At 34.5% G+C, this 60,948-nt stretch overlaps 5 protein-coding genes and 1 pseudogene across 5 annotated transcripts; 5 read left to right on the top strand and 1 right to left on the bottom strand.

Annotated features, from left to right (window-relative positions):
• Window positions 1-1,412: 1,412 nt before the first annotated feature.
• Window positions 1,413-10,782, bottom strand: LOC112420480 (uncharacterized; annotated as a pseudogene).
• A 10,868-nt stretch (window positions 10,783-21,650) lies between these two features.
• LOC25489093 (cytochrome P450 71D11) lies at window positions 21,651-23,527 on the top strand. The gene is made up of 2 exons (XM_013604532.3): window positions 21,651-22,593; window positions 22,796-23,527. The coding sequence occupies exons 1-2, from the start codon at window positions 21,694-21,696 to the stop codon at window positions 23,408-23,410; spliced, it is 1,515 nt and encodes a 504-aa protein (XP_013459986.1). The 5' UTR covers window positions 21,651-21,693; the 3' UTR covers window positions 23,411-23,527.
• A 769-nt stretch (window positions 23,528-24,296) lies between these two features.
• On the top strand, window positions 24,297-26,464 carry LOC25489092 (cytochrome P450 71D11). Its single transcript, XM_013604531.3, has 2 exons — window positions 24,297-25,470; window positions 25,667-26,464. The coding sequence occupies exons 1-2, from the start codon at window positions 24,550-24,552 to the stop codon at window positions 26,288-26,290; spliced, it is 1,545 nt and encodes a 514-aa protein (XP_013459985.2). The 5' UTR covers window positions 24,297-24,549; the 3' UTR covers window positions 26,291-26,464.
• Window positions 26,465-28,097: 1,633 nt separating this feature from the next.
• LOC25489091 (cytochrome P450 71D11) lies at window positions 28,098-29,746 on the top strand. The gene is made up of 2 exons (XM_039832005.1): window positions 28,098-28,778; window positions 29,138-29,746. The coding sequence occupies exons 1-2, from the start codon at window positions 28,098-28,100 to the stop codon at window positions 29,744-29,746; spliced, it is 1,290 nt and encodes a 429-aa protein (XP_039687939.1).
• Window positions 29,747-36,317: 6,571 nt separating this feature from the next.
• Window positions 36,318-38,367, top strand: LOC25489090 (cytochrome P450 71D11). Its single transcript, XM_013604529.3, has 2 exons — window positions 36,318-37,364; window positions 37,565-38,367. The coding sequence occupies exons 1-2, from the start codon at window positions 36,465-36,467 to the stop codon at window positions 38,186-38,188; spliced, it is 1,524 nt and encodes a 507-aa protein (XP_013459983.1). The 5' UTR covers window positions 36,318-36,464; the 3' UTR covers window positions 38,189-38,367.
• Window positions 38,368-43,275: 4,908 nt separating this feature from the next.
• Window positions 43,276-45,393, top strand: LOC25489089 (cytochrome P450 71D11). The gene is made up of 2 exons (XM_013604528.3): window positions 43,276-44,210; window positions 44,601-45,393. Exons 1-2 carry the CDS (start codon window positions 43,305-43,307, stop codon window positions 45,222-45,224), a joined length of 1,530 nt encoding a protein of 509 aa, XP_013459982.1. The 5' UTR covers window positions 43,276-43,304; the 3' UTR covers window positions 45,225-45,393.
• The last annotated feature ends 15,555 nt before the right edge of the window (window positions 45,394-60,948 follow it).

The raw sequence follows: 60,948 nt of genomic DNA, 5'->3' as shown, positions 1-60,948 counted from the left end.
CATAAATCGGATCCTATCAAACCACCCCTAATTTGTATAATCACTTCACCAGTCAATTTGAAAAGTTATTTCATTTAAAGAATCACACACAATCATTTTTTAATTCGCATAAACCATTTGTTTTACCCTTTTCCACAACAGAGGAGTGAAAAATCCAAATGACACCGTTAGATAAATTTCACCTCTTTCACTTAATCTTTTTTATTCCTTTCATGTTTAGAACTTCTTCTGATTTTGATTTTTTTTAATGAAATTTAACAACACAAAAAAATTACATTTTATTTTACTAGAGACATATTTTAAAAAGAGAGTCGAGCCTCCTATTCTACAAGGACGGCCCTGATAGAGACCATAAGAGTATCTAAAAAGAAAAAAAATGAAATAAAATAGGTTCATTGACTTGAGATAATCACGGGTCATGGTCAGCTTAATGGCAGTAGACCAACCAACCTTATTCACTAGTGGTTTTAAATCATTTCTCGCAACCAGCCATCCATGTATTCTACGACATTTAATTCCAGTAATTCATTACAATCATCCATGACTAAGTCCTTATTCACTACGGGTGTTAATAGCAATATTATGTAGCATGCCACGTCATCACTACGTGATAAAAGTTGTACAATCAACGACTGTCACGTGACGAAAATCATGTCAATTCAGATTCACTACTAGAAAACATGGATTTAGCGACGGCCGCTTTCCGTCGGAAAAGCGTTAAAATTCCGTAACAAACGACTTTCTGACGGGTTTTGCGACGCTTCAAAAATCCGTCGTTATAATGGGGGTCGGAAAAATTGACCGACGGAATATCAACTCCGTCACTCATTGCGACGGCTCAGATACGGTCCCAAACACAAATTCCGTCGCTAAGCATCCCACATTATGGATACATGTCACCCAGTTTTCCGTCACAAAATACCGACGTTAATAATATCCGTCACAAATTACAGAGGGAAAAAACCGTTGCAAATAACTGAGAGAACAATACTGTCGCAAAATATCTGAGAATTTGAATAGCGTCGCTGTTGTATCCGACGCAATACTGCAAGATAAAATTTTTGTGACTTTCATATTTTCCGTCACAAATAAGTTTTTTTTTTTCTACCCTAAAATTAGTTTAGGAAATTTCTCAATTATTTCTCAAAACACTTTTGGAATATAAAACAAGGTGATGAAAAATCACAAGATAAAATACATTAATATGATAAAATACGATAAAAATCACATTAATATTTGATGAAAAACCTTTTTGATTGCGTTCACAAGAATCACATTACTTATCTTTTGCATCAAAATATATTGAAATAATTACTAAATAGTATTAGAACATTTACTTTAAACTAAAAGTTATAATCAAATTTTCAAAATAATATGATAAATAATCAAGTAGGTGGACACAAATGTTGATCCTAACTCGAACGATGAGGTTGATAAGGAGGCAGATGCGAATGGCCTTGTGTAAAAGATTCCATTAATTTCTGGAACTTCTCTCGGAGCAATCGTGAATTCTCCTGTGACTGTTGTGCCTGCTCTCGAGCTAAACGTGACTCCTCTTGTGATGCACAAATCAATTTCTCGTTAGTCTTCAACCGCTCCTTGAGTTCCATGTTTTCAGCTGACATTTTAGATATTGCAGTCCTCATATGCTCATATTCAGATGGTGAGATGCCATCAGATGACCTGGATGAAGAAGGCTTGTATTTTCCTGCCTCTGTCCCCAAACCATAAATACGTCCTTTCTTGTCGACTCCTACAACTACATCAAGAAGATGAAGTTGTCTGACTGATGGTCATTAGACACATCATCCCCCTTTGTTTGTTGTGAGTTCCTTTCAAAAATCCGTCTTTCATATTCATCCTACAAAATTAGAGTTTGTCTTAATTCTTGCGTACAAAAATATGAAATTAAATCAATTGCTACAATTAAATTCATATATAAACCAACCAATAACAAGTTAAACAAATTAAAACTAGTTTTTAACTAATAACCAGTTATCATGACTTCTTTCCAATTGAAGAAACATTAGATTATCATGTTCAGATGTCAGAACCTGATGAACAATAATAAGCATGCATAACATTAAAAATTATGGCACAAAAGCATGTAATATACAACAATATACATGATTAGATAACCAAAAACAATTATAGCACATGATGGCAGAGTTATAGTGTAGCAGCATGCATCAATACACACGAGGACAATTATAAATACTAATTTTAAAGTTTTTCCAATTACCTTGACTTGCCACCAGCATACCAAGTCCACAAAAGGATCTAACTAATTCTAGAAAATTTTCAATTGTTTTATGTTCATTTGACAAAGGGCAGGAAATGATAATATCATCGAATTGTAACTTACCGCAACCATTTGAGATTTGGATGATATCCACTTTGATGGATCACCTTTCATTTTGTGTGTCTTTAGATACACTTCCCAACAACTTGGAGTCATGTTTGAGTCAGTTTTCTATAGTACAAAATAAATAGATTAGTATTATTATTAATTTAAATCACTATGCTTTACTGCAAATATAATTTGTTTACTTACTAATCTTTTAGAATGTTCAATTGTTGGAATTGACCCACAAGTGTGCAATGGACCATTAGAGGATCTTCTATTTCGCTTATTAATTGTTGCTTTGTCATAAGGGCAAAATAGTAAAAAAAGAAAAAAAGGGACAAGAATTGTCCTATATAGTTTAGTAGATTACAGACGGATAATTTATTACTAGTTTCATAAATTTAATTTTTTTAATTATTATTAATTTTTTATTTTACAAGTTAAACGGTGCGTTTCAATAACTCTCATTTTTGCATTTTTCATATTTACCATCACAATCTAATTCAGATAAAAAAAGTACAAAGCATGATACTTGTACAATAATAATAAAGTGATATTGAAACATAAATTCACGAGTAAATTCACATTCACATTTTTCACATTCAATCCTTTAGAGCATCCATAATGGTAGTTCCTTAATAGAGTCTCCTTAAATGGACCCCACGTTACACGTCACTTATTTATAATATATTAATAAAAGTACTTATTAAAGACTCAATGACTCCAATGGCAATACACTAATAAGGACTCAAATGAAAAGTACTTAAATATGCCCCACTAACTTTGCATCATTAAACAAAAGTAATTTATTAATTAAATTATAAATTACCTCATAATATTTAATTACGATCCTTAAAAAAAATTATAAAATATTTATTTATTCGTATGAACTTAAATTTCTACCACATTTGATAATAATTTGAAAATGAAAAAATTAACATTATAAATTTTACATTGCTTGTTAAAAAATAATAAGAATTAAAGAAAGGTTGGGTGGGTAGAAACAGTGGTGCTATATAGTACGGAATGTTATTGTACGAAAATTCACGGATATGTGTATTTGAGACACAACACTTGCAATTTTATATAATAGAAAAGCTAATAATGCAGCACTCCTTTGCGGAATACACAGGCTGATTAGGGACAGAATTAAATTTTATTAAAAAATTATACTATAATAGTCTTCTTTAAATGAATACATTGGTGGTTGTTAATAAAATTAGTCAATTAACCAATTCGTTGAATTTCGTTTCAAGTTGGTCCGTAGCACTAAGCATTATCCATAAAATGGTGCAAGTTGTCCAACTATTCCTATTTGTTTTTTCTTTTATTTTAATTTTTTTTAATAATAGTGGTGTAACGGATATAATTTTCTTTTTAAGGGTTTTTATATACACATTTTTGAAGTTTTTTTTTTATCGAACATTTTTGAAGTTTTAATCCCATATTTTAAAATCCAACTTTTTGATCCCTATATTAAGGAAGTCAACAATTTTTTTTGATCCCCCACAAATTTTGATGATGTCACATCCTGTTAATGTTAATGACATGATGCTGGCCGTGTATTAATCAGGTATAAAAAAATATTTTCCATGTCATTATTATTGATTAATATTATTATTTATTTTATTTTTATATTATAAATTAATTAAAATAACTGCCTCCATCTTTTCCATCAACATTCAACACTAACACAAGATTAATTAGAATCCATCATCATCAGCACTCTTAAAGCTCAACCCCCAAATGTGTATGTGGTTGTTGGTTGTTGAAGATGAAGATTTGTTGAAGAAATTTTTATAATGAATACTAATATTGTAATATATAAGTAAAATAAAAATATATTTTTCAAATCATTGTGCCAAGTCAGCGTAACATCAATGAAGCTGTTGGGGGACCATAAATATACGTTGACTTTCTTAATAGAGGATCAAAATGTTGGTTTTTGAAATAAGGGTATTAAAACATCAAAAATATGTAAATAAGAAGACCAAAAATACATTTAAGCCAAATTTAGATTTGAATAAAAAATAAGTAAAAATGAAGGAAAAAAACTGCAAATTAGTGGGGTCATGTGTTTGTTAGTGGAAGAAAAGGAAAGATTTTCAACAAAAAAAAAAACCTAAAATAACTTAGTACTAATAAAAAACAATTAAAAGAAATAACTAATGAGTCACCATGGCCTGGTGGTAAGTTGCCTTGATTGCAATTCCAAGGTCTCAAATCACCCATAAGTTTTAATTAATTCACATTTTTCATCATTTAATAAAAAAAGCGTAATTCTCTTTGAGACGGCATCCAAGGACGTCGCAAACCATTTAGGGAATCTGCGACGGAATATGTAACGGAATAGTTATCGATGGAATAAAACCCTCGCTAAATCCCTCACAAAACTATGTAATGTCACATTTCTGAGGGAATTTATGACGGATATGTAGCAACGACAGAATCCCTCGTAAAGTCCGTCGCTAATGACATCAAAAGAGCACCCTCACAAATTTCCGTCGCAAAAACCGAATTTTCTAGTAGTGATTAGAAGTGGGGTCAAGGACTTTTTTAAAAACAAAATTTTTTTGTAGGGTTGTTTTAAAAAAAAATTCTTTTACAGAGACGAAAATCAAAACTAACCCATTTTACAGCGACGAAAAACATATTTAAGCCTAATAAAAATAGGATCTTGTTAGCAAATGTCCTAAGAGCACTTGTTCAGGATACAAAAATGAAATTAATTGAAAAAATTTAATTATAAAAAGTCATTTTTTAAAGTTTTAATTCATTGAATACATCAATTACACGATAAAATTTCTTCTTTAAACTTCTTAAAATATGAAGAATTTAAAATAATAATAATAATATGAAGAATAGTTTTTCTTAAAAAAATAATATGAAGAAAAGTCTTATATGACGGCTTAACTATTTGCTAGCTCGTCAATAATAATAATATAAAGAATAGTATTTTCTTAAATACAAAAATAATAATACTAATATGAAGAATAGTCTTATATGTCGGCTAAAGTATTTGCTAGCTAGTCAACCATAAGTCTTGTAATATTTGTCACATTTTGGAATATAAATAGTAATGTTTTGAAAAGCATTTTAACACAATATTATTCTACTACCTAAATAAATCTTTAAACCTCATTAAAATTGAGATATACACATACATCAATGGATCATCAACATACATTACAACTGAACGTTGTGGAATCTCCTTCATACATGATACATGTGCAGTGGTTGTAAACACAATATCATGAAATTTACCGGCAAATTAGTGGTCAAGTTACTAATCGACGTTGTGTTAATGGATCCTAAAGAAATACTCATGCACTAAATTAATTTCTTATATTTTAGTTTACATATGAATTTTTTTCATTTCAAAATGTTCAACACTAGATCAAGAACCAGGGCAATTTATAAAACTTAATTATAGAAATTGTGATCCACATGGAAATCAACAGCAAAGGGTTCAGCCATTTCAATTTGTTAAAGTTTAGTTTTGCACCAAACCGGACCTCATGTTCGCAATGGTCCAATATGCGACCCAGAGGCTCTATAACGACCTGTCAACTTAAGACTTGCATATAGGCTCAAAGTCTCTCAAAAGGAACTCGCACAAAGCAACCCACTAATGGTCGAATTTATGCAAGTGTATCAAAACGTTTACCAAGTAATGAAGTGTAAGTTGAGTATCGTATCCATATGGGTTGTCATTCTAAGGCAGATAGTGTTACCTATTTGGGAATATTTAAATAAAAACAATAAAATTAAAGATAACGGGTGAAGGGGTTTTGCAATTTGATCTATTTACAACAGAGCAAGATTTACCTGTTTTGATGGTAGAATGTTAGCGGCGGTTAGGATTCTTCGAATCCCTTTTTTTTATTTGTTGGAATTACTTAACAGTCAAGTCTTATTCAACTTTTAACGTTTTCTATCTAAGTGATGAGTTCTTAGAGTTTTACTACAGCTGTCAAGTTGCATCTGCTAATCACACGGGTACATATGTGTGGGTCTTACTCTCTCAGAGGTATCAGTTCATTGCTCTCCAGCTGTCAGTTGCAACATTCCCTCAGAGTTTCTACGGGTTTCAGTGTTTAGGGTTGTCATTCATGTAAGGAGATACACTTACACGTGTAGAGGTATGCCTAGGTTCTTACTTTCTCTGAGCTGGTATTTGAAACAATAACGGATATTAGGGTTCCTAAAGGCACCCTCGTCTATTGAATCTTAAAAGGACATTAGCACACTCTCTCTCTCGTTAGTTCTACAAACAGGCGACTTTATCTGGTCTACCTTACCAAGGATGAAAGAAGAGCAAGTTACTAGGCTGATTTAAGTCAAGAAGTCACTGTGTTTGGCTAATTAATGTATTCGTTATATTTGTTACTTCCTGATTAGGGAATGTATGCACCAATATTAGGTATGTCACCTTTCTTAGTAGCGTTATTTCAAGGTGGTTTGCTTCAAAGGAGACAAATCTTATGTACGACAGTAAAATTAAATAATATTCGAAAAATAAATGAATAAAAAATTTAAATTAAATAAATATCCAACAAACAGAATAGAAGTTCATCTTACAACCCTAGCCTAAAAAGACTTAGTTACTCATGGTAACTAAAGACAAATTACAAAAGAAATAAAAAAAAAATACTCTAGAGACTCGAAGTGAGGAGAGAAACTCCTCCTTGGCAGCTCCGAATACTCGCCTTCCTCTTAAACCTATTTGTTATGAATGAGATGATTTGTATTTAAAGGGAGGGTTTCCACCTGAAGTTGTGCTTAAAAATCGGGCATTATCCACTAAAAAGTAGCAAAAGGCATTTTTGGTCTGATTTTCTTCATGCTCGTGGCATATGACTCATGCTCGGGGTGCATGTGTGTGAAGCTTTTCATGCTTGGGGAATTTATGCCATTCTAAGGGCGTATAACCATGCTCGGGATGCATGAGAGTGCAGTCCCGTGCCTAAATGTTCATTTCTTCGTCTTCTATGGTGTTTGCTTCCATATAAGATGTCTTGGGACTTAGGAACATAATTCCTCCCTTTGTAATTTCTTTTGAGGCCTCTTGAATCTTCATTCTTGATCTTCCCAGAGTCTTCATAAGTCTTTAGATGTCTTGCTTTTCCGATTTACATGATTTCTTCGTGAATTACATCAAAATATCTTAAAATTGATATGTTTCGAAAAAGTAGAATTTCATGATTCAAATATAGAAAATATACATGTCCGAAATCATAAGCAATTGTTGTAATACTTCTCTATTCTAGATGAAAAACCTACTGAAAAACATGCTAAGAATAATGTAAGATAACTTGTAATCACCCGCACTAATGACAATCACTTCTTATCCATCAGTAACTGAAGTTTAGAAAAACACAATAAGGGCGGGGATTGTTGGTTTGAATTATATTTGACACTTTTGCAATTTTTTTGAAAACACAAATAGCAGCGAAGAGTAAAGAGATAAGAGAAAGAGACAACACTTAGAGTAGGGTGTAGCATAAGCTCAAAGCTTTGATCTATAGTGTAGAGTTTTGACTTCTCGTCGAGAGCTTTGACTTGTTGCAAAGGCAGTACTAAAGTTGTACATAGAACTTCCTGCAAACTTAGAGATTCCTAATTTTTCTCAATCATTCTTCGTGCATTGCTTTATTATCATCAAAACTTGCGTAATTCTTTTAACCATTTTTTCCAAGAATTTTTTAATATCCCAAGCAGACAACAATTCCCAAGACTACTTTAACTATGAAACTTACAACAACTGTTTTGTCGACATAATTTGAATCTAAGGCTAGTATGAAAGCTGAAGAAGATATTATCTCACATTTCCCAGCTTAAGTGATATCATAAGATATATAGACGAAACAATTTGCAGACATAATTTGATGGATCCTGTAACACCCCGTTTTTCCAACATAAAAATTTCTTAAAGAAATATCAGAGTAAACATCACAAACGAGATATCACATTTTACATAATCATAATTAGTTAAATAACAATTTAACTTTCAACAAAATAATTCAATCATCGCAGCGGAATTGTTTCATCAATCATAAATAAGTTTGGCATGCAGGCCCATCATAGTATCTCAATAAATTCAGTTCAAATCATAAATATCATAGTCAAATACGCAAAGGAAATGAAACATGCATATCATAAACCCCATCCCGTTACGTATCAAAGCAACCTAAGACTCAGTGAGGCAAGGCCACTCACGACAACACAACAGCAACCTAAGCTTGATCACCTGCAAGTTACTCATACGAAGAGCAACATTTCCAAGCAGAAGGGGTGAGATTTCACAAAACAATAATATTAATCAATATAATTCAACAATCATAATTAACATCATAAATCTTCATCATAAGCATCTTAAAACAATCATAACATCTTAGATAATAATATATCAGGTAATCACTTCATTAAAGCATCATAAATCTCATAACATCTTAACATCTTTCATCATCGACTCGACTATGCGACTATGCAACTTAGACCTCTTATATGCATGTGGTACCAATTCGTTTGAGTATTAATATATTTCCAGGGCATAAGCCCCCATTTCTAGTTTGAGCTAATGCTCCATCGTGTTGAGTACTAAGCTCCAAGGCATGAGCCCCCAACATATGTATGCTAATGCATGGACTCAATCTCTTAAAACATCTTAATCATCATCTCTTATATACATCCAATAATTTGGAGTTCAACATTATCTTAATCATCTTATATAGACTCATGCAACATAGTTAAATAACAATAGCAGCATAAGCAGATCACAACAACATTATGACATCATATAAAGATATCAAATAAAAGCAAGCATCATCTCAATCATTCATTCATTAATCATTTCAAGTAATGCAATTAATAATTAAATCACATTATAAACAACTTAAAATTTCATAATAGCTTCACAAACTGCATTAAACATCCTAAATAGATCACATTACTACCCAGGGGTCCATCTCTAATCAAGTTATGCGACACAGGTCGTAACATCCTCACTTGCATTCAATTCTGCAAGTGCTCGCGAGGCGAGAGCATCTGCTCGCCATGGCGAGTACAAGCCAGATTCCCAACTAAGGTTGTTCTAAGCTTAACTAGTTTCAATCTCATTCTAAGTCTCCATCTAATATTTAATATGCATCATCAGGCACTCAAAAACATCTAAGGTTCAACTCACAGGTCAAAATCACAAAATTCAACATGCTCTCTGGTCATGCTCGCTATGGCGAGTAAAGGTGTTCGTTGTGGCGAGCTGCGACGCGCAACTTGCGAGGCGAGGAAAAATGGTCGCGAGGCGAGCGATGAAGTTCATCACTCGCGAGGCGAGAATCATCATTCGCTATGGCGAGCGATGAATGTCGCTTCGGGCAGAATGCAGTTTTTCTCAAAAATTCATCTTTTCTCAAGGTTTTAAGCCTAATTTCGATTCCATAATTCATCTTAATCATAATCTAAGGTTAAGGGACGTTTTAAGCATCAATCTAACAACTTAACATCATTGGATCATCAAAATCACCTATTAACCCTAATTTCATAAACTTTCTAATTCAATCCTAACTTGTTAATTTGATCATCAGAATTACATGAATTAATACTACTGAATCATTAGTCTCACCCTTACTTTAATTGAAGAAAATCGCAGCTTTCCTAGGTGTTCTCCCTTCTCTTGACTTTTTCTCCCTTTTCTCCAAAAACAGTCGTACGTGCAATTGTTTTCTAAAAACTAGGTTTTCTCTTTTATATCTCTTCCTAAAATCTTATCTTATCTCACTTTCTCCTCCAAAACTCTCTAAAATCTCAAAACAACCCCTAACTAAATATTTTATTTTATTTTCAAATCTTATTTTATTAAACAACAAAATAAGTCTCATAAAAATCGTCACATCACATAACTCATCTAAAATCATCCAAATCATCTAAATCGTCATAAATCATCATAAATCACACATAATTATATAAATATAATATAACTCATCTAGACTTGATTAAATAATTAATTAATTAAAAGTGGGCATTACAGATCCTAGTTTCATATGAGTGTAAATTCATATATAAAGTATCCAAATGATGTTGATCTTGTTGCACAACTGGAACAAGTTGAGATGTCAACGACATCATGAAAGGGCTACGAATGAAAGGATGAAAAGAGTTTTTCGGATGAGGTTTGACAACCGAAACTGAAAGATGATTGTGAGTAGTGTGTGAAATGGGTGAGGGGATGTATAAATAGAGATTTTGTGCACAAGAATTCGAAATAATTATGCATAGAAAACATGCATCATTAATGACAACCCAAGTAACCAGACACCATTGTTGTTGCGCAAAATGCCATCAAAGCTTGATCTTCCAGGATTGTTGAAAGAACTTCCATCCACTTTAACTTTTATGGTATCTTTCGGAGGATGGATCCAAGAGACCTCACACATCAGTTTTTAAATTGTAGGAGTATTAAGGACCTGCTGGAAAATGGATCTATAAGAATGAATTTTCTTAAGTCAATGTGAGATAATCCATTTAGAGTCATTGAACACCAAGTCATTTCGAGTCTATCAGATAACCCAACAAGTGACTATAAACATAATCCCGTTGGAAGATGTTGACATGGAACATCCCAAATCGCCATAAACAAAGGAGAGCCTCTGAATAGAGCAATCAAATTCTCCTTAGGTGCATGTCACCTTTTACTAGTGGAGGCAGAAGTCAAATGATGTCTAAAACTGAAAGCATTGATGGAAAGTTTGTCATGCATAATCAACAAACAAATATGCTTAATATTCTCTAAAATCTTCATCTTCCAAAGCCAACTCCACCCATGATGACGAGAAAGGGAATAAGATGGAACACAATGTTGAGAAATCCAATGATACCCATCTTTGGCTGAATAAAATCTAGATATCCTTTGATATGTCATTTCAATATTTTCACATTATTTTATGCAAGTTAATTACTTATCAGTTTCGTTGGAACATACAACTCATACACGAAATAATTGTTTGTAACTAATCAATCAATTAAATTGTAACAAAAAGTCAATCAATTAAATAATTGTTTCCAAACGAAGGATAAATTAATTATGAATTATTTAAGAAATTAATAAGTACAAAGAACGCAAATTTATAATTAATTTTTTCCTCAATTAGAAACTCCAGAATTTAGCGGTAGAGATTCTTTTGATGTTATAAAAATACCATCAAAATTATGGATTGAAATTTGACCGCTAGTTTATAAAGAAAAATTGCAATGTTGCACGTTTTGATCAAAAGTAAAAATAAATCAAGGCATAGTAACTAAAGTGATAATGATACAAATCGAGTCACAATGATAATGCTATGAAAATATATTTGCAATTAAATTTTATTGGAATTCTAATTTGGACACAATTCTAAAGCAATTCCATTTTAACGTTTTTTATATTTATCTTGAAAGAGCGTTTTTATATGTATTTGCGTTCAATTAAATTTTAATTGGAGTTGTTAATGGAAGGGTAATAAATATTTTAATTCCTTTTTTTTTTTTTTTTGAAGAGGCTAAAATAAATATATTACCACATCAAAAAGGCCTTCCTAACATAAGGTGTGCTAACTAAGAAACACCAAAATACAAACAGGTTCAAAACAATAATTACAAGACACCGGCCAACTACAAGTACAAAAAACAAAAAGGAACTAACAATTAGCCAATGCCTAGGATAGTAAATGGACTAAGCCACCAACCATGGGAGTTTAAGGGAAGACTAGCGTGTTTCCCCTTCAACCACGTGAAAGTCGATGACTTAATCTTGTCCACTACCTGCATAATTGAGCAATATTTGCCATTGAAAACTCTGATATTTCATTCTTTCCAAATTTTCCACACAGTTGCAAACCAGATAACGTGAAGAATAGAACGCCTCGACTTGCCAGCACCCCCAAGAAAACTAAACTGATTAAAAAAAGTAGGTGCATCACAAGGCAAAACCGAATATACACCAAGCCACCTAAGAATATGGTTTCAAACAGACCCAAACAAATTACAATGTAAAAAAAGGTGAGAAGATATTTCCACCTCCCCACAGGCTCCAACACAAGACTGAGCTTCGATGTCAATAACATGACGACAATATAGATTCTCCTTAGTAGGAAGCCTATCCCGAAACAAACTCCAAGCAAATAACACCACCTTCAAAGGAATGTCCTTATGCCAAAGAGAAGCCACATGCACCGCAATGTCAACAGTAACATTAACATCAAAAAATTATAAGCACTTCGAACTGTATAAACTGGAGATGTTTCCAGCCTCCACAGCCTCCTATTGATCCTATCAACCTGTAAATTAACATTTTGAAGTAGAAGCCTAAGTTCCCCCACTAATTCCTCTTCCCAAGAAAACAACCTACGCCTCCCCCAATCTAACGAGTGCATACCAAACACAGATTCACCCTTCAACAAAGACAACTCAAATAATCTAGGAAAACGACCTCTAAAAGACATTCCACCCACCCACACGTCAGTCCAAAAGAGAGTATTTCTACCATCTCCCACAAACCGACTAACATTACCAAGAAACCATTCCTTTAATTTGAACGCAAAACAGATATATCTGATACAAAATTAGCAAGTGTACTAATTTATATCGAAGTAATAATTTAATTCGTATCCACAGGGACTATTCTAATCTCTACTTAGCAATTTCATTAATATTTAGGATGTATGAAAATGGGGTTGCCCTAGACAGTTGGTTTGATTGCATAAAAAGTAAATAAATTACTGAAGAATAAAATCGGTTTTGAGATGTGTTTAGAGAAGGGAATAAGTCTTTCGATTAATCTGTCCATCGCTTATTAGTAATCTGCATCTAAATCATATGATTGCTATTCAGTTTACGACAATTAATAAAATAGCTCAGGTCAATCCCTTGACTCAGAGCCCTCTTTTCTAATTATAATTCCCTAATTCCTTAGGTGAACCTATAATCATCAAAGGTTTTAAAATCCGTTAATTTTAGAATCACAACCTAACAACTTTCCATCCCTAGATTGTCCGTTAAATTGAACAGCATAAATATGTCAGAGTTATAAGCTGGTGTCAGCAGTCATACAATCTCTAAGATCAATTATATTGGGTCAGAATCATAAAAGCATTACGCACAATTTATACTGAATAACCTGAATAACATTCATGATAATTCAGAGTTACAGATTACATAGTCATGAGCTAGAACAAAATCATCTATGACCTAATCAATAGAAATTAGCCATTCATAATAAAAGAATTTAAACAACAAGATTAAAAGAAATTACAAAGAGGTGTTTTGCTCATCACAATTTCTTCTATCCGTGGTGCATACCGTCTTCTATCTCTCTATGCGTGCGTGCGTTTTGCTTTGGAATCCATTCTTTCCATTCCGTGCACTCTCGCCCAAAACCGTAATGCATAAAACATCCATCCCCCTGGTGGTATGTGGCTAGCTTCTTATATATATCATTGTGACCTGGTTGCTATTTTTAATTCTTCTCCGGGTCACATAATCTTGGGTCAAAGCCCACTTGTTTTCTTAATGCAAATACTTGAATTATTTTCACCACTCATTCAATTATTATCACACTTTTGTTTTTCTTGGTTGGCCAATAAACTTATTTCCTTCCTTCAAGTGGCACACTAATTGACCAATAGAACTAGTAGACTTAATAAATTAATAACAACAATTTATTTAGAATGACTCTAAATTAAATATTAAACTAATGAAACTAGACTAAGTAGTTAACTAAAAAGACTCCAAATAAAGTGTATGAGTGACTGTCATCAATATCCCTCCACCAAGCAGAGGCCAATCGGCCACCCTCACTCACGTGGCCCCCCTCCACACCGTACTTGGCCGACTGATAGGTTCCCAAGTGCACGAAAATATCGGTTTTAGTATAAAAGATGTCGAATCCCACAAAGACCAATGTCAAGTATCGTTATCTATTGTCACGTTGTTTATCTAAGGCGATGCTAATTAATTTGGTTGCAAAATTGGGAAAATAACTTGTTTCTAATTAATTTTTTAAAGACAAGAGGTCGGAATATAATTCGCGTCAACGGTGAATACTTGTTAAGTTATATTTAATAATTGTAACAGACAATATTTTCGTGCGAAAAAAGGATTAAATTAAAGGGGTCGTCAGCTTTCGTATGTACGATACCGAATTTTGACTTTGTATAATATTTTCGACCGCTCTCACACGTACGCCTTACAACTTCAAAACTCCGTTGGAAAAATAATCAACTTTTTGTTTGAAAAGTTATTTTTAGCAGGAAAACAAATTTAAAGGTACTGTCGGCTTTCGCACGTCCGTTACCAGATTTTAAGCTTATAAAAGTCAGCTTCCGCATGCACAGTTACAATCTTAAAATCTCTCTTTGAAAATTTATAATTTCTAAATTAATTAAAGCGTTCAAAATCAATTTCTGAATTTTCTACAATCAGATACAGGTTTCACTCTCTCAATATGAAACCGGTATCGCATTATTTCAACTTTCGCTGTAAATATTTGTATTTAAAAATCAGAATTTTCAGATTTAAAAATAATTCCGGTTACAATTATTAATCATACAGACGTTCGTCACATTCCGGACTCTATAAAAATGTACTCAAACATGGTAATTGTAACAAGCATACTTTACTTCATGCTACTAAACATTTTCTAAACAGTAAACAATATAAGAAAATAAAGGTGAATAGGAGCAAAACCTGAAACTGTTGGATACTTTGAATTAAAAGAAAACAATCACGGCTGCAGCTAGTTAGGGATTGGAATTGGAAGTGCACACCATAACCCAAGTGAGCAACACCACTGCTACAATTGCACAAACCTGGAATTGGAATGGAAAAGAACAGCAAGCAACACAATGGAATGGACCGCAGCAACAAATTGACCAAATTGGAATATAACAGCAGCGATGGAATTTCAATTAAATATCCTCATACAATATGGACTCACGGTATAAATTAAAGCAGCAGGCAGGTGCAGCAACACGGGCAATCGTAAAGTACAACAAGGGGAACTAAATTGGAATGAAAAGGAATAATAAAAACTGGAACTTGGAATTGAATTTAATAGAAAAAGTATATTCTGCAGAACTAAATTATAAAGTGCAGTAGCTAAAACGAAAACTGGAATTTGAAACTACAATAAGTACTTGAACGTGAAAAAAAAAAAAAAAATTGTTTCTAAATAACTGAATCTCTCTCTAATATGCTTGGTGTCTTCAACTGAGTTCTTCAGGTTTATTTATAGGGAAAAATCTGCTCTCAAGTGTTCCTGATCATGTTCTCAACAGTGGAGAAAATGGAGGAAGTGAGAAAACTGCTTTTAAACGTGGGAAAGAATTGGTCTTCTTCCTTTTACCTCCTGACTTCTTACTTTTTAACCTTTTTTACCCTTTCTTTCCTTTTTTTCGCCGAATTACATCATTTTGACGCGCAAAGACTTTTAATCAACATATACCTGAAATAGACACACAATACCAACATAACATTGCAAAAATCTATAAAATCGAGATAAAAAAATGTGTAAGTCGAGCTAAAATAATATTGCATTTTACGTGTTATCACTGACAACACCCTAAACCATAAACTCTCCTTATCCACCAACAACATCTAGCACCACTTCCCTAGTAAGGCAATATTAAAGTCCTTAATTCTACTTACCCCCAAACCTCCAACCTTCTAACTCCAGCAGATTGTTTGCCAATCAATCATAACTCAATGCATCACGATCCCTAACCCTGGCAGGTCGTTCATACTGTATTGTCACCCTTCCATCGTGCCCTAATTCCTGATACCAGTAGTCATCCTCTTCCTTTGAATCGTACCGAGTTACAAAACCATACCGACTCCTAACCCTAGTTGTCCTTGCCTTCGCTCCCTTGCTCCTCCATGACGTTGATCCTCTCGAAGCCTGTCCCGTTGCCTGTTCATGTGCTTTCCACTTTCGCGGTCTCACATCGGACCACCCTCCCCTATCCCCCCGTTTAGTGCCACCCTACTTGGCCCCCTTCCCCCTATAGTACTTTATTTCCGGTGAAGGTGAATACCAACGCGGTTGTCCTCGGTGAAGACGAGGATAACTACCACGATCTCTCACTAGACCATGCTCTCTCTCTCTAGACATGACTTCTTAGTAATTCTGACTAAAAATTATATTTTAATTCCTGAATACGTAATGAATAATCATAAATAGTTTCTTATAATAATGGATTAGAATTTCAAAATAGTTTTTGATACACTTCATTAGTTAAAATAATCATTGACATTAAAATAGTTCCTTAATGTCAACATTTCCCCTATCCCCTCCATATTTAAAATGGCTATTACGTTCATAAGAAAGTCTTTCATAAACATAACCCCAAATAAATATTATTTGGGCACACTCACGTAAAATTTATAAAATAAAACAAAAATATTCAATCACATCAATTTATATCATTTTCTTGATTTTGTGCGTGTGTCCAAATACTTTTATTTGGATTTGTGTCCAAGCAAGTGTTCTTCTACGTTCACATTTAAAACGGAGTTGTCCTCCGAGAAATTCTTAGGTGAACTCTCACCCAACACATCATCAGGGCCGGCCCTAGGCATAGGCCACGAGTGCGACGGCCTAGGGCCCATGCCGGTAGGGGGCCCTAAATTTTTTTTATTGGTCGGGGTGTATATAGTAAGAATTGGTTTTCTGGGGGTTTATATAGTAAAATATTGGCAGGCCCGAAAATTGCATGAAAAGCTGGGTTGCAGTCTGTTATTATTTTGGCCTTTTTGATGCAATTTGCTATATATACCCCATATGAAACAAAGCTTTCTATATACACCCTCCCAAAAAAAATTGGCTAATGTGCCAAGAATTTTATTTATATTTTTTGGGGCCCTTTATTCCTAATAATGTGTCTTACTAATATTAAAAAGATATGTGATATTTATTATCCAGAAAATTGGGAGAATTTTCATAACAAAACAAATTATATTTTAGTTGAAAATGGGCCTACTGGAGAAATTAATCTTAATCTTGCCTTGAAAGTATCCAAAATAAATTAATTATATCAATATAGTAATATAAACTTGGTACTTATAGCATATAAAAAGATGAATGATTTATTTGTAGTATAACAAATGAGTTATTGTAACTTAGATTACTCTAAAAAATTTAACACTAATTTTGTTTATCAAGTATTATTGTTGTTATGTGTTTAGCATTGGAGAATTTTGTATCCAAATGTCTAAAATTTAATTAATTACGTGTTGATATACTTTTATTTTTTTGGTTTTATTATCATTAGATGTCAAAAATTAAGTGTCTACTATTTAGGTGCTAAAATTTCAGTCTACTTCGGAGAAACTATTGTATCTGTTTAGTTTTGTTTAGTTTTGGTTTCTATGGAGTATTTGATTTATTTGAAGATGTTGCCTAAAAAAGTTGTTATCTTATAGTGAAAAGTGAAGGAAAAGAAAATGAAGCGTTAGTAAAATCATAACAAGAAACTAAAAAAGTTTATGATGTATTATGTAAGGGCTCATTTTTTCGAACTATGCCTAAGGCCCCTTAAACACTAGGAACGGCCCTGCACATCATTCATACACCCATCCAATTAAAACTTAACATGTAATTAAAATAAGATATTTTTTTCATTAGTTTTGAAGATTTCTCTTTCCCCTCTCTCCATTTTTATTAAACCGATCAGCAGTTCAGCACCACCGCCCAACTTTTTTCCATATCAATTTTCAATTTTTTTTTGAATCCTCTAATTTTTTTCACACTGGAATTTTTTCAATGTTTGACAGGTAACGTATTTTTGAAAGGATATGTGTTGTGAATCACTTCAAAAAACTTGTAAGTTTTTTGCTTTGGTTTTTTTTCTCTTCTCAATTATTTACTTAAATTTATAAATAGACTCAAATTGTGAAACATAGTTCAATTCAAATTTTGATTTCCTCTTAAGAGGAGGCACCAACTCTTAGAATAGCAGAAAGAACATAAAAAATGATTTGGAGCATAAGACGAGAAGAGGAGGACAAAAATTGTGAAACATGTGTTTTTTTTTTTGGGAAACATGGTTCTATTTACGTTCACCATTGTTATTGTTAGAGAGAGAAGGTAACCATGACTAAAGTTCAAAGAGTGAGTTATTTAAGGCAAATTATATGGTACTTTCAATAAATTTTGATGTATTGGTACATCAAGTTGTTACATTAATAATAAATGAGTTGTTTTTTTGTCAAAAATAATTATTTTCTATCATTGACAACTATAATAATTAAATTTTATTTACCAAAAGTTTCGATGAAATAAAATTTAATTTTTATGATTTTTTTTGGTACAAATTTTATGAATTTTCTTATTACTCATAAAAATTCGGCAAAATTACACAATTAGTCCTTTAACTTTATTTTAGGTAACATTTTCGTCCTTTATTTATTTTTTTGTCACGATTTAGTCCTTTATGTTATAAAATGACAATATCTTATCATTTTTTATGAGATTTTTTCAAAGAAATTTGATTTTCTAGGCTTGTATGATGAAGGTTTGCGTTTGCCTATGAGTTTGATGATTTTTTTTTTTTTGGAGTTTTTGATTATTTTTTCATAAAAAAGGATAACTATGTTTTTATTTTATAACATAGAGGACTAAATCGTGACAAAAAAAAAAACGATAAAGGACGAAAGTGTTACCTAAAGTAAAGTTATGGGACTTATTGTGTAATTTTACCTAAAAATAAATATTGATTATTTTTGGGTTAATAGTGTTTTTCACCCCTGTAATATATGGCATTTCCGGTTTTCGCCCCTATAAAATTTTCGGTTTGATTTACACCCTCGTAAAATTTTTATTTTCCTTTTCGGTTTGATTTTAAGCATAATTAAACAAATTTTAATTTAACAGGGACTAAAAACATTAACGGAAAATTTTGTAAGGATTAAAAAGTGTGATTTATTTTCATTGGGACTAGAAACAAAATTAAATATATTTATAGGGACCAAAAATTTATTTAACCGTATTTTTTAATTTAATACTACGTGTCATATTTTAATTTAATAAAACCTAAGAATTTCTCCCTCGTCCTCCAGCTGTCTCTTCCTTTGCTCGCGGGTATGCAGGCAGAATGCATCATCATTCTTTCCATTATTATCTCAAATTCCCGATTCAAAACAATGGATACAACATTGAACACTATTGAAAGGTCCGAATGCAAATATGAAACACAGAACACCAGCTTCTATTTTAACTCAACGTCGACTGCAACAACGGAAACGAAAAAGATATATAAAGAAGCAGCAGCAAAATGGGATGAAGAAGATTCCTCAAACATCCACTTCAGTTGGTTCAGCAGATGACTCAACAATATGCCAGCCAAACCCATACACGAGCTTGCCAGCCACTCGGTATGGCACTGTGGCCCCTACCCCAACGATGCCTTCTTACACAGGTCTTTCATCTGGGGCATATGGTATTAACCTGGGGCATCATTACCAGGCATCTTATTATTCTCAGTAGATCAATAAATCACTTCGCTTGTCAATACTAACTCATGCGCCACACCGGTATTCCAGCTTCTCCCTGACTTTGCACCTTGACTGTTTGGTTTTTAAAAGTGTAGTTTGCTACTTTGCTTTATTGTCCATGATTGAAGGAATGCTTAGTTTCACCATTTTAATTACTTGAGTTTGTGTTTATATAAATTACTTCTAGCTTTTGGTTGATTATGGTCTTTCCTCTCTCGATTTATCTAGAATAGAATCATATACATAGTTGCATTTCAATTGAGAATCATGGCTAACTAAATAAATCTACTGTTATTCTTTTTTTCAGAAGATCCATATAGATTAAAGTCTTTTTTCAAGGTTTCTCTTAATGTGCTCTTAGTTATTCTTTTTCCTATTTTAAATGTTTTATTTAAATTATTCCTTTTCATAAAAGATTCAACAAAATTTTATGCTGGTTTGTTAATCGCCTTATGCAAATTTATCCAAATATGGTTAGAGTTATATCAGATATAGAAAATTATTCGTTACCATTCTCAGTCCAAACACTTAAAGGACTCAACAATATATTTTCTTCCTGAAAGACTCATATTTTTAAATAAAAAATCATGTTGTTACAGATAAGCTAAATAAATCACATGATTTACAACTTGCTTTTGCAATAACGACAAAGATAAACTATTGAAAAATGACGAAAGGAAATTGAAAGTCTTCCTCGTACCGTGGAATTTTTACTATAGTTTTTTGAAAGAATCATAATAATCAAGAATAATAATAATCATCATCATGATAATAATAATTAAAAAAAAGTAAGTAATATAAAATCTAATCCTGAGAAATACTCTTTTTTGAAAGATACCTAAGAAATACTTTTAAGATATTTTATAATATTCTAACAGTTTCCACCGCCTAACAATCTTCACAACTCTGCATAACTGCATGGTATAACGATTATCTTGGACAATCGTATTATATTAGCCTATTTTGCAAGAGATTGGATTGTTTCAATATGGTAAATATTTGTTCATGTTTTCCTCCAACTCAATCCTTTACAAAAGGTGACCAATTATGTAGAACATCAAGTTCTGGATGTATAGGGTGAGATGGATAGGGAGGCATTGGAATCAGAAGAATAGGTGTGGCCAAATACATACTTGTTTATAAACATTATTTAATATTATTAGTTCTTCATTACTCCAACCTAATACAAAAAGTTAAGAATAAGTTGTTTAATATTATTAATGAGGATCAGGCCAAGATAAGTTGTTTGCATATGTCAGAATATAAGATAATATCATGTAGTATTATAAGAATAAGAGTATTATTATATACATGCCATGCATTTGTTTCTTTGGCCGGCTGTAAGGTAAATATAAGAAGGCTTGAACTACAGCCTATGATGATGTCAAAATAATATTGTAGAAACTAAGGATATAAAAAATAGTCTTTTTGAAAACTATCTCGTCCCTTTCAATTTTGTCAGTTTTTTTGATGGACAAGGTCATCAATTTCAATTCTTCTTTTGAGATAAGACAATGATTTCATTGGGCACAACGGAACCTTTGCATCTGTACTAATAAGTCAGGTACAACCGTTTAAATAGCATATATAGATCCATTTTGCAGAAGAAACCAAAAATGGAAAGAAATCTTATCAAACATAGGACAAACTAAAGATACTGACAGATCATAAAACAAACTGAAAATGTACTAGGACACTGTGGTGGTACTGGAGAGTGCTCAATAGTATAAATGCTGTGTGTGTGTGTGTGTATATATATATATATATATATATATATATATATAGACACTAGCTAGTAGGATTTAGTTCAAACTATTTTAGCCATGGCTCTACTAATCCTCTACTTGCCATATATTTTCTCCTTTATCCTCTTAACCCTTGTAGTACAAAAGATAGGAAACAAGAAAAGTTACTCGACTTATAACATACCACCAGGGCCTATAAAGTTACCTATTATAGGAAATATACACAATCTGTTAACCTCTCAACCCCATCGAAAACTAAGAGACTTGGCCAAAAAATATGGACCCCTGATGCATCTTCAACTTGGAGAGGTTTCTGCTATGGTCATTTCATCGCCCGAGTGTGCTGGCGAGGTAATGAAAACCCATGATATTCACTTTGCATCAAGGCCTCAAATCCTGGCTACAGAAATAATGTCTTACAATTCTACAAATATAGCTTTTGCTCCGTATGGTAATTATTGGAGACAGCTACGGAAAATTTGCACATTGGAGCTTTTGAGCCTAAAAAGGGTTAACTCATATCAACCAATTAGAGAAGAAGTGTTTTCCAATCTTGTCAAATGGATTGCTTCACGGGACGGAATTCCAATCAACATTACTGAAGCTGTACGTTCTTCAATATACACAATTGTTTCAAGGGCTGCCTTTGGCAATGAATGCAAGGACCAAGACAAATTTATATCAGTGGTAAAACAATCAATAAAGGTTGCCGGGGGTTTTGACTTGGGAGATTTGTTTCCCTCAGCTAAATGGTTACAGCTTGTTACTGGTATGAGGCCTAAGCTTGAGAGGTTTCATCGACAAACTGATCAGATATTAGAAAACATCATCAATGAGCATAAAGAGGAAAAGTACACAAAAGCCAAAGATGATCAAGGTAAAGTAGAAGAAGATCTCGTAGACGTTCTCTTAAAATATGAGGACGGTAGCAACCAGGAGTTTACCTTAACAAAAAACAATATCAAGGCCATAATCCTGGTAAGCAAATTAACCTCTTTCAAATACATTCAAAGAGAAAAACTTGTTTACTCCAGTAAAATTTAAATTTATATTGAAAACCTTCCCGCATCTTATATTTATTGTTTGTAACATTGGATGCTACATGCATGTTGTCTTTTTATATATCACTTTAGACATTCTTGGATTAGCTTGCTTGACCTTATTGATAGCTACTTTTCAGGACGTTTTTGGTGCTGGAGGTGAGACATCAGCAAGCACCATAGACTGGGCAATGGTAGAAATGATAAGGGATCCAAGAATAATGAAGAAAGCGCAAGATGAGGTGAGAGAGGTTTTCAAAATGAAAGGAAGGGTTGATGAAAATTGCATCAATGAACTCAATTATTTGAAGTCAGTTGTCAAAGAAACCCTGAGGTTACACCCTCCAACACCTCTTTTGCTGCCAAGAGAATGTCGTCAAACATGTGAGATAAATGGTTATCACATACCTATTAAGAGTAAGGTGATAGTCAATGCTTGGGCAATTGCAAGAGATCCAAATTACTGGACTGAGCCGGAGAGATTTTATCCAGAGAGATTCCTTGACAGCGCCATTGACTATAAAGGAAGTAATTATGAGTACATTCCTTTTGGTGCCGGAAGAAGAATATGCCCAGGGAGCACATTTGGTTTGAGAAGTATTGAGCTGGCCCTTGCAATGTTGTTGTATCATTTTGACTGGAAGCTTCCAAGTGGAATCAGAAGTGAAGACTTGGATATGACTGATGAATTCGGAGCCACAATGAGAAGAAAAGATGATCTTTTATTGTTTTCTTTTGTTTATCATCCTTTGTAAGTCATATGAGCTACGATAATTGATTTTTTTTCCAGGTAGTTGAAATGTTTTGGATCAGCAATCACTTAGTTTTGACTTAATAAGTTAATTACCTACGAGCCATCTATCTTTCATTCATCTTTTCTTGCACTACATATTCTTATAATTACCTTACAATTACCTATAATTTCTTTGAGCAATGAATTGTTTATAGTCACATACTCTGAATCACAACGGTCCTATCATGGATTTCCATCAAAGAATTGTTTCGCTGGGGTTAGAGAGAAAGATGATTGATATCATGGTTGGAGATGTGAGAATGACTATGCGTCATTTGTCTTTAGGTACTTACGACTTCCTTTAAATTTCATTCATTCATTGTTAAAGTTATTGTGAATTCATTACTAAAATTTACCCCGTGTCAATCATGGTGAAATTGATGAGTTATATCTTCGACTCTTTCAGAGAACACAAATTTTTATTCACGATTTGGGTGAGAAAATATTTCTTCAACAATATGGAGCAGTAAAGTTTCACAGTATCAAGATTGTTTTGATTATTCATTAATAAGGAACGCTATTGGGTTTTACAAATTGGAACAAGTGAGATAATTAAAGTGGTGATTTTATTTTACAATAATTAATTAAATTTTTAATATCAATTATGTTTTTTTTTTTTTTTTTTTGAATGTAGGGTGATTTTGAGCAAAAACTAATTATGATCGTTTTTCATTATTTTAGGGGCCATTTCAAACTGAATGTTCTAAATTGTCTCCTAACACTACTTGACCAATACAACGAAGGTCGGTTATCTTGAAATCATTTTTGCATTGTCTTTTTTACGAAATCACTTTTTAATTTTTTTTTTTCCTTCTATACGACTACAACAGGCTACTACATCTCATGTTTGAAATTAATTTCAATTACGCCAGTGCGATTGATGGACAAGTACATCAATTTCAAACTATATTATTCAGACAATTTAATGATTCCATTAAACACAACGGAATCTTTACATCGTACTAACTACTAATAATTAGTTAGGTTGAACCTTTAAATATTGTACAACCAAAGATGATGACATAGCATAAAACAAACACAAAATGTATACATTGTGGGTGCACGTATATAAATAAATCTACAGACACTAACTAGTAGGATATGCTTCATTCTATCCTATCCATGGCTCTAATAGTTCTCTACTTGCCATATTTTTTCTCCTTTTTCCTCTTAACCCTTATAGTACAAAAGATAAGAAAGAAGAAAAGTTACTCGATTTATAACATGCCACCAGGGCCTATAAAGTTACCTATTATAGGAAATATACACAATCTGTTAAGCTCTCAACCCCATAGGAAATTAAGAGACTTGGCCAAAAAATATGGACCAGTGATGCATCTTCAACTTGGAGAGGTTTCTAATATGGTCATTTCGTCACCCGAGTGTGCCAGCGAGGTGATGAAAACTCATGATATTCACTTTTCATCAAGGCCTCAAATACTAGTAACAGAAATAATCTCTTACAATTCCACAAGTATAGCTTTTGCTCCGTACGGTAATTATTGGAGACAGATACGAAAAATCTGCACGTTGGAGCTTTTAAGCCTGAAAAGGGTTAACTCATACCAACCGATTAGAGAAGAAGTGCTTTCCAATCTTGTCAAATGGATTGCTTCACAGAAAGGAACTCCAATCAATATCTCTGAAGCTGTACTTTCAACTATGTACACAATTGTTTCGAGGTCTGCGTTTGGCAATGAATGCAAAGACCAAGAAAAATTTATATCATTGGTAAGACAAACCATAAAGGTTGCAGGGGGTTTTAACTTGGGAGATTTGTTTCCCTCAGCTAAATGGCTACAGCGTATTACTGGTTTGAGGCCTAAGCTGGAGAGGATTCATCGACAAACTGATCAGATATTAGAAAACATCATCAATGAGCATAAAGAGGAAAAGTACACAAAAGCCAAAGATGATCAAGGTAGAGTAGAAGAAGATCTCGTAGACGTTCTCTTAAATTACGAGGATGGCAGAAACCAAGACCTTTCCTTGACAAAAAACAATATCAAGGCCATAATAATGGTAAGCGAATTAACTTTCCAAATACTTCGAAGAAGAAAAACTACTTTACAAAAGAAAAATTTAGATGAATAATTAAAATCTGCTCGCATCTTATATCTCTACTCTGTAGCATTGGATGCTATCTACTAGTTGTCTTTTTATATATCGCCTTAAAGATTCTTGGATTTGCTTGAACTTACTGATAGCTACTTTTCAGGACATTTTTGGTGCTGGAGGTGAGACATCAGCAAGCACCATAGATTGGGCAATGGCAGAAATGGTAAGGAATCCAAGAATAATGAAGAAAGCACAAGCTGAGGTGAGAGAGGTTTTCAAAATGAAAGGAAGGGTCGAAGAGAATTGTATCAACGAACTCATTTATTTGAAATCAGTCGTCAAAGAAACCCTGAGGTTACACCCTCCAACACCTCTTTTGCTACCAAGAGAGTGTGTTCAAGCATGTGTGATAAATGGTTATCACATACCTATTAAGAGTAAGGTAACAATAAATGCTTGGGCAATTGCAAGAGATCCAAATTACTGGACTGAACCAGAGAGATTTTATCCCGAGAGATTCATCGACAGCGCTATTGACTACAAAGGGAGTAACTTTGAGTACATTCCTTTTGGTGCCGGAAGAAGAATATGCCCAGGGAGCACATTTGGTTTGAGAAATATTGACATGGCCCTTGCGATGTTGTTGTATCATTTTGACTGGAAGCTTCCAAGTGGAATCAAAAGTGAAGAATTGGACATGACTGACGAATTTGGAGCCACAATGAGAAGAAAGGATGAACTTTTATTGTTTTCTTCTGTTTATCATCCTCTGCATGTCATATGAGCTTCATAAGACGAAAAATTAAACCTTTGGCAGTTTACCTGTAATATTTTTAGCAGAGTACCGAACAGATACCTTCCGTCGGTAGAAATAAGTAGGCTATGTTTGGCTATAAGAGTTAAAATAAATGAAGATTGTGTAACTTATCCATATTTTCTAGAAGCCAAATAAATGAAGATTGTGTAACTTAACCATGTTTGGCTAGTATTCGGCAAAACCCTATATTAGTTTATAGGTTCACAGGTAAACTTCTTTAGGGGATTGTGGAAATATTTTATGAGAGTCCAAGAAAACTACTTCGTACATGTGTGACATGATAAATGAAGTGGTTAAAGATACCTTGGAAATACTTAAACCTTGGAAAAGGGTTTAAACTGAATCCACTCAGCCGTACAAGAATAATTTTTCTCTTAACTAAACTGTATGATCAAGATATTAGATGTCTAAGTCCAGAACATGCTTGAAGACTTATTCTCTTATAATAGGGTGATGGAGGACATCGATAGTTGATACAACTCCGCAAATAAGGCGAGTTTAGGTTGTAACTTAGCCTACAGGGTAGTACTTACATTAGTGATGTTAGTTATGACTCTACATGATGTAATATGGTAGATAGTGGGCCATAAACGTTACAAGCAACGTTAATGTAGGTTGCTTGGTTATTCGAAGTCTATAAATACGTCATGGTAAAAGATTATTCAAGTTCCACACATCAAATCAAACAAAACTTTACCTATCTTTTCATCTTTTCTTGATCGTTTTTCTTTACTTCATTTTCATGTCTTCTTAGGTAGTAGTTCACCTATCGGCACTATACGCTCTTTGGAATGATCAAGGAACTTGTAGCAGAGAAACATAGTCCATTTCTTAGCGTAATTCATTGATAAAAAAAATAGGACCATCGTCTCATATCCGAAATCAGCCTACATAACATCTTATTAACTTAGGCATCCATAAATAAAACCAACTTTCATGAACTCGGCTTAACATACATCCACTCGACTGAGCACCAAATTTTGCAGGACGGCAGCAATAACTAAATAAAATTTTGCATGCTTGTATTAAGGAGGAACATAATCGTTAACATAATGACTAGCATTGAAAATGATGACTTGTGCAATAGTACGAACAACCATAATCGCTTGTGGTTGAATAAACTTACAACCTCAAAGTTGTAATTTGAATTTAAAATACTTATAATCTTAGCTATGATATAATCGCTGTGGTTGAATAAACTTATCCTCAAAGGTGTAATTTGAATTTAAAATACTTATAATCTCAGCTGTGATAACGTGTAATTCAGAAATACAATCTGCTCTAGAACAATAGCATCCGCCAGTATCTTCGAGTCAATTTTGGATTTATCCAACCAGTAAGTGCTGAAACAAAGTTATCTTGAGCATAACAAATACACCATCTGAAACAAGTAGCATTTTATGCTCGATGAAATCTAGCATCCATGTTACATTTCAATCTTTCGGGATCTGGATAAAGCCACATGTTTTCCAACAACCGTTGGCACATAACCAACAACCACCACAACAGTCTCTCCAAACTAGATTCTGAACCTTCGGTTGCACTCTCACTTTCATGTTGCTTCATTTTTATCTTTAATAATTTTTTGAGAAAGTTGAGATTTGTCTTTTTAGTCTTTTAATTTTTTATTACAAGAACAAGTTGTTAATCATGTGATTTAATTAAGTTATATGTTCCTAATAACCCTTTTGGGTTATTAAGGATCCATATTAGTCTCTATGTAACAAGGCCTTGAAGATGCATTAAGTTAAACAACAAACAATATGGATCCTTGATGCATCTTCAACTTGGAGAGGTTTCTACTATTGTCATTTCATCCACTGAGTTTGCTAGGGAGGTGATGAAAACCCATGATATTCACTTTGCAACAAGGCCTCAAATCCTAGCTACAGAAATAATGTCTTACAACTCCACAAATATAGCTTTTTCTCCGTATGGTAATTATTGGAGACAGTTACGAAAAATCTGCACATTGGAGCTTTTAAGCCTTAAAAGGGTCAACTCGTACCAACCAATACGAGAAGAGGTTTTCTCCAATCTTGTCAAAACGATTGCTTCGCAGAATGGATCACCCTTCAACCTTACTGAAGCTGTAATTTCTTCAATATACACAATTGTTTCAAGGGCCGCCTTTGGCAATGAATGCAGAGACCAAGAAAAATTTATATCGGTGGTAAAACAAACACTAAAGATTGCAGGAGGTTTTAACTTGGGAGATTTGTTTCCTTCTTCTAAATGGCTTCAACATGTTACTGGTATTAGGCCTAAGCTTGAGAAGTTTCATCGACAAAATGATGAGATGTTTGAAAACATCATCGATGAGCATAAAAAGGCAAAGTACACAAACGCCCAAGGTAAGGTAGTAGAAGATCTGGTAGACATTCTCTTAAAATATGAGGATGGTAGTGACCAAGATTTCTTCTTAACAAAAGACAATATCAAGGCTATAATCTTGGTAAGCGTAATAAACTCTTCCAAATACTTTGAATTGTAAAATTTAAATGAGTATTTGATACCTTCCCATCTTATATCTCCAATATGAAATCATCGAAGCTATGTAATATTTTCCACGTGATTTCCATACTTTGTAGTAGTGGATGCTATCTACAAGTTGTTACTTTCCATGTTTCATGTTTTTGTAAACATCATAGAATATAGATTCAGTGTTTCTCTCACCATTTTCTTTTACAAGTTTTAAAAACAGATTCAACATTTTTAGAAATTTTGAAAACGTTAAAATAACATTTTCATTGTTCTGAAAATATATCATTCGATCTTTGGATTTGGTTGACCTTATTGATAGCTACTTTTCAGGACATTTTTGGTGCTGGAGGCGAGACATCAGCAAGCACCATAGATTGGGCGATGACAGAAATGATAAGAGATCAACGAATAATGAAGAAAGCACAAGCTGAGGTGAGAGAGGTTTTCAAAATGAAAGGAAAGGTTGATGAAAATTACATCCCCGATCTCAATTATTTGAAATCAGTCGTCAAAGAAACCCTTAGGTTCCACCCTACAGTACCTCTTTTGCTACCAAGAGAATGCGGTCAAGCATGTGAGATAAATGGTTATCACATACCAATTAAAAGTAAGGTGATAGTCAATGCTTGGGCAATTGCAAGAGATCCAAACTACTGGACTGAACCAGAGAGATTCATCGACAGCGCTATTGACTATAAAGGAAGTAATTTTGAGTACATTCCCTTTGGTGCCGGAAGAAGAATATGCCCAGGGAGTACATTTGGTTTGAGAAATATTGAGCTGGCCCTCGCGATGTTGTTGTATCATTTTGACTGGACGCTTCCTGATGGAATCAGAAGTGCAGAACTAGACATGACTGAGGAATTTGGAATCGCAATGAGAAGAAAAGATGATCTTTTACTGATTCCACTTATTCATCAACCTTTGAATGTCACATGAGCTTCGCACGAAGAAAATGAAACCTTTGGTAGTAAATAGCTTCCCATGATCTTTTATTTCAGGGATTCAAACACCTAAACCCTGTTGACCATGGAAATCAACATAGTATGGCTTGTAAGTTTCTATAAATCGAAAGCGAGTTTATGTTTCCTTTTTACAGGCTTGAGGAGTTAACATTGCGCGTCATTACAAGTATAATATTCACCCAATATTTTGCATCTTGTGCGATGATGAACAATTTATTTTGTAAAACGATATTCGAATAAGTTGTTGTATTTTCATACAGTAAAAATATTTTGGATCTAAAATCACTTAGTTTCGACTTGATAAGTTAATTACCTACCAGCCAGCCATCTATCTTTCTTGCAATTTTGTTAATCTATTTGTATAATCAGTTAATTACCTAATCCATCTTAATTATCTGTAAGCACACATGTTTTGCATTGGAAAAACAAATGGATGAGGAAACAAGGTGGCTGATACAATCCATCTTAATGTATTATGCTTTCTTATAATATTTTCAAAAAAAGGCTTTCGATGCGATCTATCTTTGAACTGTATTTTATTTATCATGTTTTGATCATATTCAAAAAGGCTTTGTTTATATTACAATTTAAAAGTGCACTTGTATGGCTTAAATTTGAAAATGAAAACTTCTAGCTTAAACAACTACGGATACAGTGTATTGGAGAGAAAACTCAAGATCAAATATATATCTTTTCTGTATGATATATAACAAGAATTTAATTTTGATACACTTTCAATATAAAAGAATGTTCATTGTCAAAACATCACAACCACTCATACTTAGAAGTAATTCTGATTAAAGTGAAACATTTTTAATTATTTGACGATTATGATTGATTGTATATGATGAAATAAATCAGGACTCACCAAAGCACCAGAGGCCAGAGCATCTCTTGCATGATTTGATTCTCTGCTTTTCTCGAAATCATCTCAATGCTCTGTTCAATCATGCAATTTTTCTACTCAATGTATGAAAACAGTTCTAAAATATATGCATCAGAGAAAAATGAGTCACGTTTCATCATCTTCAGACAAAAATACACAATAGGTATAATTCAAATCTGAATCAGCATCATTTCAAATACCCTTTTATGCCCAAGAGCGATGAGATGGCACCGGTTTCTTCTTGCTTAACCGAGTTTTCGAATTCAAACTCTAGCTTGAACATGTAACAATGTTAAAACTTAAAACTATTAGGGAGAGTTTGTCGTCCAATTGGGTTCCACAAAACTCAGAGATTAATCTCCACAGTTGGACACGGAGATACCAAAGTCACAAACACGATTGTTCATAATTACAATGAACAAAAATACCAAAAGCATAATGAAATTGATGAGAAGAAAAAATGTTACAAGGTCTACTTACAAAAACACACGATCCTTCATGATTCGTTCAACTGGTGCATTTCTTCGAGCATCTCAAAAGCAGATTTGTGAATAACGAGTCAGAGGAATAATGGATAATGAGTGCTTTCACTACTATAATAAAGAAATCTTTGTCTTATGGAGTGTTTGTTTTCGCCCAAAATATTTATGGGATATGTAATTTCTAACAACTCATTAGCAATTTTTGTATAAACTCAATTTCGAGTACTTAAAATCTTGACTAATCCGAGAGAAATAATCACACCGTTAATCACGCACCACTGAGGCTATGCAGAAGTTAATTTAGTTAGGTAGTTAGCATAAATTTAGTAGTTAAGAGAGGTTACTTGTTTAGAAAGTAAACTCAATTCTTGACAAATCATTCAATAAAATTCATTTGAATTCTGCTCTTCACCCAACACATTTCGCTCGCACCCTGCAGCCATGCCCAAAATGCCCATGCGCTAATTAACTAGCACAAGTGAAACTTGTGCGCAAGTTAAGTAGCGTTGCGCAAGTGTAAACTAGTGCGAACTTTAAGTGGCTCAAAGTACATACTTTTTATTTATTTATTCAATATAGTGCAAAGTCGAAATTTTTTTATTTATTCAATATGATTCAATAAATTATTTTATTTAGTCAATATGGCGCAAAGTCTAAATATAAATTCTATTTTATTTTGTTCTAAATTATTTATGCACTTAAAATCAATTCGATTTTATACTCATTCAATTTTCATTCTAATTTATTTATTCATTAAATGAAAAATTAGAAAATAAAATCAATTTTATTTATTCAATATTCATTTATTCAATACATAAGCATAAACATAAAATAAATGCGAAAAATAAATACAAATAAAAAACAAAATTAATAAAAATAACTCTGATTTTATTAATATGATTCAAACATTACATTATATAATACATATATTTTACCCTCTTCGGTATATGCCAATAGCTCTTGGGGAAAATAGCGATCCATCTTGTTGGGGAAAACGACATCAAGACCCCTTGAGTTAAATTTAAATTGGGTTCCTTTTTCCCATATTGATTCTTTTTACCCACGGTAAAAAGATTTTAGGAGTAAAAGGAAACAAACCTAATTTTATTTCAAGGGATGATGTCTTTTTCCCCAACTTAACGGACCACTATTTCCCCCAAAAGCCACCGGTATTTACCTAAAGGGGTATAAAAAAGCCTAGAAATTAAAGAAGCAAAGAAGAAGAAGAGAAATAGGGGGAAAGAGTGGGAGGAGAAAATGTGAGGAAAAGAGGAAGTATGTGAGGGTGTTTATAGGTGGTATAAGGTTTATGGCACTTAATGAGGTCCAAAAACGTGTGAAAAACGTATAAAATCCAATCAAAACCATTGACTACCGTCCAAGAAACGTTTCTGTTTCAGTTTCTACCACCGGCCAACTAGGGCAAGTTAACTCCCGCATAGGCTCAGTGGTGCATGACTTAAGTCACGCAAAGCTTATGAGATGCGTGAGTTAAGTCACGCTGCGTGACTTAACTAGCGCAAGGGCATTTTTGGCATGGCTGCAGGGCGCGAGCAAAATGTGCAAGGTGAAATGCAGAATTCAATTCATTTTTGATTCAATTGACTTTCTCTCAATTCTCCCCAACTCTTTCTTCTTGTCAAACACCCCCACTTTCAATTTGTTCCATCAGTGAGGCATATTTAAAGTCGATTATCAAATTGTTTTCTAACACTACTAGAAACTCCCGATTTTACAACAGAAATTAATCCGCAGAAATTCTTTAGGATTTGGATTCCGTCACTGCATGAATATCCGAAGGTAACTCTAACTTTTATTGAGGTTTTTCTTGTAGAAGACATTAGAATGTTTTTCTCACTTTTCCTGTGCATTTTTAGCGGATTTGGCTAATTATTTAATTTTTTAGTTTACTCATGAAATTTTAAAAATTGAAAGAATTTGAGTTTCTTATTTTTTTTCATTTTACATATTGAACATAAACCCTATAATTTTAAATTTAAGTCCAAATAAAAACATATCTAAATTAAATGTCAAACTATTTTTGTCGATTGCAATTATTTTCTCTCATATTTAAATAGAAATGAATTTCTCATACTAGATTATGACATCATCTTCTTGTGAGAAAAGGCGTTTATAAATTCAGAAACCTTTGTTGAACTTTACTTATTTGGTGTCTTAAAGAGACTGATAATTAAATTTTTGTAGATTATAATAAGGTCATGTGAAAATCTTAGGTTAGAGGCTTGTTAAACGATGAATGATATGTGCATTCATCATGACAATCACTATAATACAATGTTTTGAAATATCAACCATGCTGACACTCTAAAATAATATCCTATATATTATTAATAAAAAATAATAACCAAACAAAAAATAATAATTTGGCGGGACGAACCAAACCCATCAAAGTTAAGTAAATTAATAGTAGACATACCAAACTTTATTTAAGTTTCATTATCTGATTTGATAATTCAATTGATGTTCTACCTCCAAAATTTCTCAAACAGCTTCATCATCATTCAACACCGTAAATCCGTAATATTATAAAATACACTTCTCTCACACCCAAACAAGAAACTTTCACTCATGATAAAAGTCATATTATATTACAAAATCTAAACACAAATTCAAACTAGCTTCAATCTAAAACACCAAAAAGTATCGTAAAAATAAAAAAAAAACTTGATTTATGGAAAAGAGTGGATATTTTACATTTTACGTGTTGCTTATGTGATTTATGTTTTACTTCTAAGTTTTGCATTTTGGTTAATGAAATGTTAGGGTGAAAATGAAAGCGTTGGAGGAGGGGGGGAAATTAAATGCTGCTGGGTTGTAAAAAAAGGATGAAACATCTGATGGGCGAAATCTGGTAATCGTTTGAGATTCTTCATCTTCATCTTTACATATTAATCCAATCCAATCAGAATCTGAACCTGCACCCCTAAAGGTGTGTTTGGATGGAGGGTTTGGGAGGGGAAAAGAGGGCAGGACTTACTTTTTATTTTTAAATTACGGACACTATGAAATATATATATTTTTTTAAATTTAAATTAATAACGTGATCAACGATCATATAATACTTCGCTCACACTATATTTATTTTAGAAAAATAGGTATATAGTCCGTTTGTTACGGACTAAAATAAAAGTGATAAATAATTTAGAGATTATATTTTAAAGATTTTGTGAAAAATCAAAATCTATTTTATGTTTGTTTACCGTAATAAAAATCGCTTATTTTTAAAGAAATAATCTAGTTTGTTTGGATACAACTATGGTAATTTTATAATAAAAAATCACTTTTAGAAAGTTGTATCCAAAAAAACTAAAAATCACTTTTTTTTTAAAAGTGATTTTTGACATGGTAAACAAACATAAAATAGATTCTGATTTTTTAAAGAATCTCTAAAACATAATCTCTAAATTATTTTATGTCAAAATCACTTTTATTTTAATTCGTAACAAACGGGCCCTAAAAGGCATTCTTTGTTACAAAATTAGTTCAATCTTTTAAATCATATTTTCTCTCTCCTCTAAAGAAAATCTATTTTTTGAGAAGCTGCTCTTAACAGTTTCTCATTTAAAGTTGTTTTTAGATTTTTTTTAGATTTTGATTTTTTTAAAAATCTGTAACAAACGGATGCAAAACTCTTTTTTTTTTGGAAGGAAAACGGATGCAAAACTCTTAAAAGTGATTATTTTTTTAAAAAAAAGTGATTTTTTTTCTTAAAAAAGCTATAACAAACGGGAATTTTAAAAAATATTACGTGGATTTTTTATTTTTTTAAAATTCAATAATCACAAACATGGTTCGCCACATATGCATTGATTAAGTCTAAATTGGCTAAACAAAGTACTATTGTAAATGGGTTAATTCTTGGGTGCCAAATTTTTCATTTTTTTTAATTGGGGGCCAAAATCACAATATTTTAAAACTTTTGGGACGAAAAATGCATTTTTGTCCATCATTAATGTCATCCAAATACAATCCCAACTCATACCAATTACAGAAGAGTTCTCCAATCTTGTCAAATGGATATTGCTTCAGAGAAAAGGATCACCCATCAACCTCGCTTATGCTGTACTATTTTTTATTTTTATTTTTAGTCTTTTTAAAAAATTTCTTTAAATAGTGGTCCCCTAATATTTTTTGTCAACAAATATAATCCCCGTCGTTAAAAACTACACATGTGTCGGTGTGTAAAGGGATTAAAATCGAAAGATAAAATATTTATAGATACAACATATCTATATCATCCTCTAATAAAAACATATTTATTTCATGTTTCATTTTTAGTTACTCTATATACAATTTTACTTTAGATCAAAATTGTCAACGAAAAATATTTAGAGAACAATTGTCTGAAGAAAATTTTAGAGCTACCAAAAAAAAAAAATGACATGTTTATAGGAAACAATGATATTTAAACATAAAAAATTTTCCAACATTTATTCAAGACTTCATTTTTTCTCTATCTATATCTTCACATCACATCATTTCTCTAGCAAAATGTTAGGTGGACATTCTATTAAGTGTATACATCTTAAGAGAGAGTGAGTGATGTGATAAATTAGTGGTGTAGTTGGAAGTGTAAGATGGAGAGAAAATGATAGTGAATGATTGTATGTTGAGAAATACTTCCTCCGGTCCTTTTTATTAGAAACAAAAGTGAGAATTTTTTTGGTCATTTTTATAAGAAATATTGATAAAATTTCAAGTATGTTTGAAGTTAAATTTCATTTGTGCCCTTATTGATTATGAGAGAGAATATTAAAAGTAAGTAAGTTGGTGGAATAAAGAGTAATTAATTTAGGGGCATTCATGATTTTTTTTTTTAAATGTAGAGATGTATTAAATGAAGATAACTATTTTCAATGTATTTCTTTGATCCTGATATTTTATGTCTTTTGTTTCTTGTATAAAGGATCGGAGGGAGTATGTGTACAAGAAGGGACCCCATATCATTGTTGTTTTCTTTTGTCTTGTTATGGAAAAGGGCATCAATTTCCACTCATACTTTGGTACAAGAGATAAGGGAAATTTATTGAGCACGGGAAGCGTTCTCATCATACAACCTTCTTGTTTTTTTTTTTGTTTTGTTCAAGTAGTCGGTGGTTAGAATTCACCTTTTTTAAAGTGAATAAGTGGGGTGTCTGGGGTTCAAACCTCAATCGCTACATTTAATAATGCATGTTTCTGCCAACTTAGCTATGCTCACGGGGACACAACTTTCTTGTTTTTATCGTGCTCAATAATGTCCTGATGAAATATCAACAGAAAGTGGTAGGATATGACTCATTATACAACTTTCTTTCTTTTCCATGGCTTTACTAGTCCTCTACTTGTCATATATTTTCTTCTTTATTCTCTTAGCCATTGTTGTACAAAAAGTAGGAAAGAAGCTCAAGAACACAGACCCTTTTAACCTCCCTAATGGACCTAGAAAGCTACCAATTATAGGAAATATACACAATCTGTTAAGCTCTCAACCACATCGAAAACTACGAGACTTGGCAAGAGAATATGGACCCTTGATGCATCTCCAACTTGGAGAGATTTCCTTTATTGTCATTTCATCACCAGACTGTGCTAGGGAGGTGATGAAAACTCATGATATTAACTTTGCAACCAGGCCTCAAGGCCTATCTTCAGATTTAATTGCTTACAATTCCACAGGTATAGTTTCTTCTCCTTATGGTAATTATTGGAGACAGTTAAGAAAAATTTGCACATTGGAGCTTTTGAGCCTAAAACGCGTCAACTCCTACCAGCCGATTAGAGAAGAAGAGTTCTCCAATCTTGTCAAATGGATTGCTTCGAAGGAAGGATCACCCATCAACCTCACTCAAGCTGTACTTTCTTCAATATACACTATTGTTTCAAAATCTGCCTTTGGCAAGAAATTCAAAGACCAAGAAAAATTTATATCAGCAGAAAAAGAGATATTAAAGATTGCAGCAGGTTTTGACTTAGCAGAGTTATTTCCTTCCATTACATGGATGCATTTTTTTACTGGTTTAAGGCCTAAGCTTGAAAGGGTGCATAGGGTGGTGGATCAGATAATGGAAAACATCATCAATGAGCACAAAGAGGCCAAGTCAAAGGGAGAATTTGACCAAGTTGAATCAGACGAAGATCTGGTAGATGTTCTCTTAAAATATCAAGATGGCAATAACAAGGAATTTTTCTTAACTATAGACAATATCAAGGCCATAATCATGGTATGAATGTTGCAATATCCATTACTTTTATTCAATTATATTTCTATTATTTTATATCTTAACTATCCTATATTAGGTTAGGGACATTGCAGTCTGCAGGGGCTGGGGTTTGATACCCGGATTCCCCACTTATTCATCTTAAAAATTGAATTTCTAGCCACTAGACAACTTTACCTTACTAATATATATTTATTGTTCAGGACATTTTTGGTGCTGGAGGTGAGACATCAGCAAGCACCATAGATTGGGCAATGGCAGAAATGGTAAAGAATCCAAGAATAATGAAGAAAGCACAAGCTGAGGTGCGAGAGATTTTCAATATGAAAGGAAGGGTTGAAGAGAATTGTATCAATGAACTTAATTATTTGAAATCAATTGTCAAAGAAACCCTGAGGTTACACCCTCCGGCACCACTTTTAATACCGAGAGAATGTGCTCAATCATGTAAGATAGACGGTTATGACATTCCAACTAAGACTAAGGTGATAGTCAATGCTTGGGCAATTGCAAGAGATCCAAATTACTGGACCGAACCAGAGAGGTTTTATCCAGAGAGATTCATCGATAGTGATATTGACTATAAAGGGAGTAACTTTGAGTATATTCCTTTTGGTGCGGGACGAAGAATATGTCCAGGGAGCATATTTGGTTTGCGAAGTGTTGAGCTAGCCCTTGCAAAGTTGTTGTACCATTTTGATTGGAAGCTTCCTAATGGAATCAAAAGTGAAGAATTGGACATGACTGAGAAATTTGGTATCACAGTGTGTAGAAAAGATGATCTATTATTGTTACCTTCTGTTTATCATCATTTGCCTGTTAAGTGAGCGTAACGTAAAGATACAATTAATAATGTGTATGGTAGGCGCAGCCCCAAGTAATTGTAATACAAATAATCTAAAACTTCAAATGTTGCAAATCATGATGCAGCATGTGCCTGAAAATGTAGAGTCAAATGAATATTCAAAACTAAATAATTTACTACCAACAAATAAATAATTGATCTGACAAGCAGGGCCATTTTGTTTTTTTAAAAATTTATTCACTAAACTCTACTTATCCGGTGGATCCACCGTCTCCGATGAGATATTTATTTGTTTGGCCCATCTCTGCTTATGTGTTTAATTTTTGGTGAGTATTGTCACAAGTAATGTTCATCGGGAGTCTACAACTCACGGTTATTGCTTGCGTACTGCTCAAGGTTACTTTTCATCTGCCTCAATCGTTCACGCGCAACTGTTCATTGCGTGTTTGTTGTTCATAGTTACCGCTCATCACAATTTTTGTATGCCTCTTTTGGTATCTTTTCGCGATTGTTTTAGTTTTCTATTTACTGATTATGGCTGGTTCGAATTCTCAGGCACAATCATCCACCTCTAGACCTCATTTAAAATGCAAGTATTGACATCATTTGGGATATAATACTGTTTATTGATTGGGCACTTCGTTGAGATCCAACTAACAGGATTGTTTATCATCCTTTGCATCTCACATGAGTCATGACGTTTCCAAGAAGAAACTGAAAATTTTGGCAGTATACACAAATATTTTAAGCACAGTGCTGAAAAGATACCTTCTGTCGGTAGATATAAATGGCTATGCTCAGCAATATGACTTAAAATAAATGAAGATTGTTCAAATTAACCATTTTTTAATTTAATCTCTTAATTTAAAAAATTCAACTTAGTATCGGAATTTTCAATAACTTGCAAAGATATCTACACCCTTATAAATACAAGATGTTAACCTTTTGCATTAATCTGCAGGTATTTTGATTTTTTAACCTATGAAGAATTTCCACCTACATCATTTATAAATAATTGATTTATTTAGTCATGCCCTTTTTGTAAAGTATTCACAATGTCATGTTACTATGAAAAACAAAAAATAAAATGGGTTAAACTTTTATTCATTATTTCACTATCTATGGTTTAAGGAAACAAATAAAAAATAGATTAATCATGTAACTTTTTTTTTTCCTTGAGAGTAACTTCAAAAGCATTATGTTTCTCAATTCATAAGTTGCTTCTCAAGCAATAACTATAAGTATGAGGGAGAAAAATAGGTTAGTAATACAATCCCTCTTTTTACATTATGCTTTCTTATAAGATTTTCAACACAAGGTTTTGTACTTGATCTATCTTTGCACTGTACCTTATTTATCATATTCTGATCACATTCAAAAGGCTCTGATTATATATATCAATAAATTACTGATTTAAAAAAAATTCAGATATTAAGATTATATTTACATCCAATGTTGTAATTGTGTCAAGATGCGATCCCAGCATTAACTGCTAGATAAACTATAATTTTCTACTATTTTTTGTACCTCTTTTATCATTTCCTTTTTACCACTTTCTTTTGATCTCTTTCACCATTGCGAAAATCACAACTTAAGTCCCAAGTCATTTGAATTGTACCTTATTTCTCTTTCATTATTTGTGAGAAAGTCCTGGTGAGTTTAGAGTTTTTTATAAGAACAAAACATGAAAGAGAAATGATAGAAAGATATACACCAAGTCACCAAAACTTTTCCGATTAGAGCTAGCAAATACGGATCCATAGTCAAGAGAGGAACGAAAACAAGAATATATGCAAGTAAATAATTTCCCAATTTTTAGACCATGATATTAATAAGAATTTTTATTAGTAATTTCGATGGTTAAAGTTTTCAATTCATTGAATAATCAGTTTATGATTTCAAAAGTGAAGGGAATTTGTCAATTTGAATTTTAACATTTTATAAATTATTATGGTTGAGAGAATATTCTGCTAAAAAACTTGACACTATGAACGATTTGTTTATGGTTTTTTCTAGATTACCCTCTCTTATTTAGAGGGTATTTTACCCTCTCATGATATCAACCAATCAAAATGTAATATACATTGGCAACATTAAATGTCATAAATGAGTCAATTTTTTTCTAAAAAAAGAATCAATTATAATCATAAGGTAACTTTTAATATTTTTAATTTTTATTTAATTATAGACATGATTACATTAGAGATCCTTTATCTTATTTATTTGTTACACTTGAGTCCTTTATCTTTATTTTTTTTTCGCTTAGGTCTTTTATCTCTTATAAAAACACATATACATCCTTTTTCTCATTTTTTTTTATTAAAAAAATACATAATTTTATAATATCTTTTTATTAAAAATGAAACAAATCCAGAAATATGATGAAGATGTTCATCATCTTCATCTTTTTCCTTTGAATCTTCTTCATCTATCTTTTTATTAAAAATGAAACAAATCCAGAAATATGATGAAGATGTTCATCATCTTCATCTTCTTCCTTTGAATCTTCATCATCTTCATTGAATCAAAAAAATTTCTACACAAATATATCTACAAATATCATGAATTAATGTTATATTCACCTCAAATCTTCTTTTAAACACAAAAATCAAACCCTATAGAGAAAGAGATTTAGTTTCATCACAAAAAAAAAAAAAAAGTTATATAAATTGTCACGCTGTATATTATTATTAACTCAATATTCAAGCCCGACATAAAAATAAAAATTGATAGCAGCTTTGCACATCAATTTTGTTGTTTCCAGAACAATCTTAACTTTCGTAAAGCCTAACCCTTCCGCCAGTGACTAAGCCTCCACCATCCCCCTTGCAACATTTGTGAAATTAAGGTTTTGATTTTTGTGTTTAAAATAAGATTTGAGGTGATTATAACATTAATTCACGATATTTTGAGATATATTTTAGTAGATTTTTTTATTTAAAGAAGATGATGAAGATTCAAAGGAAGAAGATGAAGATGATGAACATCTTCATCATATTTTTGGATTTTTTTTTTCAGTTTTAATAAAAATATATTTTTAAAAATAAAATTATGTATTTTTTAATAAAAAAAAATGCGAAAAAAGATGTAGATGTGCTTTTAAGAGAGATAAATGACCTAAACGAGAAAAAATAAAGACAAAGGACCAAAGTGTTACAAATAAATAAGATAAAGGACCAATAATGTAATATTGCCTTAATTATATTTAGGTGTTCAATCTTAATTAATTTACATTACATGACTGGCTTAGAACAATTAAAATTTCATATCAAATTTCATTCATCTGAATGTCCTTAAATTTATCAGTTATATTCATAAAGTTTATTCCTCCCATTTTGATTGTTCAATTTTGTCGTTCCCAACTGCCGCATTTTTCAATTTTCGTGAGAATCGTCATGATTTCAAATATCGTGAGAATTGTCGTTATTTCCTATACAACGTCAGGTATGTTGACTTGATTTTTCTTTTTGATTTGATTTTTCTTGGTTGTGAGGTAGTTAATTATAACAATTGAGTAAATCATCCGTTGTACTTTGAGGGCTGCTAGCAGGTGTTGCCGCTGTGATGTTGTGGGAGTTTGCTAGCATTTTTTTGGTTGCTGCTGAAATTGTTATGTGATGAGGCTTTTGTTCTTTTATTTGGACTTAAAGGCTTTTGCTGATAGTGAGACAGCTCTATGCGTGTTAACAGATTTTATTAGGTTGGCTGCTTAAATAAAAAAAATAAGTCACGATACCTGACGCGGTTCTAGAAACAACGACAATTTCACGATAACTGGAAATTGCAGCAATTTGGAACGACAAAATTGAACAATCAAAATCGGAAGAAGAATGAAAAAGAAACAAAAATTGATCAATATGGAAGAATAAAGAAGAAGAAATTTGAAAGAAGGATATGTTTTTGTTCTCACGTTCGGGGTTCTGGAATGGAAGAAATTTTATGAATGTAAATGATGAATTTAAGGACATCCAGATGAAAGAAATTTGATGTAAAATTTTATTTGTTATAAGTCTTATAGTGTAAATTAATTAAGATTGCGATTAAAAGTATTAAAAGTTACCTTATGATTAAGATTAATTCTTCTTTAAAAAAAAAAATTAAGATTAACTCTTTTATTTTTAGAAAAAATCTACTCATTTATTTGACATTAATGTTACCTATGTATATTACATTTCGATTGGTTGATATCATGAGAGGGTAAATTACCCTCTAAATAAGAGAGTGTAACGTAGGCCTCACCTTTGTTTATTTGTTAGTTTTTGTGACTTGATTAGGTTCTTATTCAGACACTCCTAATTGTGGAAGTGGAGGATAAAGCATTGGCATTGATGACACATCATGAACATTTGAGTTAGTTCTAAAACAAATCTTGACAATCCGTATATGGTTGTGTTGTTAAATGTAAGCATCCGAGTGTTTGCAGGTAACCACCCTATCGATTAGCTTCATTATGGTCCTACGCCGCACTTCCAAACTACAAGAAAAATACATATTAAGTGCCGACGTCAGAAATATTATTGGCGGCCACCAGGCCCAAGTAAAAGTGTGTAAACTAAATTTACTGACGGAAAAACCCTTCAAAACGGAAAATAAATTTGCAGATATTCTAGGCAAATTTTGCAAGTACAAAACAGTGATGGCCTTTTCTGCTAATAACACCTGTCTGAATATTCATCTTCATACTCCAAACTTTTTCTTCATTTATCACTTTTATATTTTCTCTAAATTTCCTCTGCATTTTCTGATTATTATATTCTTTACGTATTCTTATTCTCTCCTTGTTGAGATTTGATAAGGGGTTCATATATGTTTTATGTTGAAGTAATAGAGTAGTGCTAGTTGCTAGCATTATTCTGAATTAGTAACTTCAGTGTATACGTTCTAATTAAATAACTTTTTTGTTTTGTAATTTTTGACACGTATTATGCTTCCAAAATGTTCCTCTCGTTTACTTTCCATGGAAAAGGACATAACAGCATTTTTTATTGACCACGAGGGAACCATTGGATTTGTATAAGTATCTCAGATTCAACTCTATATTTTTAACTATATCAATAATGTCTCGATTGTATATCATATCATATGTATATAAACCACAAAATAGTAGCACATAATACATAATACTATCTTTCTTTTCCATGGCTCTACTAGCCCTCTACTTGTCATATCTTTTCTCCTTTGTCCTCTTAGCCATTGTTGTACAAAAAGTAGGAAAGAAGCTCAAAAAAACAGACTCAACTTTTAACCTCCCAAAAGGGCCTAGAAAGCTACCTATTATAGGAAATATACACAATCTTCTAAGCTCTCAACCCCATAGAAAATTAAGTGACTTGGCCAAAAAATATGGACCCTTGATGCATCTTCAACTTGGAGAAGTTTCTACTATTGTCATTTCATCAGCTGAGTTTGCAAAGGAGGTTATGAAAACCCATGATATTCACTTTGCAACAAGGCCTAAAGTCCTAGCTATCGATATAATGTCTTACAATTCCACAAGTATCTCTTTTTCTCCTTATGGTGATTATTGGAGACAGGCACGTAAAATTTGCACATTGGAGCTTTTAAGCCTAAAAAGGGTCAACTCATACCAACCGATTAGAGAAGAGGTTTTCTCCAATCTTATCAAGTCGATTGCTTCAGAGAATGGATCGCCAATCAACTTCACTGAAGCTGTACTTTCTTCGATATACACAATTGTTTCAAGGGCTGCCTTTGGCAATAAATGCAAAGACCAAGAAAAATTTATATCAGTGGTAAAAGAATCTGTAAAGATTGCAGCAGGTTTTGACTTGGGAGATTCGTTTCCTTCTTCTAAATGGCTTCAATATGTTACCGGTTTGAGGCCTAAGATTGAGAAATTTCATCAACAAACCGATGAGATATTAGAGAACATCATTGATGAACATAAAAGGGAAAAGTACACAAAAGTCAAAGGTGATCAAGGTGAGGTAGCAGAAGATCTGGTAGACATTCTCTTAAAATATGAGGATGGTAGTGACCAAGATTTCTCATTAACAAAAGACAATATCAAGGCCATAATCTTGGTAAGTAGTAACCTCTTCCAAATACTTATTTACTATTGTAAAATTTAAATGAAATCTTTGAAGCTGTGAAATATTTTCTTCGTGATTTGTATATTATATTATGCAGTAATGGATGCTATGTACGACTTGTCCTTTGAAGTAGTGTCCATTTACTTTCCATGTTCCATGTTTTTGTATACATCGTAGAATATAGATTCAATATTTCTCTCACCATTTCCTTTTACAATTTTAAAAAAGAGATTCAACATTTGAAGAAATATGGAAAACGTCAAAATACAGGTTTATTTATTTATGAAAATATAGCATTATATGAATCTTCTCCCTATCACTACTACAGAAATATCTCTTTAAATATCCTTCGATTAGCTTGACCTAATAGCTACTTTTCAGGACATTTTCGGTGGTGGAGGTGAGACATCAGCAAGCACCACAGATTGGGCAATGATAGAAATGATAAGGAATCCAAGAATAATGAAGAAAGCACAAGATGAAGTGAGGGATGTTATAAAAATGAAAGGACGGGTTGATGAAAAATGCATAAATGAACTCAGTTATCTGAAATCAGTTGTCAAAGAAACCCTTAGATTACATCCTTCAGTACCTCTTTTGCTACCAAGAGAATGTGGTAAAGCATGTGAGATACATGGTTATCACATACCAGTTAAGACTAAGGTGATAATTAATGCTTGGGCAATCGCAAGAGATCCAAACTACTGGACTGAACCAGAGAAGTTTTATCCAGAGAGATTCATTGACAACGGTATTGACTATAAAGGGAGTAACTTCGAATACATTCCTTTTGGTGGTGGAAGAAGAATATGCCCTGGGAGTACATTCGGTTTGAGAAATGTTGAGTTGGCCCTTGCGATGTTGTTGTATCATTTTGACTGGAAGCTTCCCGGTGGAATCAAATGTGACGAACTGGACATGACTGAGCAATTTGGAGTCACAATGAGGAGAAAAGATGACCTTTTACTATTGCCTTTTGTTTATCATCCTTTGAATGTCAGATGAGCTTCAGAAGAAGAAAATGAAACCTACTATCAGTATAAGATTTATAAAAAATGAAGATTGTGCAACTTACCAAATGTTTTCTAGATTGTATTTTGTCTGTATTGTTTTCATTCATGCTTAATTTCATCTCCAATGAAAAAAAATCAAATTAGTCCCTCAATTTAGTCTTTATGGTTTTCATTCATCCTTAAGTCCTATTATAAGGGATTTCAAATTGCCTTTCCCTCCCATTCAATAAAAACTAAATGCTAAACCTTGCATTGCACATGTTATTTTGAATTTTTAACTGATCACGAATTTACATTTGTGATTTATAAATGCTTGATTTTTTACCGAACCCTTTTAGTAAAGTATCCACACTAGTGTGGTGATACGAGAAACATAATTGAAATGTATAAATTTTTTGCTTTTATTTTTCCGATAAGCCAAGAGATAGGGAAAGCATTGGGAGAGTCAACAAGGTTGGCACCTATTCGAGACCCCAATTCTTGACCACCTTCTAAAAATAAAGTTGTATTATCAGTAACATGGTAGCAAAGTCATCATAAGAAGAAGCATGCACTGCATTTTTACAAGCAGTAGCATCTTTATTAACACAGTTGTCAACATGGGAAGGAATCGGCGCCTCAAAAACCCAAGAGAATCCGATGTCGTCTACATTCTCCTTTTCAACATATGTTTGAATAGCTTTCTTTGTAAAAAGAGACAGTTATTTACCACAATCAATTTTTTCCGCAACCTTATGATGAATCAACCGACGGCACGTAGTGACGTCATGACTAATAATCTGGCAATGTGAACAAAAGTCTGGAAGTCATTCATAACAAACTTCCACTTTGAAAGAATACCTATCTCGTTCCACCATAATTTCATCGAACATATGGTGAGAAAAATATATATCGACTAAGATACGAGCATAATGTCCAAAGACTCGGTTCATTGTTGTAGAGTCAATAACTACAGGGGTACCTATTGCTCCAGAAACTTCAAGAACTATACCTTCATGCCAATATTCTTGTGGCAATTCAAGAAATCGAATCTAAACTTAAGCGTGAGTTTGCCTTTGAGTGTGCGTATCGAAGTGCTTGGTCCACTTAGAAAGCCTGAGAAACCCTAGTTTCAGATTAATGGTTCCATGTGCTCAAACCATGGCTGTGCCGTGTTCCAAATTATCGAGAGCTTCAGATTGATTTCTTTCGCAGTTAAAGGCTTATTGCCCTCACTGAGAACCAACCATCCATGTAAATTCGGCTGGGCAGTCCGCAAGAGTCTTTTCATATATGTGTTGCTTTATCTTGATTCATAACGAAACTCCTTTATTATTGGTATTGGTAGGGGGTCATGCCCACTATAGCTGATACATTTTAAATATGGAGAAGTGTAGTGTCCGAGGTTCGAACCCCGACTTCTCCATATATTATACATTGTTCCTACTAACTGAGCCAAGCTCATGGGATAACTTAGACACTCTTGTATTCCAAAAATAATAATTTAGATCAAATACATCAAAAAAAATTATCCATTTTTTTTGTATAACTAGGGGCAAATAGAGTAAATCTAGTACACTTGCTATTATAAAATCAGCCTGCAAAATTATTGGAATATAAAATTACGTAAATAGAAAGCTACGACTTCAAGATTTATATATAGCGCCAAAATCAAAGATGCTGTTTTTTCATTTAATCTGTTCAGAAGGGGACAGTTCCAATTCAATCAGAAGGTTCTCAAGTAAGTAGAGGTTCAGAAGAAATGGGGGTGTGTGTACCTACAGACACTCTGACGCTCAAGTAAGTAGAGGTTCAGAAGAAATGGGGTGTGTGTACATAACAGAAGAAATGTCTACAAGCCCAATATTGAACTAGACAAGATGACACGGTCTATGCCTTGTGTTCATTATAGACACGAGGGCAAAAGGATAATTATACACATGAACATTATCACAGAAAGGTTTCGTCAGATCACATAACATTCTCGTCACTTGGTTAGCAGTGATGTGTTGCTAGATACCGCTCACTGTCTATAATATTAAATACGTGATTTAATATTATTGCCAACGTTACGAGAACCTATAGGGTCACATACAAATGACAGATAGATGAGAGAAATAAATAAGTAAGACTTATTTATAAAATAAACAAGTGAGACTTATAATAAGTAAGGCTTATTAGTAATTAAATAATTAAATATGACTTTATTATTTAATTTACGAAAAATAGAGAAACGCAGTCTACTGTAAGGTATGATGTATTTAAGTGGTTGGTTGCTGACCACACAAGTGGTTCTATAAATAGAACCCTTGTGCTGAAGCATTAGTAACTTTTTGGTTGAAACACTTAACCTAATTCTAAAAGTTAGAAACCCTAGCCGCCGCTCTCTAAACCTAGTCTCTCTGAATCTCTGTTGGAATTGGCTTGCACCGATCATCGGAGAAGTTCTGTTCGTGTGGACTGAGTAGAGACATCGCCGCTTTGCTTTGCTCGTGATCATAAATATTTCTTATACAAAGGTTCTGTTCTTCAAGAGGTAAACACATGAATCTTAAAGTGTTTAAGTTTCTGTTTGATTTGTGATTAATGATTTAATCAAGATATGTTTCAATGGGAATTGTTCCGCTAAGAGGATTATAAAATTTTGAAAAACCTCTCTTAAATCCCAACATATATTATGTCACTCTCATAAATTTGACGAAACTTATATAAATTTCTATCAATTAATGTTATTTTAGAAAATGATTGTAATAAGTGCATTGATAGAAAGAGTTAGTTCAAAGACAAATAGAGAGAGAGAGGAGAGAGAGAGAGAGAGAGAGAGAGAGAGAGAGAGAGAGAGTTAGAGAGACATAGATAGAGGCGGAGGTCACAAGTTTAACATAGGACCACCGTGGCGGCGCTCTTTCTTGCTGAAGGCGAGGCACCATGGGAGAGGAGGGTATATGCCAGGGTGGCACAAATTGGCATGGATAGGGGAGAATGGACTGATATGAGAAATAGGCTTAGGAAATCGATGGGACCGATATCACATGGACAACACATGCAACAAGAAAACAACAGGCATATGGATGATTAGGAAGGGAAAAAGGTCATGTTCAGAAGGGAACAATTCCAATTCAATAAGAAGGTTTTCGACAATCAGAAGAGAGGGAGGTCTATCTCACTATGTCGTAATCGTGTTTCAATTATAGGGCATTGTAATGTTTTACAATCTTGTATTAGGTTTGCAATCGTTCAATGATGTACAAGGAGATAATAGGTCACGTGGTAAGTTTGAGGACCAAATGAATCATAAGTATATGGCATGTTCTCGTAGCAGGTCGCGTGGAAACTATGTTCAAAGGAATCTTAGGTACATGTCCAGTAATAGTTCTGGCAAGCATCACCATGATGCTGATTTTAAGTGCAATTTTGATCATGGCAATAAGGATGATATTACTCAAGTATATGCTTCTTTCTATATATATATATATATATATATATATATATATATATAACAAATATTACTGAACATCTTCAGTATGTTGATTTGAGGAGGGGTTTGGAGGTACGTGGTATGCTTTCAGATGTTTATGTTTCTAGGAATCGTAATGCTAGAGGGCATATTTATAGTTTTGCTAAATTTATCAAAGTTTGTGATGACGATAACTGAATAAAGTTCTTAATAATGTTTATTTTTGGGGTCATCGGTTGTTTGCGAATGTGGCAAATTTTGATAGGTTTAAATAAGTGTGATAGAGGTAGGTTTCGTGACGGCGAGGGAGAAAAAATATTTAGAGAGGGAAAAAAGTGGTAGAGATATGGAAGGAGAAAATCCGAGGGAGGAGGAGTGGATAGAGATGAGAAGATAAGAGAGGAGGAAAAAAGAATTGGAGAGAGTAAGGGCGAAGGTGAGGGTTAAGTCTTGGGGGGGGGGGGGGGGGGGGGCGCGTTCAGTGAATGGGGGAAGGGAGATGTGGAGTGTTATCATGGTTTTTGGGTGCCAAGCCATTAATTGGACTTGAACCTTTTGACCGTTGATATTCTCTATTTTTTCTTGGGAAGGGCAAAATTGAGAAAAACCCTTAGATTCTAAGTTCGGGGGTCGTTTTCGCTACGGGAAGGTGTTAGGCACCCGGAGCGATTATGGTACTCCATAAGAGCCGCTCTCCTAAGCTTATTTCTACGCTTTAGTTTTATTGCTTATTTGTAAAAAAGAAGATGTGATTAGTTAAGAATGGGGGTGAGAAGAAGTAGAATTTGATTTTTATTTCGGCTTGGATGAGTTTTGACTCATTGCCTACGTACCGTTTTACGGGATCAAAACCGGCGTAGTTCTTGCTAAAAAGACTTGTTGTTTTTTTTTGTTTTAATTGTTTGATTTTAAATTTTGAAAATGATTTGAAGAAGGAGATTGGGAGGCTTCATGAGCATTAGATTTAGCAAAAAAGTGAGGTTTGGTTAGTGATTAAAAAGAAAGTCTAAATGATTAAGATGAATTGAATTTTTCTTAAGAAAAAAAAAAAGGAAAAAAAAATGAAGTGTTGACTTCATATTTATTATGAAAATTTTTGAAGTGAAGTTCAATTGTTTTTTTTTGAAAAAAGATGGATTTTCTCTAAGTGTTTAAAACCTAAGCATTCATCTAACCATGCAATCCTATGCATACATCTAAGGTGAGTGTGTGCGTGTCGGTGCGTCATAGTGTCCATAGTCCATATTACAAAAATTGCCTAAATACATTCTATGGCCCCTTTGCCAAGCTACAAATCAATGATAACAAATTACATTACCAAATGAATTAAAACTTGCAAAAAATAAATGCTAGGCTAAAGAAAGTGGAGGGAATGCTAAATGAGATGCATGAAACATGGAAATAAACTTGTTAGTGAAATAAAGCATAAAGAGTAGCAAGAGGCAAAAATGCATAAAATGCCATAAAGATAGTAATAAAATGGTAATAAAACCTAAAATTTTGATATGAAACCTAAGGCATTTGTAGCTTCTAATTCTCATGCTATAGCAAGTTTGAAATAGTTTCTTTTATCTCAAGCTATAAACATAGGATCATTAGAAACAAACAAGCTTAGCTTCATACCAATTTTGAGATAGAATTATCATTTTATTATTATTATTTTTTTTTAGAATATGCATACATTGCTCATACAATCAAGGTTTCATGAATCAATCTAAAACAGCAAAGTAAACATAGGATTGTAGGCATGAGCACCTCACATTAACATGTCAAATGGCATTTATCACATATTCACAAATCAATGATAGAATTGACAAAATAATCATAAGAAATAATCCAAGAAAAAATTAAAATGCCATGGATTAATCATACAAGAATTTTGCCAATTCCAGCGTGCAAAAATACCGTAAAACATCAAGAAAATGTCAAGAAGTAAGCATGGATTTTCTAGGAAATTTATCAAGATTTTTAATCAAGACGTTGGTTCAAATAGCAAAGAAAAACAGTGCAAATAGCAAAAAAAAAGCAAAAAAACGTGAAAGAAAACTGAGGCCCAAACCAAAACCCAAAACAGACTGGACCTGGATCATCCAAAGGCCTCAGAGGCGTTGGATTGATCCGGATCCAGATCTATCGGTTCAAAACACGCAGCGCATGGTAACGTAAATCAAGCATATAGCAACAACGCATCACAGCCATTCAACAAAAGAAACCCTAGATCCTACGGTTCAAAATGGAAGCAAAATAAACCGGACCGGTTCAAACGTCTATATAAGGACGTAGACACCGGTTCAGTTCATTTCTTCCATCTCTTTCTCTCTCTAAGCTTCCCTCTTCTCTCGCCTCTCTCTAACCCTCACCGCCGGTGAGGATGAAGCCACGGCGGAGACCTTGAAGGTCCGCCGGAAACTTCATCTTCTCCGGCGAGTCCTATGCACTTTCCGGTGAAAAATTTCCAGAACTTAAAGATTTTTACATCAAACGATTCGTCCTTTAACCCTAAACACGAATCCAGCAATTATTTTCTCAAACACGGCTTGATACGATGTAGATCTGAAATTTTCGTACGGTTTTGAAATGAATTTTCTTTGATCTTTTTTTGAAGGAAAAGGTTTAGATCTTTACGGATCTACATCGTTTCATAGTTTAACTCTTTTCTGGTGCTTGTTCTTGCTTTCAACACTTAGATCCTTATGGATCTAGGTTTTGTGTTTACGGTTACAGTCTTATCTTTGAATTCTGGAAATTTTTAGATCTGTTGCTTGCGTGATTTTTTTACAGGTTTAAACCGTGATTAATACTTTCTAAGAGAAGAAAATGAGTTTTACCTGAAGTTTTGGTTGAAACTTTTAATGGAGGAAAATCTTTGGAAAAAACTTGAATGTTCTTGACGGTTTTGATGATTTTGCTTGCTTTTGGACCGAAAATAAATCGGTTTACCGGTTCATCTTCATCTTCTCTGATTCTTTCTCTGCTTCTCTGTGATTACGTGCTTGAGCTTGCTTCAACGTTTTTTGAATCTGCGTGAAAAATCCCTATGATCAGTGCTTGAGCTTGCTTCAATGTGAGCTCGCACTTTGAATTGTAGGGGAATTCTTCAATCCGGTGATGAAGATTCACACGAATCTCTGAGGATTGATGTGAAAATCAATGAATTTGTGTATGAATTTGGTTCTGGAAATCTTAGGGTTCTTGTGTTCTTGGTGATTTCTCTGTGATTTTTTGGTTTGATCTAACTGACAAGAAAGAGAAAGATTGATTCTGTTTTTGGTGAAGTGGCGTGTGATTAATGGCTTTGACTCTGACTCACTGCTTTTATAGCTGACATGTGTACATTGGAACCAATGGGATAGTGACACCTGGACCTGGAGAAGAAATGGCACGGCTTGGACAAAAAATGAAATTTGGACTTTTCTGCAAAAACAAAAAACTTAAGGACTAAACTGTAATTAACCAAAAAGGACTGAAATGAAAATTGGAAAAGAAACTGGACTGAAATGCAATTTTGGGGCCTCAATTGAGGGACCAAAATGCAGTAAAAAATAAAATTGAATAAAAAACGCAATTTGATCAAACGTAAAGCGAAACAAAAATAAAATTGACAAAACGGACTAAAACGAACCAATGACCCAAATGAGGTACTTCAAAGTAACCTCCCCATGCCAAAATTTTATGTGAAATGACCAAAATGCCCCTAGGGCTAAAATGACCTAAACAGAATCAAATTGACTCGACACTGACTCAGACGCAAGTTTGAAATGAATTTAACAAGGTTTACTGATGAAATAAAAACAACCTGAAAAGACTCAGAGACAGTCACAAGGATGAAAATGGGTCCCACTGCAGGAAATGACCAAAATACCCTTCTGTATGACTTTTTGCAAATTTTGAAATAAACTGTAGAAAAAGCGATGTAATGATTCAGAGACACTTTTGAGTGACTTACAAGACAAGTAAAGACATTTCGAAAGGTTTTATGCAAGAAAAACATAGGTAAAATTGTGATTGAAAATACTGCGAGGCAGAGACAATTTGAACTGTGCAGTTGAAATTTGATAATTGACAAAGTTTGAAATGAAATTGGGCCCAGTATTTTTAGGTCCAAAAACAGGGTATAACAGCTGCCCCTATTTAAGTTTCTTTGTCTGGAGAGTCAAGAGACGGAGTCTTTGGCTTGACGGGACGAAGATACTTAAATATTAGCATTTGCACTGTGTTTGGACGTAAAAATACGCCTACCCATTTTCAAGTAGTATGCATGCCATGCATCATTTGGATTATGAATGCAAGACCTCATGGGGATTGGAATTAACAAAATATGTCGTATCCATTGCGGGATTGGTAGACATTGACAAAGATAGTGAATAGCAGAGTAACGGGAAACTAGAAACAAGTTGGACAGGTACAAGCTGTTTTTGGATTCAAACTAGCCACTTGACCGGGAATGAAACAAACAGACAAACTGCGAGTTGTTCTTATGGATTCGAACTAGTCACTTCACAGGGGATAGAGGTTACTGAACAGACATGAGTTGTTCTTATGGATTCGAACTGGTAACTCACTTGGGGATATTGGAAAGTGCGAGTTGTTCTTATGGATTCGAACTGGTGACCCGACTGGGAAAAAGAGAAAATTGGCAAGTACGAGTTGTTCTTACGGATTCGAACTGGTGACTCGACTGAAAACATGTAAAATTGGCAGGTACGAGTTGTTCTTAAGGATTCGAACTGGTTACTCGACTGAAAGCAAGGCAAATAGACAGGTGCGAGCTTGTTCTTGGATGCGAACTAGTTACTCCACCGGAGACAAATACAAAATAGACAGGCGCAAGCTGCTCTTGGATCGAGCTAGCCACTTGAGCGAACAGAAACAGATAGACGGGTACAAGCTGTTCTTGGACTTGAACTAGCCACTTGACCCAAAATCATAGACACATAGACAGGTACGAGCTGTTCTTGGATTCGAACTGGTAACTCGACCGGGGTCATGGAAAAGTAAATAGGTACGAGTTGTTCTTGGATTCGAACTGGTCACTCGACCGAAAGCAAAGGCAAATAAACAGGTGTGAGCTTGTTCTTGGATGCGAACTGGTTACTCCACCGGACAAAAACAGATAGACAGGTACAAGCTGCTCTTGGATTGAGCTAGCCACTCGACCGATAACATAAGCAAATTGATAGGTACAAGCTGTTCTTGGACTTGAACTGGACACTCGACCGATAACATAAGCAAATTGATAGGTACAAGCTGTTCTTGGACTTGAACTAGCCACTTGACCAAACAGAAACATATTCATAGGGGATTGGTTTGTTCTGACAAAATATAGATTGAGATTGACTTGACGTCGATTTGAATCGAAAGGTAGAAATTGACCGATATTATTGGCTCACAAGGTTTTGACAGAGAACCTGACATGAGTATTGAATTGAGACTGATGTTGACATTGGAAATGCAATATGCATGGATGATATAACAGTTTCATTAAATGCATGGGCACGTAATATGCATGATTATGCATGTATGAATGCTTGTAATGCATGACTGTTGGCATTTTGTAGGCACGACTTCACGGGGAAGACAAGACATCAGAGTATTGGGCACGTAGTAGCTCGTGCTATATTACACATTCTTGGAAATCCTCTTTGGAGATGACGTCGTTGGGAGACGTATCGGAACCATGGCTGAGGGCAGGTAGCTAATCAACTTGCTGGGGGTAGAATCTTGGAAGACCCCACCGGGGAAAACGCCGTTGTGCTGGGCATGTTGTAGACATTGCATCTGTGGTCAATGCTTTTTGCATGTTATATTCTCATTTTCATTTTTTGCATCCCATTTTTGCCTGGATCGCCCTTTCGGGTTTTCGATCCACCGGGGAGATAAATTTTTTCAAAGCCCCATTTTTGCCTGAACTGCCCTTTCGGGTTGTCAATCCAGCGGGGTGCTCATTTTTGCCTAAGTCGCCCTTTCGGGTTTTCAACTTAGCGAGCTCATTCATTTTCATGCATTTTATTCTATTTTTTCATTCTTGCCATTGACCACAGACTATCCTGGAGGAGAACCTGCTTGTAACATATATTGAAATAGACATCAACATACTCTCGCTCATGCATGTTTCATTTGAATGTGCCCTGTTGCTCAGGTTTGCTTTTCAAAATAGACAAAAAGTTTTCAATTTTCAAAAATGTTTGTTTCAAGCATTGTCATTATCAAAATAGAAAGAAAATGTTTTTGTACATAGCTTTGAAAGTAGAAGAAAATAGAGTTTTAATCAAAAGCACAGGCTCAAATTGATGTATAAGAGTGGTGGTCAGCCGAAGGCGTGACTCCACGGATTCACAAAGCTTGGAAAATGGTAATTTTTATTGGTTGGTGGTACATTGAACACAGTAATCACTACATTTCTTAGAAACTTTGAATCCACAAGTACAGAAGCTTTTGATGAAGACGGTCATTAACAGCTGCAGATGCCCCAAGGGGGACGGTGGTTGGCCAGATATAGTTACTTGCCTTTTGTTTCAATCTCATTTTTGCATGAACCGCCCTTCCGGGTTTTCGGCTCATCGAGACGCTCATTCTTGCCTGAGTTGTGTACAATCTCAGCGAGCTTTTCATATTTGTTTTTTGTCCCTTATTTTTGCCTGGACCGCCCTTTCGGGTTTTCGATCCACCGGGAAGCGCATTTTTGCCTAGGCCGCCCTTTCGGGTTTTCGACCTACCACGCTGTTCTTTTCATATTTCTAGGCAAAGTATTTCTTGACTATATCGGCATTCACTGGATTTGGAAGCTCTACACCATCCATGTGTGTAAGGATTAAAGCACCACCGGAGAAGGCCTTCTTGACAACATAAGGACCTTCATAGTTAGGCGTCCACTTGCCCCTTGGGTCGGGTTGCTGGCTTATCCTCCTTTTCAATACAAGTTCCCCTACCTTGAATTCTCGAGGATGGACTTTCTTGTCAAAGGCAGTCTTCATTCTTGCTTGATATGATTGTCCACGAGCCATGGCATCCATACGTTTTTCCTCAATCAAATTCAACTGATCATACCGGCTTTGGCACCATTCAGCCTCAGATAACTTTGCTTCCATAATCACACGGAGAGATGGGATCTCCACCTCCAAAGGAAGAACTGCTTCCATACCATATACAAGAGAGAAAGGGGTTGCCCCAGTTGAACTGCGCACTGTAGTACGGTAACCATGCAGAGCATAGGGTAACATCTCATGCCAGTCCTTGTAAGTGGTTACCATCTTCTGGACAATTCTCTTGATATTCTTGTTGGCGGCCTCAACTGCACCATTCATCTGAGGTCTATAAGGAGAAGAGTTATGATGCTCAATTTTGAATTCTTCACAAAGAGCTTGCACCACATTGTTGTTCAGGTTGGTACCATTGTCGGTAATAATCTTGCTGGGAACACCATATCGACAGATGATGTTGTTCTTGATGAACTTAGCTACCACTTGCTTGGTCACATTGGTATAAGATGCTGCTTCAACCCACTTGGTGAAGTAGTCAATTGCCACTAAGATGAAACGATGACCATTTGAAGCCTTCGGTTCAATCCTTCCAATCATGTCGATGCCCCACATTGAGAACGGCCATGGGGATGAAATAACATTGAGAGCGTGCGGAGGCACATGAATCTTATCAGCATAGATTTGACATTTGTGGCATTTTCTGGCGTACTGGTAGCAATCATGCTCCATGGCCATCCAGTAGTAACCTGCTCGTAACAACTTCCTTGACATAGTATGCCCTGTAGCATGGGTCCCGAAGGTACCGTCATGTACATCATGCATTAACTGCTCTGCTTCATGTTCATCAACACATCTTAACAATACCATGTCATAGTTTCTCTTGTACAGAATATCCCCATCTAACAGAAATCTACTAGCCAATCTTCTCAAGGTCTTCTTGTCTTGTTTGGAAGCACCCGGCGGATACTCACGGCTCAGCAAGAACTGCTTGATGTCATAGGACCAGGGTCTATAGTCAACCGCATTTTCACCAGCCTGATCGATCACATCCCTAATAGCAAACACATGTGAAGGTCTTTCAAGGCGTTGCACTTTGATTACTGGCACATCATTCCAATGGTTTACTCGAAACATGGAGGATAGAGTAGCAAGAGCATCAGCCATTTGGTTCTCATCACGAGGAATATGGTGCAGCTCAACCTTTGTAAAATATGTCAGAAGACGTCTCGCATAATCACGATAAGGAATCAACTTAGCATGGTGGGTCTCCCATTCACCCTTTATCTGATTGATGACGAGCGCAGAATCTCCATAGATGTCGAGGTGTTTGATTCTCATGTCAATTGCTTCCTCGATCCCAAAGATACATGCTTCATACTCAGCCATATTGTTGGTACATTCGAACAAAATTCGGGCGGTAAAAGGGATGTGATGCCCCTGCGGGGATACAATGACTGCCCCAATTCCTTTACCATAAGCATTGACAGCACCATCAAAGACTAAACCCCACTTGCTATTGGGATCTGGACCTTCATTAATCAACGGTTCGTCGCAGTCTTTGGATTTCAAATACATGATCTCTTCATCAGGGAAATCGAATTCAATTGGTTGGTAATCATCAAGAGGTTGATAAGCAAGGTGATCGGCAAGAATGCTGCCTTTGATTGCCTTTTGAGTTTTGAACACAATATCATATTCAGACAAAAGCATCTGCCAGCGTGCAATCTTCCCAGTAACAACAGCTTTCTCAAAGATATACTTTATCGGATCCATTCTGGATATCAACCAAGTTGTATGATTCACCAAATAATGACGCAGGCGTTTGGCAGCCCAAGCTAGAGCACAACAAGTCTTCTCAAGCATTGTATACCGAGTTTCACAATCGGTGAACTTCTTGCTTAGATAGTAGATAGCATGTTCTTTCTTTCCAGTCTCATCTTGTTGACCAAGTACGCATCCCATGGATTCATCAAACACTGACAAATACAAAATCAAAGGCCTTCCTTCCACGGGAGGGACAAGGATAGGTGGTTCCAGCAGGTAATTCTTGATGCTATCAAAAGCTTCCTGGCATTCATCGTTCCATACAACAGGCTGGTTCTTTCTAAGTAGCTTGAAGATCGGCCCGCAGGTTGCAGTCATATGAGATATGAATCGGGAGATGTAATTCAAACGTCCCAAGAAACCTCTGACTTGCTTCTCTGTCTGTGGAGCTGGCATTTCTCGGATGGCCCGGACTTTATCAGGATCGACTTCAATGCCCTTTTGGCTGACAATGAAGCCTAATAACTTTCCGGACCTGACACCGAATGTACATTTGTTGGGATTCAATCGAAGCTTGTATTTTCTCAACCTTTCAAACATCTTTGTTAAATATTCAACATGCTGCTCCTCATCTGTTGACTTCACAATCATATCATCCACATATACTTCGACTTCTTTGTGAATCATGTCATGAAACAGAGTAGTCATTCCCCTTTGGTAGGTAGCACCAGCATTGATTAGGCCGAACGGCATCACTTTGTAGCAGAAAGTACCCCATGGAGTGATAAAAGACGTCTTTTCTCTATCTTCAGGAGACATTTTGATCTGATTATAACCGGAGAAACCGTCCATGAAGGAGAACACCTTAGACTGAGCAGTATTATCAACAAGCACATCAATATGAGGTAACGGAAAGTTGTCTTTTGGACTGGCTTTGTTCAAGTCTCTGAAGTCAACACACATCCGGACTTTACCATCCTTCTTTGGCACAGGCACAATATTGGCAACCCATTCAGGGTACTCAACTGTCATGAGGAAACCCGCATCAATCTGCTTTTGAACCTCGCTCTTAATCTTGAGAGCCATATCAGGATGAGTCCTTCTCAATTTCTGCCTGACGGGAGGACATTCAGGCTTGGTAGGGATCCGATGCTCCACGATCATAGGGTCTAGACCTGGCATATCTTCATAGGACCATGCAAAAATATCCGGATATTCCCGGAGGAGTTGGATGATCTTCTGTTTAACCCCTTCCTCTAGAGTAGCACCAATCTTGATTTCTCGCTTGTTTTCCTCGGTACCTATGTTGATAAGCTCAATCTCTTCTTGGTGAGACTGAATGGCTTTCTTTTCTTGCTCAAGTAACCGAGTGATCTCATACGGTATGTCATCACCTTCCTCATCTTCGGCTTCATACACAGGGAAATCAAAACTTAGAGGAACCGTAGGATTACTGTGTTCAACGGGTTTATTATGGTTCAACCTGCATATAATGATTGGATGATTTTAGAAAGAGTTTTTTTTTTTTTCATGCAGATTTTTGAAATTAATAAGAAAATACAGACGTTTTGGTTTTTTCTGGCATTACCATTGTTTCCAAGGGAAAAAGCACTAAAAAAAAAGTAGTCGTGGAAGAAACGACAAAATTTTATTAATCAACGGCAATGCCGAAACAAACATGCCCTTACAGAAAATATCACTCTCGCTTTGGGCAGAGCGAGAGGATTGTTATTTTGAAAACAAAGCACTAAAGCAACAAGACACATTACTCAGAAACATGCATGATTGAAGGAATGTCAATGGCATCCCAATCTGTCGCAATGCCTCCTGGTGTAACAAATACAGGCCTGAGACCAGATCCAGTGGCTTCTTCAGAGATAGCATTAACAAACCCTGCACTGTGGAAGACTCCCGAGGAAACCCTTGATGACGGGGAGAACCCGAGACCTTCTTTACGCTTGTTCTCACAGAGCTGTATCATCTTGCCCCAGCCGGCAGTCTGACCTTCTTGGATGGCTCTCTGAGCATCCTTCAATGAAGCCATAGCAGCCCCAGCTTCCTTAGACTCTGCACCTTCAATGGTCAAACCTTGGAAAGCAGTCCCTTCAGCAGACCCTGCTTCAATACAAGAGAAAGAAGACAACTGGCTGACTAAGTATGCTTCTTCACCATGGATTGTAACGAGTTTTCCATTCTTCATAAATTTCAACTTCTGATGTAAGGTGGAAGTAACCGCACCTGCATCGTGTATCCACGGTCTTCCCAGCAGGCAACTGTAGGATGCATTAATGTCCATCACTTGGAAGGTAACCAAGAAATTCTCAGGGCCAATGGTTATCGGCAAGTCTATCTCCCCCAGCACATTCTTTCGAGATCCGTCAAAAGCTTTGACCAAGAAAGTACTTCTTCTCAAAGGGGTCCCACGGTAGCTCAACTGATCTAGAGTTGTCTTGGGCATTACATTGAGAGAGGAACCGGTATCCACCAACACATTTGATATCATGTCTGATTTACAATTCACCGAGATGTGCAAAGCCAGATTGTGACCCTTTCCCACTTCCGGCAACTCTTCTTCACTAAACCAGAGGTTGTTACAAGCAGTAATATTTCCCACTATGCCACCGAAACGATCTACCGAGACTTCGTGGTCAACATAAGCCTGCTCCAGCACTTTCAACAAGGTATTCCTGTGAGCCTCAGAGCTCAAGAGTAGTGACAAGACGGATATCTTTGAAGGAGTCTGCAGCAACTGATCAACGATCTTGTAGTCGCTCCTCTTTATTATCCTTAGAATCTCATCTAAATTTGAATCCTCTATAGATTTGCCTGGCTGATTCACATCTGTAGCAATGGGTGAAACAACGGTTGGAGTTGCTTCTTCAACTGGTGGAGTGATTGGCGTAGCTACCTTCTTCTGAAATAATGGCGGACGAACCTTCCCGCTTCTTAGCGCTGCAGAAGTCCCTTCGGCAATATTGCTTACTGTGGCAAAGGAGGCTAGAGGCACCTCTACTCCATTTTCTATCATAGTAGCATTGTATTTGTATGGCACTGCCTTGTCCGAAACATAAGGAATTGGTCCTGGCAACCTTATCACCAAAGGCTCAGCATTCTTCTTCAAAGGTACACTCTTGACAGGCGGATCGTGAAAAACTGGCACAATCACGCAAACATCACTGACAGTCAGAAGATTATCATTCATCAAGCTTTGGATGTCGTCTTGAACAGCATGGCAACCCAAAGGATCACGGAGGCATCCTAGACACTTGGCATGATCATGGCTGAACAGAGAAGCTTTGCACAGCTTGATGTGCAGAGGCACCAGAGGAGTTGCGACGTTGCGGACATCAAGTCTAGGAGCTTCCTCACACACTTCGATCATATTCACAGCGGCATGATTTGGAAGAGGATTATCGAGGACGTGTGGGACATTATTCTCAAAAGTCAGCTTTCCCTGATCAATGAGCTTCTTCACGATATACTTCAAAGCATAACACCCCTCGACATCATGTCCTAAGGCACCTTGATGAAAATCA

This window comes from Medicago truncatula, chromosome 3 (genome assembly GCF_003473485.1).
Source record: "Medicago truncatula cultivar Jemalong A17 chromosome 3, MtrunA17r5.0-ANR, whole genome shotgun sequence".
In the NCBI taxonomy this organism is placed as follows: Eukaryota; Viridiplantae; Streptophyta; class Magnoliopsida; order Fabales; family Fabaceae; genus Medicago; species Medicago truncatula.
This window is presented reverse-complemented; position numbering and strand designations above follow the sequence as displayed.

Bases quoted from the DNA above. Each gene is read 5' to 3' on its own strand.
- LOC25489091 (XM_039832005.1), top strand. From the start codon at position 28,098: ATGCATCTTCAACTTGGAGAGGTTTCTACTATTGTCATTTCATCCACT. The intron at 28,779-29,137 runs GTAAGCGTAATA...GCTACTTTTCAG, and splicing joins ATATCAAGGCTATAATCTTG to GACATTTTTGGTGCTGGAGG.
- LOC25489090 (XM_013604529.3), top strand. From the start codon at position 36,465: ATGGCTTTACTAGTCCTCTACTTGTCATATATTTTCTTCTTTATTCTC. The intron at 37,365-37,564 runs GTATGAATGTTG...TTTATTGTTCAG, and splicing joins ATATCAAGGCCATAATCATG to GACATTTTTGGTGCTGGAGG.
- LOC25489092 (XM_013604531.3), top strand. From the start codon at position 24,550: ATGCTTCATTCTATCCTATCCATGGCTCTAATAGTTCTCTACTTGCCA. The intron at 25,471-25,666 runs GTAAGCGAATTA...GCTACTTTTCAG, and splicing joins ATATCAAGGCCATAATAATG to GACATTTTTGGTGCTGGAGG.
- LOC25489089 (XM_013604528.3), top strand. From the start codon at position 43,305: ATGGCTCTACTAGCCCTCTACTTGTCATATCTTTTCTCCTTTGTCCTC. The intron at 44,211-44,600 runs GTAAGTAGTAAC...GCTACTTTTCAG, and splicing joins ATATCAAGGCCATAATCTTG to GACATTTTCGGTGGTGGAGG.
- LOC25489093 (XM_013604532.3), top strand. From the start codon at position 21,694: ATGGCTCTACTAATCCTCTACTTGCCATATATTTTCTCCTTTATCCTC. The intron at 22,594-22,795 runs GTAAGCAAATTA...GCTACTTTTCAG, and splicing joins ATATCAAGGCCATAATCCTG to GACGTTTTTGGTGCTGGAGG.